Genomic DNA, 72,089 nt, shown 5'->3' with positions numbered 1-72,089 from the left:
AGACCACGTGACTGATTTGCAATCTGATGTCTAGGGAGGCCATGAAACTTACCCCAAGATCATAGAGCTAGTTGGTGGCGACTTGAGTACAAATTCCTACTCTCCCCCACCACCTCCCATCCCCCGCCCTTGAGTCCTTTTGCAGTGATGGGTTCTCTATGTATGTCAAATGACTCAAAGACAGAAGAAGGCATAGCCCAGGAGGTACTTGCTGGGCTAGGGGAAGTATAATTCAGGGTTTGCTGGAAGATAACACCGCTAGATACAGAAGGAATCAGCTGAAGGAGAACTGGTATGCAACTAAGAATTTTCATTTGATAATTGTTCCAATTTTACTTATTACTAAAAAATGTAATAAATCCAGATAGAATATATTCAAACACAGAAAGTTAAACATGAACATAAGAAAAATTAACACAGAAATTTCCTATATATATAGTCAGAATAATGGTCTTATAGATTAATCTAAATGATTGAAATGGTCTTAGAGACCTGGGGCAGTAGTTACATCTCCTTTTCTCTCCTGACCTTGGGGTCACCTACCCAAGCATTGAACTCTGAGATTAAAGCAAAGCTTATGCTGTTCCCCAGTTCTGTCTTTGAGGAGGCATGCAGCTGCAAAGATGAGAACAGGGGCTGTGGGAAGATGTGGACTCTCTGCCACAGGCAGTTATAGCAGTATCCTGCTAGCTTTCTCTTGTCGAGGCCCTGCTTGTCTGGGCCTTTCAGCTGCAGGTTCCTGATGGGCTTTGCAATATGGTCCATTTTCAAGTTTGACCCAGTGCTCACTCTTTATATTTATGGAGATAGCACCTTGGGAAGAGACTGAGGAAGGCGGTAAGACTTGCACAGAAACAGCTCAAGTAATTGAGCCCTGAGAGCGAAGGTCCAAGATAAAAGAGACATTTGGAAGACAAACTCCTGAGGACCAAAGAAATTAATTCATTGAAGTACTTATGGATAGGCTGAGTACAACAAACACAGAAAGATGACTTTTTACAAGTTTGGAATGAAAAGCAGAAAAGGAGGCATTAAAAATTTCTGATGATGCATGAATAAAATGGCTTATTCCAGCTCTGGGCAGAGAAAGCACAAGAAGAGCCTGGCACATTTTGTGCCAGAAAGCAAAAACTACTCAACAACTGTTGCAGATATGTTCAAAGGACACAGGAGCTGGGCTGAACAGTGCACACTAGCCAACTCTGGGACAATTTTATCAACAAAAACTAAAATAAGTATAATAGATTATGATGCACTGAATTTAAAAAAAAATTCCCCCAGTTAAGAGGAATGCTCAAAAAAGGGGAGGACAGCAAATACTTCTTTACAAAAAGAATGCCGGCTAATGCATATAGAAGGGAATCATAGAATTAGAAAAACCACCACTTTGTAACTTGCTGTGTAATTTCGCTATAAGAATCATCAGTGGATGATAAAATCACTAGGACAAGAGTCGTTGGGGGGAAAAGGGCATTTACATGGAGGCAGAGTATTGTTCCACAGGTTATTTATTAACTAAAAGTGAAAAACATCCCCTCACCGGATGAGGTCTGGTAGCAGCCATCTTAACTTAAGTGACTGAAGTCATCATCCCTATGAATGGAACAAAGTGTGTTCCTACTATGTGTTCTTGATATGATGCGGTGTGAAGTATATGATATTTTCTGTACAATGGTTTTGCCCAAAGTCATCAAGCTGAGTCTTGACAAGCCTTGGAGAAATAAATCCTGATTTATAGGAAATACCGAGGGCAGAGAAACAAGTTAAATAACACTTGCAGGAAACAATGAGACAACTCTACTTGACTATCCAATCTTAATACCCTGTCCAATGTGGGGGGAAATGAAAATCATCAGACAAATCTAGAGTGTGGCCATTGTAAAAAAGAAAACTGGTCTGGATTCTTCAAAATATAAATGTCATGAACAAACAGAGGTGGGGTAACTGATCTGGGTTAAAAGAATTAAAAGAGTCTACAGAGACATAACTTTGCAAAATGCAAGCCTTGTCAGATGCTAGATAGAAAAAAACCCAGTTTGGGGACAATTAAAGAAATGTAAGTATAGATTGGGCCTAAGATAATTAAGGGATTTTAAAAATACAAAAATAACAGTGCTGTACTTTTGTAAGAGAATATCTTTATTCTTAGGAAAATTACACTGAAATTTAGGGCTGAAGTATGATGTCTGCAGTTTTCTTTCAAATGTTTTATCAAAAAAATGTGCATCTGTCTGTGGAGAAAGAGACACACAGACAGCTACAAAAAGAGAAACCAAATATTGAATCTAAGTGGACAGTATAGAAATGATTTATTGTACTATTCTTCCAACTTTTCTACACATTTGACAGCTTTAAAAATAAACTGAGGACTAAATTTCTGAGAAAATATTTGGAAGCTAAAAAAAAGCTGACGTCTGGAAACGCAGAAACTCTTTCATTGCTAATCAATCCCATTATTGTAATGCAGGCACATCCATTTCTCTCTAAGCTGCTATGTAGAGGGCAGAGGCTGTGACTCGCTTCTCCGTGGACCCAGTGAAAGTGAGGCTGTGGCGGTAAGGCAAAGATGTTTTCACCAAGTGCCTCCCATTTTCTCATCCAGAGGGGAAATTGAATTTCATTTAGAACATTTTAAAATATTCTTCCCAAGCAGACAATGACTTACTCCAAGTTCCATGAGCAGAACCTAGAAATATTGGCTAGCTGGTTGGATGGGCAATGGAAAACAAAGAGAGGGAAAAGAGGACCCACGATGATGCCAACTTTCCAGTCTTGAGAATGAGAATGCTATTTTTTTTTTTACCTGTTAAACCAGCCAAGGAATAATAAAATCCAAACCAGTATGAAGAAAATGGAGGACTTCCGCCAAGATGGAAGCGTAGGTGGAAGCACTGTGCCTCCTCCCACAACCAAGTTTAAAAACAACAAAGTTTATCAACAAAAACACAGCCAAAACCACAGAAAATTGAACTTCACGGAAGTCTGACAACAACAAACCCTTCCGCCAAACCAGTAAGAGGGGCAGAGCCAGCAGCAGAGTGGGGTCGGGCAGGAAAAATCCACCAGACTGACCTGGGCACGTGACCCAGGCGCGCAGGCAGCCATAGGCGGATCCCAGGTGTGGAGTAGCGGGCGGACTCACTGAGGGCTGACCACGACACATTTGCTCGCAGATAAACCGGTGAAGGAGGGAGCGGTGAGACAGACCGTGCAGGCCCCAGTGGCTGGAAGGGGCAGAGGGGACCGCCATTGTCCCTCTCTGACCCTGCCCCCACCTACAGCATCACGAACCAGCAACCTGGGTGGCCCTGCCCTGGTGAACAACTAAGGCTCTGCTCCTCATACCTAACAGGCACGAACAGATCAAAACATGGCTCAAGAAGAGCCATGGGGCTTAGAGCCCCAGAGCCGATAAATCTAAGCGATGAAGAAATAGCCAACCTATCAGAGGCACAGTTCAAAACACTGGTGATCAGAATGCTCACAGAACTGGTTGATTTTAGTCACAAATTAGAGGAACATATGAAGGCTAAACTAATTGAAATGAATGGACATACACAGAAAACCAATAGCAATGGAAAGGAAACTGGAACTCAAATCAATGGAGTGGACCAGAAAGAGGAAAAAAATAACCAAACAGAAAAGAATGTAGAAACAAGAATTCAAAAAAACAAGGAGAGGCTTAGGAACCTCCAAGACATCTTTAAACGTTCCAACACCAGAATTATAGGGGTGCCAGAAGGTGAAGAGGAACAGCCACGAGTGGAAAACTTATTTGAACAAATAATAAAGGAGAATTTCCCCAATCTGGCAAAGGAAATAAACTTCCAGGAAATCCAGGAAGCTCAGAGAGTCCCAAAGAAGTTGGACCTAAGAAGGAACACACCAAGGCACATCATAATTACACTAGCCAAGATTAAAATGAAGGAGAGAATTCTAGAAGCAGCAAGAGCTAAGGGGACAGTCACCTACAAAGGAGTGCCCATCAGACTGTCAGCTGATTTCTCAAAAGAGACCTTACAGGCAAGAAGGGGCTGGAAAGAAGTATTCCAAGTCATGAAATCCAAAGACCTACATCCAAGATTGCTCTACCCAGCAAAGCTTTCATTTAGAATGGAAGGACAGATAAAGTGCTTCTCAGATTCAAGGAGTTCATCATCACCAAGCCCTTATTATATGAAATGTTAAAGGGACTTACCTAAGAAAAAGAAGATAAAAAAAAATGAACAGTGAAAGGGCAGCAAACTCACAGTTATTAACAACCACACCTAAAACAAAAGCAAACTAAGAGAATAGCTAGATCAGGAGCAGAACCATAGAAATGAAGATCACATGGTGGGTTAGCAACAGGGGAGTGGGAGAAGGAGAAGGGGGGAGAAGGTACAGAAAATAAGTAGCATAGATGATAGGTAGAAAATAGATGGGGGGAGGGCAAAAATAGTAGGGGAGATACAGAATCTAAAGAACTTGAAACATGTGGTCATAAACTAAAGGGGGGAATGGTGGGGGAGGGGTGTGCAGGGTGGAGGGGAATGAAGGGGGGAATAGAACAACTGTAATGGCATAATCAATAAAATATATTTAAAAAAAAGAAAACGAAGTTGAAATATGAGTTCCATTGCAGAGAGTTCCCACCTCCATGGAGGCCCCATGCCACCAACATGGTACTGACTACAGTATCGATGGCCTTTTCTGTGAAGATATTCAGAGTTGAAAGCACAATTATTTTAGCTTAATTATATGGTGCTAATTGCTTTCATTCTTAATTTCATCAAACTAATACCGTCAGAACCATAAATTTTCTAAATAAGATGGGAAGAACAATTTAAAATTGTAAAAACAATTATTGTACAATGACATCCCAAATAATCCCAAGGAAGATGAAAATTATATTTGATTAAGTACATATTTAGCATTTTCAAACTGACATAAATAATGTTACATAAGGAGATCAGAATTATCTTGTTGGCTACTTTCTTTCACAAAAAAATATTGCAGTATTTATAAGATAACTCATACTTTGTAAAAATCTCCTGCTTATTAAAAGCCATGTGGAAATGTCATGTACAAAATGATAATTATCGTTGTCCATTCATGCACCTATTCATTCAAGAAAATTTAGTGAGCATCAGCTATGTCCCAGCACCATGCAAGGTGGTAAGGGTAAAAACATATTAAAGTCCCTAAAGGAACTTGGCCTAGTTGGGACAACAACCTGTAAGGAAATAGTACATTAAAATGTTGTAAGAATATTTTGAGAGTGATTATTTCTCTTTGAGAATAGGGGAGAGTGTTGGTAGAGTTAGGAAGACATCATAGGGAATATGATGCTTGGGCCAGGTATGTGCTATGGACAGCAGGCAGTGGGTAAGGGAGGAAGGATATTCTAGGCAGAGGGAGCAGCTGAGCAAAGACATGGAAGTGGGAAACTGTGTGGTACATCCAGATACCTGTAAGTAGTTCAGCCAGGCTTGGGTGATCTGTATATAAAGGAAGGCACTTTTCAATGAGACCAGAATATAAGATAGCAGGTTTGGGTGGAAGGATGATGGGTTCAGTTTTGGATAGGATGTTTCAGGGCCTTAGGGCCTCCAGGAGTAGTTGCCAGTAGACATTTTTCAGGACTGCAAGAGAGGATGCCCCCTAGCTTCATTTTACAGATCCTTCCTGTGGCCCTCCTCCAGATGCACCCCTCCACTGAGGACCAGGGAGACCTCTCTACCTAGATTCCACACTCCTCCCACCTCCACTCAAGACTACCTAAGTCCCCAGCATCACAAAACTCCTTGCTTAAATAGCACTGACCCTCCTTCTAGAGCCTGTATAGATTTCTTCCTCAGGTCCATTCTCTAGAGAGCAGACCACATCTCTAAGGTGCACATCCTAAGATGCAGACCTTTAGGGATGGTTGAGAGGTGGTTATCTGTGGGGCTGTTGATGAAGCCAGGTTGTGAAGACTAGTGTCCACGCATGTGAATGTGAGGCTCCTCAGTGTGTGAATGGAGCTGGGGGTGAGAAGAGAAACAGGTGGGCTATGGGTGAGAGAATGGCTTCCCGACACTTCCATGATCTGGTGTGGAAATCCAAGATTCTAAAATTGACCAGGACCTTCCATGTTGTTATGAAAGTTTGTCAAGGTAGGAGGATAGAATATATTAGATTTGTTTGTTAGCTTGATTTATAACTTTAACACATTTAATATATGCTATGCATGCTACCATTTGTACTCTTAACTGAGCTCATAATGTTAGGGTTGGCCTGAGCAGCTGAAAATACTGATCAGGAGTTTAGGAGAGACTATACATCTGGCCATCCATATCTGGAGCCATTAGCACAGAACTAATGCTGTGGGAATGGGAAGAGTGCCCAGGGCAGGTGCTGAAAGTCACAAGAGAATAGAGCCACACTATTCTCATGCTGCAGGCACACTAGTTTTTAAGCAATAGGTGAAGGAGCCAGTGAAAGAACCTTGGAAAAAAACAAAAGACTTCCAGCGAGGGAGGAGAAATGCTGGCAGAGGGAAGCTTCAGAAGCAAGCAGAGTGTTTCAAGAGGAATGGAATAGTCAACAATGTGAACAATGTATGTAAAGTGATCAGTGTGGTTCCCGGCCCATGGTAAGCACCCAATAAACAATGGCTGTAAATTGTGGTGAAGATGTTGTTGATGGAAGTGGTAACGATAGATCTTCCTTCATGCATCTATTCCCTTTCCTCTTTCTCCACCTCTACTCAAATTCTTATGGATCACATTCTCTAGGAAGTCTTCCTCTTGCCTGTTACCTTGCCCTCCTACATGTTCCCAGGGTCTCCTGTGCTCATTCTTACCATAGAACATTTATAGCACATAACAGTGTGCTGGTATTTATTTAATGAACTGTCACTGCTTCTATGGTGACCCTAATTTGCCTGCAACTGCTTTTAGCACCAAAAGTCCTGTCTGCCAGGAAATCCTTCAGTCCTATGCAAATCTAGATAAATGGTCGCCCTAAACTGACATCTCAATTTTTTTTTGAATGAGCAAATGAATGAATGGCAGGTTGTCAATATCAAAGTTAATGACCTTCAACATTTCCTGTGTGTACATGAGCATGAGCCCAGGCAGGATGTCTGGAGGGTTCAGTTCCTTTCCTAGATATGCTTCACCTCTCGTTCAACTGAGGATGGTGCGGGCAAGACATTCTCACGACCTGGTTGGCTTCTTGTCCCAGCTCTGTTCTGCCCCATAATCCTGGAAGAGGACAGTGTAACTCTCTCAACCAGGGCTCCTTACCCAAACCAAAGAACAAGAAAATGATCTGAGTACTATTTTTTCAATTCTCTCAAAGCCTACACATAACAAGTATCATTCTAGAAGTATCATTTTAGGAAAGAAGCTGATGTAATTCTTTCACCTGTTGAGACTCACACAGACCTTACAATCAAGAACGCCACTGTGATTGTCCTCTGCTCTTGTTCATTAGCACAACTGGCTGGAAGAGAAGATCTATGGAAAGAAAGTATCAAAGGATAGGACTTGTTCTGCAAATTGAGGAACTGAGGCCTGGAAAGGAAGTCCATTTTCATTTTTCAAAGAAAGCTATATGACTAAGGTAGAAAGCGATAAGATCTTACTGGTTGGGAGGGGGAAGTAGAAGCCAACCAGCTCGCCCTGTGCTTTGATGCAGTGGTTGTCACCAACTTGGCTTCTCAGCTGGCAATTGCCAGTCAGGCTGCACTGGATGTCATCCTGTGGAAGACAAATGAGCTATAAATAAATTGACTTGAAACATTCTCAAATGCACATAAACCACAATGGCTTTAAATATAAGTCTTGACTCCCCCCCCCTCATTTTCTTTCTTTTCTTGGAGAAGTCAGCAAGGAAGATTCTGCAAGAGGGGCCTTACTGAAATTCAGTCTAAGAAAGCAGGAAGAAGTTTTCTGTAATCTCTTTTACAGACATATTTCATTACCAAATATTTGTTTAAAACTGCCTTGATTCAACACATTCCTCTCTAAGCATGCGCCTGTATATTAGACTTAAGCTCCTGCCTGTTGTTATGCCTCAATTCTTAAGAAAAATTCATTTTCTACAGGAGGTGATTATTCATTTCGTCATTCAATTTCCCATCATTAAAAATGTCGTATGTAAAATCACTGGATACTGATGGGGTAATGTGTAAAGAGGGAATATTTTTAGTGACGAAGCTGAAGGAAAGGTTGTTGATGGCTGTTCCAGCTGAGAAGGAATCAGAGACAAATTTCCAAGTAATACTTTGGAAATACTTGGGAGCTACCTTGGAATGTGGAGGATGTAACGATGGCCTTAGGGTTGTGTCTTCTGCTCAGATTCTAAAGCAGAGGTACCTACCTCTGCCTAATAACATTAAGCAGAATGTTAAATTCTGTATAAATAACATTCCTAATGGTATTTCATTTGTGGAATAATGTTAATTAATCTCCCCCTTTCCTCCTATGGCATCATGACATCGCCATATTAGCAAGGGCAATAGAAGCACAGGGTCTGAGTTTTCATTGAACAGTCATTCATTTGAAAGGAAGGTCACAGGGTTGCCAATACTAATTTAAAAGCACTCATTTTATGTCTGATTTGCATGACTGACAGAAAAAAAATCCATCTCTGGCCTAGTAAAAGAAATATTTTTGAAGGCACTTGAAAATGTCTAACTTGGCTGAAAGAGGTTGAATTCTACTGAAGCTTTACAAATGGGTGCAGGTAGCCACTAGAAAAGGTCTGGTTTTGCGGGCAGGACAATGCTCTGGAAGGAAACTTCTCAGAAGGGGTGATTTCACCTTGATGGGCTACAAATGCTGTTTGCTAGGTTTAAAAACCACATACCCGTGGTTTTTACTGGGAAATTCTAAGGACTTGATGTGGCCTAAGATGATTTTTTTCTGGATGGTGGTTCTACAAACAATCTTCTTGAAAAACTGCAGTTTGAACATAAAACCCAAAGTTCCTTCCTACCTTCCTGGTGCCCTCTCCCATGCCCCGCTAGCTCCAGTAATGCCTCACTACTCCTTTGGGCCACACAAACTGCATGCCTCTGGGCCTGTGCTGTTTTTTTTTTTTCTTTCATCTAGAATTCACTTTCCTCTTCCTTCACATTTTTCCACTTTTTCCTGCCCATTTACCATGTCAGACTTAATTTAGAAGCCATCTTTAGGAATTCTTTTTGAAACCCCTGTGGTAAGCTAGGATCCTCCCCTCTGTGCCTTGTAAGCCCCCTTTGAATGTAATGGTAAAAATTACATTATACTCAAATCGAGTTTCACACTGTATGTGTTCCCTATCTGCTTGTTAAATATTCCAGGTTATGGGCACCCTTGCTTATTTTGGGTGGGACCAAGGAGCTAATTAAAAAAGATTTGTGTGATAAAATACACATAAACTTTACCATCTTCACCATTTTTTAAAATATTTTATTGGTTTACTTCATAGAGAGAGGTGAAGGAAGCAAGAAAGAGGGAAGGAAAGATCAATGTGTGAGAGATACATCGATCAGTTGCCTCTCACACACCCCCAGCTGGGGACCTGGCCCACAGCACAGGCACTTGCCCTGACTGGGAATTGAACCGGCGACCTTTTGGTTTGCAGGCTGGTGCTCAGTCCACTGAGCCACACCAGCCAGGGCTTAACCATTCTTAACCATACAGTTCAGTGGCATTAAATGCATTCATAATGTGCAACTGTCACTACCATTCATTACCTAGCTTTTTTCATTTTTGTAAAATTGGAACTATACCCATTAAACAGTTACTCCCCATTCCTCCTGCCTCAGCCCCTGGCAACCATCCTTCTACCTTCTGTCTCTATGATTTTGATGACTCTAAGTACCCCATGTAAATGGAATCATACCCTATTTGCTCTTTTTGTGGATGGCTTATTTCCTATTACAGCATATTATAAAACTTCCTTCATTTTAAAGGCTGAATAATATTCCATTGTAACCTGTTTTCCCTATTCATTTATCCATTGATGGAAATTTGGGTTGCGACATTTTAGTTATCCTGAATAATACTGCTGTCAATATGAACATACCAGTATCTCTTCAAGATTCTGCTTTTAGTTCTTTTGGGTACACACCTAGAAGGAGAATTGTGGGATCAATGTGGTAATGCTGTATTTAATTTTTAAAGGAACTACCACACTGATTTCCACAGTGGCTGAACCATTTTACACTTCCAACAATAGGGCACAAGGGTTCAGTTCCAAGGACCTAACTTTCATGTGGCTTTTAAAATGTCCGTTGAGAGTTGAGAAGTGCCCTCCCTCCAGGAGCAGGCTGGTGCCTTTCCCTTCCCCCACAGGCATCTCTTAAACTCTAAGGGACCCCACAAGACTTGCAACCATGGGAGTTGCAACCAAAGGGCAGTGACAGCTCATCCTAGGCTAACCCTCCAGAGCGTGTCTCCTAAGCCCCCTGTGTCGCGTCTTTTGTCCTAAAGCCCTTCCTTGTTTCACTGTCCCAGCTTTAAAGAACATACTCTCAAAATCACCAGGACTGGCATGGTGAAATCTTTCTTGCACAAAGTCAAGAACCTACATACGGCAGGCTGGCGAGAGGCAGACCCGCTCTAGGCCTTGTTTGTAGAAAAAGTAAAAAATTAAAAAATGAAATGTTCATTTAAATCTGAGAGATTAGACACCCAAAAGGGCAAATTCATTTTTGAAAAAACATATTTTTTTCATTATGCTATCATAGTTGTCCCATTTTCCCCCTTCACTCCCCTCCACCCTGCACACCCTCTGCCACCCACATTCCCCACCTTTAGTTCATGTCCATGTGTCATACTTATAAGTTCTTTGGCTTCTACATTTCCCATACTATTCTTGCCCTCCCCCATCTATTTCCTACCTACCATCTATGCTTATTCTCTGTACCTCTTTCCCCCTCTCCTCCTCCCACTCCCCTGTTGCTAACCCTCCATGTGATCTCCATTTCTGTGCTTCTGTTCCTGTTCTAGTTGTTTGCTTACTTTGTTTTGCTTTTTGTTTTAGGTGTGGTTGTTCATTGTGAGTTTGCTGTCATTTTACTATACATGTTTTTTTATTTTCTTTTTCTTAGGTAAGTCTCTTTAACACTTCATATAATAAAGGCTTGGTGATGATGAACTCCTTTAACTTGACCTTATCTGAGAAGCACTTTACCTGCCCTTTCATTCTAAATGAAAGCTTTGCTGGATAGAGCAATCTTGGATGTAGGTCCTTGCCTTTCATGACTTGGAATACTTCTTTCCAGCCCCTTCTTGCCTGTAAGGTCTCTTTTGAGAAATCAGCTGACAGTCTGATGGGCACTCTTTTGTAGGTAACTGTCTCCTTATCTCTTGCTGCTTTCTAGGATTCTCTTCTTCATTTTAATCTTGGCTAATGTAACTAGGTTGTGCCTTGGTATGTTCTTCCTTGGGTCCAACTTCTTTGGGACTCTCTGAGCTTCCTAGACTTCCTGGAAGTCTATTTCTTTTGCCGGAATGGGGAAGTTCTTTATTATTTGTTCAAATAACTTTTCCACTCGTTGCTCTTCCTATCCTCCTTCTGGTATCCCCATAATTCAGATGTTGGAATGTTTAAAGATGTCCTGGAGGTTCCTAAGGCTCTCCTCATTTTTCTGAATTCTTCTTTCTTCATTCTTTTCTGTTTGGTTGTTTCTTTTTTCCTTCTGGTCCACTCCACCGATTTGGGTCCTAGTTTTCTTTACATCACTCTTGGTTTTCTGTGGATTTTCCTTTATCTCACTTAGCATAGCCTTCATTTTTTTCATCTAATTTGTGACCAAATTCAACCAATTCTGTGAGCATCCTGATCACTAGTGTTTTGAACTGAGCATCTGATAGGTTGGCTATCTCTTCATTGCGTGGTTGTATTTTTTCCGGAGCTTTGATCTGTTCTTTCATTTGGGCCATTTTTTTTTTGTCTTGACATGCCTATTACATAGTGAGGGGTGGAGCCTTAGATGTTCACCAGGGCAAGGCAACTTATGTCACTGGATTGTGATTTGTATGTGGGGAAGGGGTTCAAGTGGGAACAATGATGCTTGCTCCAATCTCTGCTGGATTTCAGTCCCTTCTGCCGCTTCCCCCAAGCAAATTGGGCCCTTCTGGTGCTGATTCCCAGGTGGGTGATTTTGTGTACATTCTAGGATCCTGTGGGTCTTTCCAATGAACTCAACGCTCCTGTGAAACTGGGTGTCTCTCTTGGCACCTCAACCTTCACAGTTGTTTTCAATTGATGGTTTGAGGCTTTATTTTGAGGCGCTGGAGCCCTGGGTTGCATGGTCTGTCTCGCTCTCCAGTTTTGCCTGGTTTATCTGTGCACGAATATGGGGCCTACTAGTCCACCAGCTGCCTTGTGTGCTATGCCCCTTCACAATCAGAAGCCTTGCTGGGTGCACCAGCCACCACTTATGTTTTGCAGCAACCCCTCTCCGCTTGGTTGCCCAACTCCACCCCTCCTACTGGTCTGGATGACTGTGTCTACTTTAACTCCTTGGTTGTTGGAATTCCATACAGTTCAACTTTCTGTCGCTACTGGTTGTTTTTTTGTTTGTTTCTAAATTGTTCTTATTTTGATTGTGCAAGGAAGCACAGTGTGTCTACTTATGCCTCCATCTTGGCTGGAAGTCTCACAAATTCATTTTGAGGGGAAGGTATCATATAGTGATCACTTGCTTGGTACCTACCTTGTGCCAGTGCTTCAACATTTTATTCTAATCTTTATCTAATTCTAATTTTTACAATAATCTTTTGAGAGGTATTTTACAAATTGGGCTTAAAAATTAAATGACTCATTCAAGGTCATACGTATCTAAGGAAGTAGCCGGAACCCAATTATTCTGCAATATCAAGGGGCTATAGGTACTAATCCCACAGAACCTGTGATACTGAGTTTCGACTTTTTTACCTGGTAATTATCCCTGGCAAGACAGGCGAGGGGTAAATATAAATGGAAGACATTTTCAGATTGGTCAACTGAGGAGCTGCATTTGCCCTTACTCAGATTTTCACGAGTTTTGCGAGGGACTGAAATGTGAAATGTGTGGCCTCCAGGAGGCTGACACACAAAGCTGACAATTGGGTAGGGGGTTTCCTGTGGTCTTCCAGCTTCATTACGCATGGGCTTAAGGTGGTTTCCTCCACCCGTATTCAAAGGGTAGCAGTCTGCGTGTGTGACTGCGAGAGGGAAGGATGGGTGGGGGAAGGTTCTCCAGACAAGCGCAAGGGAACGGATTCTGCCTCCTGGCGCAGTTGCCAAGACAGCGCAGCTGGAGAAGCAACAGCAGAAGTCGCACCGAGTCCCCGTGGCGGCGGCGGCTGAGAGACCAAGTGACGCATTGCAGGTACAAACCAGCCAATCAGAGGCCGGTTTAACGAATATCTATACACGTCACTACGTCAGTGCTCCTCCGCGCCGCAAAGTAGCACCACTAAGGCTAGACTTCACCGGTTTTTTAACGGCTCGCTAGGGAAGGAAACACACTTACGTCATCTGCCCACTTTCGTTTATCCCTTGCATCGTCGATCAAATAACTGTGGGTGATAAAGGGGTGTCAAGAGGAGTGGAGGGTTGGGGGTTGGGGTGGCCGGGACTCGTTCGTGATGTTCCGTTATCTGACGTGCGGCGGAGGGATCTGGCGGGGGGAGGTGTTTATGAAGCGCTGGGGGCGGAGGGGGAGAATTAGTCCGAGTGGAGCAAGCAAGCTGAGTGGTTGTGTGGTCGCGTCTCGGAGACCGGTAGCACTAGCAGCATGGTGAGTGCGTCGCTAAGCTGCCGGCTCTTGGCCTGTCGGGGAAAGAGGCCGAAGCAGGTCGACCAAAGAATGGGAACTTGGCTTCCTTAAACCTTCCAGAAATGGTCTTTGCCAGCGGGATGGCGCGAAATAGGGTGGGGGGGCCCGCGGCTGTTGTGTCGCAGGTGTCCCCACTACCCCCATTCTCCTCGGAGAGGTGTCTCCTAGGGTGTTGAAGGCCAGGTGTCTCCCCCCCGAGTCCGCAAGTATCCTAGGGACTTGGCTGGGTGAGGATGGATCCCGGGCGGAGGCAGCCCAGCACATTAGGGAGGCCGGTGGGTGTCAGGGTGGGGGGAGCGGGAGCGCCAAAGCCTTTGGTCGGGCATCTCTAAAGGTCAGCCCCGGGGCCGGATTCAAAAGCCCAACGGACGGGTAGTCCGGGCGCCAGGAAGCGCCTTTGTCCGCTTGTGGCCGCCATGCGCCGAGGGGGCGGGAGGGAGCGCGCGAGACCCGGGCGAGCGCCAGCGCCGCCGTTTGCCTGCAGCCCCCGTTGCTGGGGGGGGAAGGGGGGGCGCGCGAGCGGGTGCAACGCACTGTGTGGGCCGAGCCCGCGGGGAGCGGCCGTGGGGCGGGGCGGCGGGCGCGGGGCCGGAGCCGCCGCCCGCTCGGCTCGCGCCCCAGCTGCTGCGCTGGCACCTGCAGGGCTGCGGAGGTTCCCTCGGCCGCGGCTCTGCGGGGCCGGCCAGTTGGGGATGGGTGGGGGAGGGTGGCCTCGAGAGCTTCCCCTCCCCCTCCAATGACGAGAAGGAAGCTCGGTGAATGCCGATCTCTCCCTTCCATCTGGGTCCTGGGGCCTTTTTCCACTATCCAGGCAGGACATTAAAAAAAAATTTTAAGTCCTTTTGTCGTTTGAGGAAATGAGCTTTGTGTGTGAATTAAGGCGGGTCTCGCAGTAAGCATCTTGTTAGATAAAACCATCGGCTCCGGCTCCAGTTAGGATCTGAAAGGCGTTTCCTATCTACTACCTAGGGAAAGAAAGCAAGCTGCTGGGTGACTGTTGCGGAAGTCCCTCTAAATTCTCATGTAACACCTGGAAGGATGCTTTTTTAAAGGGTCCACTGAGTATATACTGTTTTTGAGCAATCACGTGCACTCCTAATGTCAAAGAACCATGGCCACACACAGCATTTACCCTCTCCAGTCCCCTTGTAAATTGCTCGTATTTCTGTACAGAAGTTGCCAGATCATAAGGTGCAGTCCAATTCATTGGTACTATAATAGGTTGTCAAGGACTGTAGTGTGGTAGAATATTTTGGGGGCAGGGAATTAAAAAAATCATTTTCCTGTCACTTGAGACCAGAACTTTTTAATGTAAAAAAGAAAATCTAACGAGGGTGGTAATTTGCAATACTTATTTTGTGGTTCCTTCTGCCAAGTAATTACAGCGATGGGTGTGTCCAGGAGGTAAGGTGACATCTTAAACAAGAGTTGGAAGTCCTTGCCAACTGAAACCTCCAGCCTGTATGGGTGTGGGGAGAGGACTTCACCTTAGTTAAATTAGGGTTCATTTTAAGTTTGATGCATTCGTTCTATGTTGATATTTTTGTTTTCTGAATTTGAATGTGCTGGTTGAATTTACTCTCAGGTGAAAGTGTATTAGAGACATGTAATGTGAGTTCTAAATTGAGATGTAAATTTTTAAATGTTTTTAAATGAAGATTTTTTTTCAGTCGATTGACTAAAAATCTGAGATGGGATTTTTTCCTTGGTGATAGGTAGTTTATCTATGCTTTCGTGGTTCCTGCCCCAGTGATTAACTTTTGTAGTTTTTGCATCGTTGATGGCTGGAGGTTTTTTTGCTTTGTTTGCTAAATTGATGACCTGACAGTCATCGTTAATTATTTAGTTTGGAAATTGTCTTCAGGTAACTTCATAATAATAAGACTTGGAAATTTAAAGTTAGAACTCTATCAAATTTAAGAATAAAAAAGTTTATATGAAAGTGGATTAAGATTGCCCACATAGCTCTTGGGTTTACATGTAGTTGGTACATGCTCTTTGAAAGGGGAGTTGCTCTAAGAAGACTTGAAGAGGGGGGTTTTTAAATAAAAGATATGAAGAGGTAGAAAATTTGTCACTTGTCTACATTATTATTCCATCAAACTGCAAGGACATCTGTTTATGTTAGACTGATTAGACTGAGGAAATTCACTATTAAAATACAGGAAGTTCTAGATTAAGGTAGAATGATCAAATCAGGCCTTTGGTAAAGTTCCTAATTCTTACGAAGTAATTTGTTGGTTTTTCTTTTAGTCCAAGATGCTATATATAGTAAGTACTGTTTGTAGTTCCTGATACAATTACTGAACTAAGTTAGAGACTGCTTTTGATGTAGGTAAAACAAATACCTTGATTTCTGAAATTGTAGGAAAATTTTATGTATGAAGCCTATGTTGTATCTGTATGTAGGGCTTGGAAGAAAGGAACGAATGAAGGATAGAAATTTATGTTCCGTTTCAAGGCTATGGACTCACCCATTCAGATAAGAATTTTGGATGATTTGTGTACTACCATTCATTAGATAAGCTCCAAGAGTATTCCCCTGCTTTTGAATGCCGTTTAGGAAATATTTAATAGGTACCTAATACATTCACTTCAAGTCATCCATGCTTTAGATTAGTGTTTCTCAGTGTTTACAACTCACCTGAGGTTTTGAACCTCAGAGCGTACTAATACCTGGAAGATTTCTCTGGCATGACAAAAGCAGTAGGAAGAATGAAGTGAATTGTAGGAAAAAAGGGAGTGAGAACTAGTCATTTCTCTGGTGAATTATTCTTCACTATACTGAGACAAACACATGTTAATGAGCTTGAGTTGTCCCAAAAGTATAATTCTTCTAGGTAAGAAAATGTCACTCTCCATAGTCAGAGTAGCCAAATATATTTGATGTAGTTGGAAAAGGTATACAAGTTAAAGTGCTAGGGAGTATTGTGTTTCTGCTTTTAGTAGGCAGGCTTTGATCTGATTATTGCTGGTATAGTTTATTATAAAACCTTGAACTCTGGATTAGTAGTAAATACGAGAAATTTTTCTAAGATTCTCAAAACACTCCAAGCAAAAATCATACAGTGCTTTTTAGGTTATGTGAGTGTCTTAGGCTCCCATGTGCTTAGTTTATTCCTTGAAGCTCACTTGTGACTTTTTCTAAGATTTGCATTTGCATGGAGGTGAGGAGCTGGGCAAGATGGTATGAGGCCATTAAAATTGGTCATTACTAAGCAAAATTGAAAATTTTTTGTTTTCTTTTATAGCCTTGTTTCTTCTTAAGGCCTTCTCAGCTTTCATATAAATGAGCTTTCCCCAAATTTTCCCCCTACCATGTTTGGAGAACAAGCCCAGTGTCTCCCTTTCTGCATATAGCCCATCAATCCTTCAGCTTTTACACATGCTGCAGTTGCCTTCCGCATCTGTCCCTGGGCTGTAACTGGTGATTTCATTTTGTGAAAATATATTTTCTTAGCTTAAAGTTAATGTGAAACACGGTAGGTTTGTTGTAAAGGGCTTGATAATGCCATGTGTGTTTACCTTCTCTGTGGAAGTTGAACTAGTCAGGTTAATAATTAACATTGTAGGTTCTTTGATTAGTACATTTATATAAAATAATTATCACTGAGTTCTTTGGGCTAGCCCTTTACATAGCTTCTCATTTACTCTCTTCTGATATCCCTGTAAGGTCGGTATTGTGTTACAGCTGAACTTGACTATGAGAGGTTGAGTAACATGGCCAAGGTCACACAGCTATTAAGTTGCAGAGCTAGTTTTAAGGTACTACATGCTGTTTCCTACAGTGTACCATGTTGCCTTTCCTTCAGAAATGATAGCAATCTTGTAAAATGAAATCATACTAGAAGTAAATCCTCTATATAGCAAAGTATAACTGAGTGGATTTACTGGGCTTATTGCTAGGGAAAACAATGTGTGGCTGATTTCATACCAAATACTTACTGGAGGTAATTTTTTATTTTATAAACTTCTGCATTTGAACTTAAATTACTGGCTCTTAAGTTTTAAGTTATCAGGCTTTTGGCTTTTTCTTTCCTTTTTAATTTTTTAAATAGAAACAAGTTCATTTTGAATTGAGGTCAAATCAGAACTGTTGAGCAGGGAAAGAAACTTCTGTTTTTTGTTTCTTACATTTTCTCATGCTGTCTCCTAGAGAATGTGATGCTGTTCCACATTAAGGTGTTATCCTTTCCAGGGGTGTGTTCATTTAAAAAGAATGAAACTAGGCAGTGTTTATTCATTTCATACCAAAAAATGAAGATTAATCATAGTGTGGTTGATTTCATGTGTATTAGAGAGGAGACTTATTTCTCATCATTGCCCTATGCAGAACCACATATGCAGTTGCTTAATGGGTAGTGTATACTCATAAGCTGTGAAATGTGCAAAGATGAAGGATACAGGAAGAACAAGAGTCTTGATACTTTGCATATATCTTCATATATTATGGTGCTCTGAATTATGAACTTAGAGGCATTGGATATGTCTAACACCTTAGTCTTTAATACTGACTGGGCTAGTTAACTAATTTTGTATTCCCACTTTCTGAAATTTAATCCGAGCCCCCTTTCTCCATTTGTTAGGTAGGAGATAATAATACCACTATAGGGATAGTGTGAAGACTGAATAAGAAGAACATATAAAGGGTTTTGGCAGGTACCTGAACATATTTTTTTTTTAAGCAAAACCCAGTAACTTTTCCTTGTCTAAAGACATCATAAACCTTAGGCTCATTTTGGGATTTCAAAAGTCAAGAGAAAAAGGGTGGATGGATTTACTTAACATTTGGTAAATAATGTAGTTTAAATGTTCAGAACCCTGAATTCTCTGCATTTGCCTAGCAGGTGAGAAGAAGTAAAAACTGGTAGCTTTCACGTTTGCCTTGTCCAAGAGAGCATGGATTTTAATCTTTTTAATGAAGTTTTGCTTATTTTGAGGTTTGGAACATTGCCTTTATGTCCAAATGATGTGTTGAACCACTTACGGGGCAATTTTGAATATAGTCCTTGGGCATTATTTTTTGTTCAATGGAGATTTCTGGTAATAATGATTTATGTCTACTAGGTGAAGTGAGCTTGCTTAAGTTTAGGTATGCCAATTTTGCAAAAAGGAAACAATACATCTATTGGATTCTGTCTTTGCTTTAGAATGAAAACTCCAATTAAACTTTTTAGTACACCAGGTTTGCTTTTATGTTTTTTGTAAAATTTAGACTTTCAAGCATATTCTGAAATATTTTATCTTAAACTTGGGGTCAAGACAGCTTAGCTTTGATGGTAAATTAGATGTATGCATTTTCTGCCCAACCTATATGCTTGTTACTGGTACTAAGGAATGTCGAACTAAATGAAGTTTATGGTATATGCTGGACCTTGAAAGTTTTGCTTATTTATATATTAAGATTTTGTTTCTTTTTAGAGGGAGGGTAAGGGATAGGGCGACACATCCATCGGTTGCCTCTCACACCCTTCCCCAACCAGTGTGACCTGGCCCTGCAACCCAGGCATGCGTCCTGACCAGGAATCAACCCAGAGGCCTTTCCTTTGGTTCTTTGGGACCTGTGCAACCCACTGAGCCACACCAGTCAGGGCTGAACCTTGCAAGTTTAAAGATTTGTTTTTGTAACTGCTAATCTACATGGTCTCCAGTCACTTACCTGCTTATCTCTTTGATCTCTTTGTAGGCTGACCAGCTGACTGAAGAGCAGATTGCAGGTGAGGAATGCATTGCCTGACTGTACCCATTGGCTTTTATTGTCAATTGAATAGCCAATCTCAAAATAAATACTTGTATGAAAGAATTGACTTTGTTCTGTGTAGGAGACTATAGCACATGGGTTTAATATACTATTGTATTTGAATGTGTTTTGGCAAGTGAGATGGTAAACTTGCCTGAAAAAGATGTGTAGGGCTAACTGTAACTGACGACATGTTTCTAGGCTGTGTGGATATATTTTGTAGCCTAGTGCTGGTCTTTGGTTTTTTTCTTTTGTCATTGTTGTTGAAGATTATCTTACTCTAAAACATGAATTCTGGGCAGTTTTAACACTGCAACTCCAAATCAGTCTCTAAAAAATGAGGACCAAGTAATGTTACTAGTAAGTAACTCGAAATGTAGAATCAGAATATGAATGTTGAATTTACCCCAGTTTAAATTGCATCTATAGTCAGGGAATAACCATTTCTCCAATGAAACACCTAGATCCAAAAAGTTAGCATTTTATTTTACACTTGTAATTGTGTCTCACAAAGCAGTGGCAACTATTTGAAACAAGCTTCTTGAATCTAGTCTCCTTTGGTTTGCTATGGAAATACATGAACTTGTTACTTAAAATCTGAAGTCATGTTGTCTATGCCATACCAGTAAACATACTTTTGATTTTATTATTATACTTCGAACCATCTGGTTAACATCAAAATGTTGAAGAAAGTTGCTTAAAGGTGTCTTTTTTTTTTAATGCACTATTGAAACTATTGAAGTGTCTTTTGAACTATTCCTCTCCTTACAGTAGGGGCTTGTTAACACAAGCATCAAAGCAAGCAGTTTTAACTGCCACAATTTTCATAGTAGGCAGGGATTAAAAGTACCCCAAATATAAAAGCTTTTCTTAAAAGATTTTTTATATATAAGACATTTTCTTTTTAGGCTTTATATATTTTTAGAGAGGGAGGGAGAATGAGAAGGAAAGAAATACCAGTGTGTGAGAGAAACATCAGTTGGTTGCCTCTTGCACACTCCCATTTGGCGACCTGGCCTGCAACCCAGGCACGTGTGGACCAGGAATCCAGTGGACAACTTTTTGGTGTGTGGGACAGTGCCCAACTCACAGAGCCATACCAGTCAGGGCTAATGCTTTTTTCTAATGTTAGAGAAAATTGTGAGTTATCCAGATAGGACTTAGCTATGTAGCCCATTTAAAGTCAGTCTTTCCCAGTCCCCCATAAACACAAATTTGGAGGAGCCAGAAATCACTAATTTCCTCAAATATTTATTACAAATATCATTTGGAACGACTATATAAAGTAGAAAGCTATTAGCATTAAGGACCAAGAGTAAGCAGATTTTATTTTTACTGTATGAATTTTATTTAACCTGGGATTTGCTTTATAGGTTTGGTAAATTGCATGCTTGAGTGTGTTAGTGATCAAGCAGAGCTTCAGAAATGATTTCTTTGTTGATTTATACCAGGGATGTCAAACTCATTTTCACAGGGGGCCACATCAGCCTCGTGGTTGCCTTCAATGGGCCAAATGTAACTTTAGGCCTGTATAAATGTGACCACTTAACAGTTAAGGGAGAGCTCTGGGCTGTCACCAAGTAGAAACAAGGTGGAGGGCCGGATTCAGCCTGCAGGCCTTGTGTTTGCCACCGGTGGTTTATACTACTGTTAAATGTATCAATTAAATGGAAAGTTATTTCAAAGTAGTTTTTTATATATCCTTCAGCAACTGACCTGGGCTATCTAATATTTTTAGTCTTAAACTTTTTTTTAAATTTTATTTTTAGAGGGGATGGGAGGGAGAAAGAGGTGGAGAAACACTGATCTGTTGCCTCCAGTGCACACCCCAACTGCGGACCGGGCCAGCAATCTTTCACTTTGCAGTGTGACACCCAACCAGCTGAGCCACACTGGTCAGGGCTCTAATCTTAAACTCTTACCTTAATACATCTGGCCTTCCTCTCAGCCTTTCATTTCTTGGTATTCCCAGTTGTTTACTGGCACATAGCACAAAATGTTCACTTTAAGGGAGAACATGTATCACTCAGGGTGCTTGTCACATAGTTGATGCTTATTGTTGCCTTTCCAAATACACATGCTTCTTTTTTAAAAAAAGTTTATGTCTGAAATATGAGGATCAGCCTTCAGTGACTGGTACAGCATTATTATCAAAAATAGTTGTAGTTATTTGAACATTGTCTTCAAGGTAAATTCTGTCATTTAATAAACTTCCATCATACAATTAAACTTCCATCATACAATTAAATTTCAAGTGGTGTAGTGGTAAGGGAAAAATCTATTGTCAATTCTCTCTCTAACCTTGCCTTTTCCTAGGCTTTTAAAGATGTTCCTTGGACCCCAGGTCTTTAGTGAACTTTTAGGTTAAAGGAACCAAAGCTTTAAATGCTACTTAAATTTAAAAAAAAACCTGTGAGATTAGGGGCTTTTTTTTTTTTCTTGTATTCCCAGTGCCTCCCACATAGTAAGGACTGAATAAATATTTCTTGAATAATAAATTTTATTTTCAAAGAGGAGGATGACACAAAAAATGTTCTAGAACACTACCTACCCTAAGAATTAATTGTTCCTGCTTCCAAATTCCTTCCTGAATTTGATGTTTCAGTGTCCACCTTTGAGGTAAACATAAATTTTGTCTTTATCTGGTGAATCGTAATCACTGGTGACCAGTAGCATACTAGTGCCTAAGACTTGCTAAATGGTAACAAGTTTCATATACATAATGCAACATTGAATATTAAATATTAAGGTATATTTTAAGCTATTTATCTGTATGGTAGTCATTATTACAGATTTGTTTAGAAATTTTAATAGCAAATAACTTGGTCTGGAAGAAAAGCATGCTGTTCTTTAGGTAGAGTTAATAGCATTGTTTTACATTACCTGGTCTTAAAGAACAACCCAGGACAGTCTAGTGTGATATCACTAACTTGTTGATTTTGACTCTGCCATGATTTCAGTAATTGTTGACATGTAGAGGACAATTTTTTAAAAATGTACAAGAATGTTTTTAAGGAAATTAACTGTACTCAGTTTATAGCAACAATTCATAGTGCCAAAAAATATCTATTACATGACCTGTAAAGGGATTCAGTTTGGCTTTCTAAATACATAGAAGTTAGTAAACGGGCATTTGATTTTTCTTTTGTTGTAACTGTTTCATGACGAGCTATTAATAAAATTATATATTTATGTAGTATAAATAATCAGAAAAGGGTCCTGGGGTTGCAGATAAACAAATTGAGTAATAGTGTGACTTTGCTGAAAGTTTCAATTTAGTCACAACTACAATGAATTTGGAGGAGGTCCTATCAATTTGTCAAAGATAGCTTGTCCTGTGTGACGTTCAGGGCCTATTGTTTTCTTACTTTGTATTTAGGTTTTGACTCCTGGGTTTACATTTGAAATCATCCTTGGGAATTGCTGGTTAGACATGTTCCTGCACATGAAGATTATACTAGTTTGAAAGTACAGGTGGTAAGCTCTAGTAAAGGCAGGTGAATTTAAATTGTATTTTTGAGTTTATTCTTTCAAAGAATTTTTACAGGTATTTCTGGCTCTGTAGTGTAAAAATACAAATATTGTATTTGTATTTTTGACCTTCAAAATACTTTTTTCCCCCCTTTCATATCCATGCAACTGCATTGTTACAGCATAGGTAAAATTTTATTTTCACTTTTTACAGCATTTTAAGCGTTTTTAGATGTTAAAACATTGAAACTTAGAACACATATAAGTTAACATCATGCATCTTCTAGAATTTGGCTTTAAAGTAAATCATATAGTAAAACGATAATAACTGGTTACATATTCAGAATTTTGAACATAATGGTGGTGTTAAATGATGCTTGTAGCTTAGCATTACAGCAGAGAATATAATGTAAACAAGTACAACTCTGACTACTGTTCATTTTCTTGTAGCCTAAGTTATTAGATGATACATGCTATGTGCTCAAACCCTAATGGTTTGTATATTTTTAGACAATATTTCTACATCACGTTTTTTTTTTTAATTTAAGATGGAAATCTTTTTGACAAATTCTGTTTTTGTGGGATTTATTTATTTTTGTCATTGGATTGATCTAGATTAGCTTTGATACTGTTTCTGGTATCAGATGAGTTCCTCTGAAAACAAGTATGTTTAAACAGAATGGAATTGTGTTACTATTGAATGTAGAGCAAACTACAACTATTCAGTAATATCTGATCTAGAAACTAAGCAATACAAAGATTTTAAGCAGAAGAAAGGAACACGGTAATCCAAAAAGGTAAATAAGGACCCACATAGTTGTGAGGGTAATTTTATATAAAGAACCCAGGTTGCAGGCTATCATAATTGTCCAGGCAAAAGGTGATGGGGCCATAAACCAAATTATTGGTTGTAATGATGAAAAAGAATCCAGTAGTATTTAAATACCAGAGTTCTACAGGACTTGTTGATGGATTTTTAGGAGGAAAGAGTTTAAATGGCTTTTGCTTGTGTTCCTAGGGGAGCGTAGAATTCACTTTTCTGTCTTGCTGGAGGTCAGCCAGGGAAGATGACTGTCCTGTAGGAAGTCAGGAATAAAGGGTAATATATTATAGAGAAAGATGAGTATACTAAGATAAGAAATCTTTGTTATAAGTGGTCATAGATGGAATGGCCAAGGAGAGGAGAAAGAATAACAAAGTTGATCATATCTACTTGTAAGAGAGACAAATAGGAACCAAGAGCCTTTGGCATTGTTAAGGTGAGATGTAAACTAAAGTAATACTATGGAGGCCAAGAGAAGTTTGAGGGGGGTTTTAGTGTAGTTTGGATACTGCAGTAAAATGAGATCATCTTTTTCTTAACATTCATTAAGTATTTACTTGCCATAGTTCTGAGTGCTTATTAACATGTAATGATTAAATTCTTAAAATTAGAAAGTTGGTACAGTTATTATCCCTGTTTAACAAAAATGAGCACCCTGAGGCAGAAAAGTTTTAGGAACTTAATTTGCCTGAGGTTACATTTCTGGTCAGTAGCAGAGTTGGGATTTTTAACTCCAGCAGTTTTGAGTACCAAAGGCTGGTTTGAGTGCTGTGCTTTATGGCCTCACATACTGAAACATACTGGATTGGGCAGCTAGATCGTTCTTGGTGAACATAGCATTTTCAGCTGATGAGCTGGAGCCAGAGGCAATTTTAATTGTCAAGTACAACTCTGACTACTGTTCATTTTCTTGTAGCCTAAGTTATTAGATGATAGATGCTATGTGCTCAAACCCTAATGGTTTGGATAGAGAAGAAATGGAGTACTTCATTCAATGGAGTATCGGTGCCTTCCAGAATTTGGCACTTAAAAGAAAATATAACTAGGTTTGAGTTTACTTTCAGGCTAAGAGGCATAAGGTAATTAAATAAGTTAATGGCAAAATTAGTAGAAGAATGATGGAGTCCAGGGAAGAGATTATGAGAAATGAAACTGGGAGGTATCTGAAATGGAGCAAGGATAGACAGGCAGGGCATAGGATAGACTTGGAGGGGGCCCACCATTTCTTAAACATGTATCAGGTACATAATTTCAAGTGTTCTAGATATGTTGGGAGAGCTTATGTATGGCCTCTTGAACTTTGGAACTGCTTTTGTATTTGCTTGCTTGTAGGGCCTAATACTTGGAAAGTACTAGGTTTTCTCACTTATTGACCTTGAACTCTGCCAGATTTAATCTCTGCTTTAGTTTCTCTGTCTATAAAATAAATGGTAAAGCTAGGTATTGTGAACTGTCTCTCCAACAGTGCTACATGTAATCTAGTGGTGAAATAAAAACAACATAATCTTGTAAAAAGATCTTAGGCATTAATATATTTAACTCTGTTGCAAGTTTGGGGGTTTTATAATCTAAAGAAAGATCTAAAATTATCACTGTTCTCAGTAATACAGCTAAAACTGGCCATTCATATGTTTGATCATCCACCCCATTGTTAACATTGGTATAGGTTATTTGGTGCTAGTCTCTTCTGTCTTCCAGAAAAGAAAACTAGCCTACTGGCATATTGTTCTGAAGTTTAAAATTTCTGGTTTTTAATTTAGTATTTGACAAAATTTTAATTTGTTGATGAATTTGCTAAACACAATATAAATAGTATACAATTTATACAATATAAATAGTATAGTTGCTCTCTAGAAATGTATTTGGGACCAATAGTCTTATTTTTTGGTTCTGAGTGAGGGTTAGATCTATAATTTTGAGTTATGTTCCCAGAACAGCTGTAACAGAAAATGGAGAGGCCAGTCATATGGGGTTTTGATTCCTTTCTTCTTTAAACTCAGAATAATAATGGTCTAGACATTTTAGTTTCTTGTAAGATTTTAGATGAAAAAACTCCCTGGTAGAGCATATATTGGTATGATCAGCTAAAGATGCTTGAAATGCCTCCAAGGCTTTCTCATTTGATCTTTCAGAAATCCAAATTCCTTTTTAGGAATTTCATATCTTAGAGCCCTTTATATCTATCTGCAAGAGTTGATTAATTTCACTTAGGAGATTAACCTGTATATTATTTGGATTGTGGTCTCTCAACAGAATTCAAAGAAGCTTTTTCACTATTTGACAAGGATGGTGATGGGACTATTACAACAAAGGAATTGGGAACTGTAATGAGGTCTCTTGGGCAGAATCCTACAGAAGCAGAGTTACAGGACATGATTAATGAAGTAGATGCTGATGGTGAGTCTTTTTAATTTGGGGGAAAGTTGAAGTGACTATTAAATTCTGTTGTAATGTTGCAACTAAACAAACCATTTCAGGTAACGGCACAATTGACTTCCCGGAATTTCTGACAATGATGGCAAGAAAAATGAAAGACACAGACAGTGAAGAAGAAATTAGAGAAGCATTCCGTGTGTTTGATAAGGTAGGGTTTCAAGGGCTGAGTTTCTTAAATTTTAATTTGAGGATGAAATGAAGGTACACATTCAGCATAAGCTTTTTTCTAGTAACTTGTATATTAATGTTGTGGCAAAGGGGTGGTACCGCTTGACTTTGGAGCTAAGAAATAGTGATTTTTGATATAAGATACCCTACTTGGCTATCCTGTGTTGATGTTTAGTTTATAGGTCAATTATTTGTAGGTGCTCTTTAATTTGTATGGATTTCTAAAGTTTGTTTTTCTCCCTAATGTGAAGTTCAGTAAACTTATTAAACTACCATTTCAACTAGACATTTTACTGACTTTTTTCCTAGGATGGCAATGGCTACATTAGTGCAGCAGAGCTTCGCCATGTGATGACAAACCTTGGAGAGAAGTTAACAGATGAAGAGGTTGATGAAATGATCAGGGAAGCAGATATTGATGGAGATGGTCAAGTAAACTATGAAGGTAAGTCTGTCACTCTCACCACCTCATTTTATGCTTTAGAAGTACTTGTTAGGTATCTGATAGGTCAAAATTAGTAGCTCCCTCACCCCATGAAGATGCCAGAACAGTATATTTTCTAACCTTTTGCTATTTAGAATGTTGTATATAGACTAGGAAACATCCCTGTCACCTGAGAACATTTTAGAACTATTATCAGGTCCTACCTGTATACCTAGGAACTGCATTTAACAGGATTTCTAATGGGTGATTTTATATGCATTAAAGTTTGAGAAGTACTATATTCTGAACTGCCTAAAACAATTTTTGTATAATATTTGTGAGACAGTTTGACAGCTTCAGACTTTAATTTCAAGATCCTCAAAATGAAATTAAGGTAATTTTCTTCATTGAATTCCCTTCCTTAGATTTAGTCTACAACTCTTTACATGTGCTTCAGATTCAAAAGTATCATTTGTAATACTAAACTAAGAGCAAGAATGCTTGTTATTTACAATAGCTATCTAAAGCATTAATTGGGTTTATTTGTTATTTTAGTTTATGAAGTTCCAGCCTTGGCAGTAAGCTAAGGTACTTTCTCTTCGTACTTTATAATTTTGAGGAAAGAAAGGGGAATAGAGATTGCTCAATGTTTGAGTAAATGTGATTGGTTTTGTCAAGTCTTTTGCCATTGACTGACTCCATTTTTTTGTGTATTTTTTCTTTTTCAGAGTTTGTACAAATGATGACAGCAAAGTGAAGACATTGTACAGAATGTGTTAAATTTCTTGTACAAAATTGTTTATTTGCCTTTTCTTTGTTTGTAACTTATCTGTAAAAGGTTTCCCCTACTGTCAAAAAATATGCATGTATAGTAATTAGGACTTCATTCCTCCATGTTTTCTTCCCTTATTGTCATTGTCCCGAAACCTTATTTTAGAAAATTGATCAAGTAACATGTTGCATGTGGCTTACTCTGGATATATCTAAGCCCTTCTGCACATCTAAACTTAAGAGGAGTTGGTCCAATGAGGGAACATCTGGGTTATGCCTTTTTTTAGTAGTTTTCTTTAGGAACTGTCAGCATGTTGTTGTTGCAGTGTGGAGTTGTAACTCTGCGTGGACTATGGACAGTCAACAATATGTACTTAAAGTTGCACTATTGCAAAACGGGTGTATTATCCAGGTACTCGTACACTATTTTTTTGTACTGCTGGTCCTGTACCAGAAACATTTTCTTTTATTGTTACTTGCTTTTTAAACTTTGTTTAGCCACTTAAAGAAAATCTGCTTACGGCACAATTTGCCTCAAATCCATTCCAAGTTGTATATTTGTTTTCCAATAAAAAAAATTTTACCCAACTGTTGCTTTGAATCTGAGTCACTTGAGGTCAAATAATTTTGAGTCAAATGTGCAGGTGGTTGGTTGGTGTAATTTAGATAAGTTTATTTTTTTGAGTAGTCAGGATTGTGTTTGGTTTTTAAATTATGATACCTCCTTCGAAGAGTTCAAATTAAAAATTTTATGTAAATGTGAAAGATTTTTATTTAATCTTTTTATGAAAGATTAAAAATCTTATGTAAATGTGCCTAGCATGGGAACTGGCATAAGGCAGATGTTTTAATGTTTCATACCTTTTAAATATATTTTTTAACTTTGTGTCCATATTGACTTCAGCCATACAATGATATTTTTCAATGTATGAAAAATACAGTAATCTAAATCTAGGGAGGGGAAGGGTTATTATGTTTAACCTCTTTTTCCTAATGTTTTACTTATTGTGCTTTTTTAATTCTTCCACAAGGCAAAGGAGACTTACTTCAGTTGTGCCTGCCTGTCTGCAATACATTTTACAAAAAAAAAGTTTCTTTAGGAGTGGACTGGCAGTAATTAAACTTACTTGTTTTTACTTCTAAACCAGTGCTTTCTCTGTAATTTAAGCTACTCAAAAGGTGATAAATTAGGGTTTTTGTTTTTTTGGGTTTTTTTTAGTACTTAATGAGAGATTTCACAGCAAACCAGGGGGTATAATTGTGAATTGATTATTGCCACAAGGTTTCCAATATGCAGAGGATAAATAATTTCATTTGGCAGGTTTCTGCCCATCTTTGACTATTTTACTACCACTGTTACTCTACCAGAGAATAGGAAACTGGATAGTTAGTGAGGGAAAACAGTGATAGGTATGTTTCAGGTAGGACAAGGGAAGTTAAAAGAATTGATGATCCTAATGGTACATTATGTTATTGCATATTAGGCAGGCAAATCAATTAAGTAGGAAGATCATTAGATGTAAAAGTTTAGTCAGAAGAAAGGCCAGTCAGGGTATTTGGTGGAAGAAGATTCATATATCTGGCTCTTTGAGGCACCTGGACTCTGATATTTTATTGTAATGCTTCATATTACAGCTGCGTGTAAACTTGAAGAGGTCACTATTAATCATCAGTTATCTTAACATGTTATAGGTATAATTTATCAGATGGGTCTCTTAGTTGGCTTTTACATTAAGGTAAAAAGCAATTAGCATAGTCCCTGGCATTTGGAGTAAATGTTCCATTGATGTGTTACTTTCCTGTTAAACCAGTAGTTATGACCCTATAGCATGAAGGGATTTGGTGAAATAATCTTGTTGTTTTTCCGGTTTCAACAACCAGTAGTTCGAAGTTTAAATTCTTAAGGTGGAAGGGGAAACACGTTTAGAGTATTTTCTTGTATCATGAATGGTTGGTGTTACTATATTCTTGTAATATTCACAAAAGTCACACAGTAAGCCTTTGATTTTACAGGAAATTGAAACCGTGCAGTTTTATATAATTTAACTGGTCACAGCACAAACTGGACTGGGTTCACAATCAGTTCTATGTCATACAGCATAATCAAACCCAGGACTGTAGTTATAAAACCTTTCAATCTTTATTATGTTTCCTGTTTTATATTAGCAGCAGGGTCATGGTAACTGATCATTCTTTACTCAGTTCTATCCATTGCATGTTCACTCTCTGGTAATTCTAACAAAACCATCACTATTGCAGTTAAAAATGATCCTAGAATGTAATTTTCATTAAAGGTGTGATGCATAGCAGAAGCACTGTTAAATTCTACTTAATGTGCTCTTGTATTATCAAAGAAAAATGCTTGTTACAATAATGTGAACTATTCTAACCTTTTCTCAGTGGTATTGTATAATACAGTGTTCTTAAAGCCATTTTGTTTATTCTACATGCTTAATCTGTTTCATCAGTGAAGTCCTTGAAATCATTGACCCATACTGTTTCTATTTTTGAGACACTCAAGCTATTATCTAGATATTCCCTTCTGTTTCACACTTTGTATGGGTTTCTGGATTTCTCTGTACCTTCATCATATTACTTTAGTCTCTAGGGTACCAGTCCCTGGTCTGCTGGGCCAGTTTTCTTAGGAAATAAAGTGAGACACAGTAATGGACTTGATTAATCTCTTACATTTATGAAAACTGGTTTTTACTAGCCTCTTGGCCTTATAATTCTTAATTTCAAACCTGGTGCCTGGTTATTTTTTCCTCTTCTATATTTTTTAAGGCTATGTTAAATTAATTTAGAATCCCAGTATTTTAATAGGAAGTCCTCTAGTCACTTGTGCAAAAAGTTGCCCACAGAATCACTTGAACCAATCTGTATTTTAACAAAATCCCCAATGTGTTTGCACATTTTTGAAAAGCACTTCTGTAGTCTATCCCTTGATTTTATTTATAGAGAGGAAAACTGGTCGTTTATTCAATAAATACTGAATTATTTATTGTCTCCATTAGAGACAAAAACCTGTGTTTTGGATATTCAAAATTGGGAACAAGTTATCAAAATGAGCCCTCCAATAAAGATAGGCACAGGGTCCCTTTGGGCTATAAGGGGTGTTAGGCCTAAGGACCTCAAAGGAGTTGATCTTTAAGGTGTATCAGGCTGTCAAGGGCTACCAGATGGGGAGACTAGGAATCTGAAGATGGCACGTTTTGGGTTTGCAGGTGCAGGTGCCCTGTAACCACATGGGCTTGAACTGTGTGGGTCCATTTTACACATGAATTTTTTTCAATAAATACATAATTGGCCCTTCATATCCCTGGGTTTCACATCCATGAATGCAGAGTCAATTGTATGCATTGTTCTAAGCCATCTTACATAAGGGCCCTAGGCATCTTGAGGATTTTGGTATCCATGGGGGGTCCTGGAACCAATCTGAATATTGAGGGACTGAAGTTAGTTTGGTTGAGTCAAAAGTCATGCATGAATTTTCAACTGCTTGATGTCAGTACCCCTAACCCAGGGTTCTAGGGTCAACGCCATACATCAAAGTGTGTTCTGATGGGAAAGGAGATTAGATTGTAAATTTTGCATTTGTCTTAAAGGCAATGATAGCCCATGTTTACTAAACATTGTGCCTGGGTCTGAACATTGTACTCAATCATAATCACTGATGGGAGGTGGACAAAGAAGCACACATTACAGCAAGTGGCAGCAAACCGAGTTCTGGGGGAGGACAGGGATTCAGGAGTGAGGGAGCAGGGTAATCTGCAGCAATGACAACTGGAGGTAAAGCTAAGAGCTGAAAAATGCCCGTTGGACTGAGCCATTGGATGGATCACTGGTCAGTTTAGCAAGTGCAATTTTAATGGACAGGTGTATGTACATGTCAGGTTAAGATGGGCTTTAGGAAAATATGGGAAGTGAAAGAATTGAGTCTACTCTTTAAAGTTTTTAAAAGCAGAAATTTCATGGTGGTTTGGCCTGGGGCACTGGAGTCAGACCTGGATTTGAACTGGGGAACTGCTGTATGCTGAGTAAATTGTCCAAGGAAGTCTCTTTCCTCACTAATACAATGGGATTGATACCTACTTCACAGGGTTGTGAGAAATTAATGTAAAGTATCTAAGGTTGAGGAGAGGGTTTGTTTTTAAAGATGCGAATGTTTGTACGTTGAGATGCTACATCAGGAGAAGTGGAAAGGGAAAAGGTCTGTACAGGTAGGAAAAGGCCTGTGATTTCACAGCGGAGCCTCTTGGGTCTAATGCTCACTCCACTTCAGGCAAGAGAAGCGACAGCTACAGAATTTTCACTTGAAGGAGCTTAGAAGCAATCTTAGAAAGTGGGTGCCAAGGCTCATTTCTGCCCTAAAGCTAAGTATGCCTACCCAGCATTCTGCTCCCTTTCCGCGGGGGAGGGTATGGGATGGCCGGTGATTTAGCAAAGGGCTGATGGAGATGATGGCACGCTCGAGCCTTCACAAACCGTCTTTAAAAGTCTTGGTGCAGACACTTACCTGAGGGCTTTCTGACAACTCCACAGGTGTGCGTTTCTGCATGAGGCTAAGTCTCTGCGTGACGCTGAGCGCGCGGGGCTTCAGAGTCTGTGCCCACCTCCCTTCCCCCACCACTGGAGAAAGACTGAATTGGTCCACTGCGCATGCTCGGGAGCGGGTGATCGGCGGTGCCTCCTGGCAACCAGACACCAGTCTTGGCTTAAGGACTGAGGAGGTCGCAATGGGCTACCCAGTCATCACCATCTCGGCCACCGCAGTAAGAGAAGACTCGGGGCTTGGCAGTTAGGTGGTCCTGGCTTGGGTACCGCCGCCCACCCCTGGTGCTCCCAACTACCCTTTCCTTTCGTCCGGCTCTTCCGTGTCAAATCCCTCGTCTCTAATCTGGGGCCTTTGCCGCCCTCCTGTTCTCTCTCATCTGTTCTCACCACCTCGTGGTCCCTTCTTCTGATCTTTATATTAGTACTCCACTTCGTTTTAATTCCTCCGCCCTACTTCCTTAGCCTGATTTGCCCTCTGTTTTCTGTGTTTATCCCCTCCCTACTGCTAGTTCCCCAGGACCACTGCTTTCATAGGGTGATTAGATTCCTTTCGTTTTCCCCTATGCAGAGAATTTTTTTTTCTTTTGTCTATGGGTAGGGTTTTTGAGTTTAGTGTTTATAAAGTATTTTAAACTACCTTTGTTTAGTTTTTCATGGTTAAGGGTTGTTCAGTTTATCTTGCGTAAATTGATTCACCCCTAACGCAAATTTGAAGTGGACGTTGGGTGGAGTTCAGATCACCTGCCTCGGGCAAAACAAAGCAGCAGCTGCCAGTTACCTTCCTTTGGACGGATGATGTCTACTTCTCCCCTGTCCTTCCCAACTCACTTTCCTGGCCCAGGCAGAGGTGGGAGACCTGTCTTCACATGCCTGGGAAAGTTCAATTTCTGTAACTAAAAATGTACAGCAGAGAACATTCAGTATAAATCTAATAAAGGGAATATATAGGAAGAAATTGAAATTAGTGTGTATGAAACCATGTTTTTTAGAGAAATGCTCATATTTCATAGTAAAACTAAAGCTCTGGGGTACAGACAAGAACAATGAATTACATCAGCTTTGCTGATTCAATTCTTTGTTATTTTTAATGCATTGTTCCTTGAGATAACCCATATTTCATACTAATAACAAAAGCATTATAAATGAAAGTAGAAGTCAAAATTTAATGATTTTACCTAGTAGGAGTAGCACAAAAGGAAAAAAAAAACCCTGAACAACTGTGTTAACAGTGAGGCTGAATCAGATGTGGAAAAATAATAAAAGGGTATAGAGTACTTATTATGGAAGACAAAAAGCATCCTTGGAGACTGAAGAATACCAAAATAATCTGCTCAGCTTGGCAGATGAGATGTTAAATATAAAAGTTCCCATTTATTATTGGGCACTGGTTGTGGGCGCAAGTGTTTACATGTACAATGCCTTATTCTCATGCCAACCCTAGTATGCCTTATTTTATGCTCTGAAGAGGAAGCAGGGGCTCCTAAAAGGGTAAGTAATTTGCCTAGTGCTCTTAGCCAGTAAGTGGCAGAGCTGGAGTTCAAGGCCAAGTCTGTCTGGTTCTGCTGTCATTCTGACTCTTTCGTGTCATAGCTAGCGGGATAAACTGCGAGAACTGGCTATACCACATTTATATGATATGTATTTGATAATATATAGATCTAGGAAATGGCAATTGGCCACGTTTGCCTCATCTCCAGGAGTTTTTAGCCCAATATCATGTTAATCTGATGACTACGCACTTTGACCTTGAGTTCCCAGCACAATCACCTGAGCCGTAAATCTTTTTTTTTTAGGGTAAACCATCCAAGCAGTTTTTACTCATTAATATTCATAAATGCACACAGTAGCTTCATTAGAGATTTCCATTTTCCTCTTGGGTTTGAATGTGGGGAACCTTTTGCTGTCCAGGTGCAGGACAGAGATCACCCCTGCACCGCTACCTACATTTACCTGCTAGAAGTAAAAATCAGTTAAGCAAAAATGATTGTCATGTATTTTCTCCCTTCCTTTTGAATGTGCACAAATAGCAAGAGTGGCAGACCCGAAATCACAATCACCAAAGCAGCCCAAAAGAGTTGCTCGCTGTCAGTGGTGAACACAGCACCGAGGGCCTTGTCTGCGAGTTAGGGTGTCATCAGAGAGGAGGAGGTGGAGGCTCCTTTCCTTCGTTATTCTCTCTCACACTGAGGTTTTCTAAAGCATCTAGAACAGCTAAAAGCGTAATATCTACACAGTCCCTGGCACCAGAACCTGCGGTGTCCCCCATTCATTCTCATCTGAGGATGAGCTCTCCTCGCCCACTAACGTGGACAGAAGGACTGAGCCGTAAATCTTAACAGCAATTATGATAATACAATTTTGGATTGACACAGCTTGTTTCTTCCCAAGAACACCCGATTTTGTCACATCTAATTGCCCTTATGGCATCTCTGTCAGATGGGAATGTTTATTGCCCTAATTCCCCCAAAGAGAATTTAGATATTTAAAAAGCACTTAAAATGATAAAAGTAGCCATTTAAAGAAATGTTACAGGCAAAATTGACATTATGTAGCTTTTATTTTAATTCAGGCTGACCAATTTGGTGCAGGTATTAATTAATTCAAGCAAGTTATTTATGAATTATACTTCTAGGGAATTGCCTCTCAAATGAATACGCATATTTTATGTTTGTTAATAGAAACCAACTCAGAAGACATCATCTTTTGAAAGAGAAAGATGGTGGAGATCCACATTAACAGTATGTACATTTTCATTCTTTTCTATTCATATGATGCCATTAATGTGTTAATCAGCCTTGCCTTCAAGTCACTAATACTTCATTTGTAATAAAACAGTGGGCCTTACTTTATACTTGTAATTTTAGTTTTAGCAAGTGAATGAGAAACTAAATGCTTAATTTAAAAGCTTGGAAAAGTAAAACAACTCTAGAAATCTAGTTCCATTACAGAATATCTGGATAATACCAACCCAGTTGATGAGCTTGGCAATATTACACAAGAAAGAAAAAGGCATCTGTTATGGAGAGTTTTCTGGGTTTGGGTTTTTATCTTAGATGGCAGAGAGCCTATGATAACTTTCATTCATTAACATGGTCAGTGTATGAAAGCAAGGGGATAATATATGAAAATAAAGTGACCAGAAGATCCCCTTCTCAAGAGGCCTTGTTTCTGTGTTGTAGAAATATTTCCTACCCACACCCTGCAATAACAGAGGGGCCCCATGGGCCAAAGCCTTCTTGGAGTTGAACTCTGTTTAACAGTGCAGCTGAGCTGAGTACTCAGTGGGAAGAGGGCCACAAGAGCAGCAGTGACTAAATCTTTAGGTTTGGCCATTTAGCTGCATCGTGGTTTTGGATTTGAAAGTACCAAACCCCTTACTGGACTAATTAGACAATATGCTCTGCCAGTTCATCCTCTGCTTCATGTTATTATCCTCTGGCTTCCCACGTGAGGGCAAGACAGGAACATGTAGCATTTACTAAGCAGAGGCAGGATAACTTTTATTTTGTCAAGAAACATCCTGAGTGGTTTCACTAAAGGCCTGGGACTTATAGTCGAATTTAATCTCAAGTTTAAGTATCCATGAAGCTACTTTTTGAGAAGTTAAAACTTCAATTATGGCCATAATCCATTTGCTATAATAACTCAGTAGTTGTCTCAGAATGGAAATAATCATGATTCTCTTGAAATATATAATTCTGTCCAGAGCAATTACTGTAGATCAGTAGAATTTATTAAACTTTAAAACGAAGAGAAATGCCACTTAGGAGTGACCGTTGCAAGAATGCTGCTTTTGGAGATGTTGCCGGTTTACACACTGCCCTGAAAAATGATGTCAATTTTCCACAGACTACTCCTATCCCTGGCACTTACCACTTGAAAACTTTTCTTGAAGAATCCCTATTAAACCCAGTGGCCACAACCTATAATTTTAAAAATGAAGGAAGAAAAAAACCACCTCTTGTGCACAGAAACAATCCAGTACTGAATGACCTTCCTCTGTACATGCCTCCTAACTTCTTGGACTTGTTGAAGAAGCAAGTGGCCACTTACTCATTTAAAGACAAACCGCGGTCAAGCCCCAGCACTCTGGGTTTGAGTGATCAGGTAAAGTGCTACTAACAACTGGGCTTGGGTGGGGAAGCTCTCAAGAGCCCTGGGGAAACTATTCTATGTAATTCAGAGTATATCTTCCCCAGGAGAAATTAACGACCTTCAGGATGCCTTGTTTGCCACAGAAAGTCAAACAAGGCCTGCCTAATTTGCAAATACAGGGTCTGGCACAGATAATGCTCCCCCGCCCCCGTTTTATCATAAATTCTTGTATTTACAAAATCATAAGCGTGTGATTCTGTAACATAACAATATCACACTCAAACACACCATATGACATTTGAGGTGAAATCTTCAGATTTAAACTCTAAATTAGTATACCCATATTATTACCCTATTAACCACACTCAAGCAGGCATTACTTCTGCCGGACTCTGTATGTCCAGCAAGATTTTTCCCCGTGAAGCCTCCTCTCATAAAGAAAAGGACTTGGGGGAAAATGTTCCCTCTGGAGGGAACTTCAGTAGGACTCCCCCAATGGGGGAGCCTCTAGGGTCTTATCCTTGTGATTGGGCCATGCTTCTTGTCTCTTTAAGCAGTTTACACAGGGTATTCCCTTCTTTTAAAGAGAAAATTCCACCTTTTGGTGGGTAAGTAGCCTTATTAGAGCATGAATGTACCTAAACACCATAGGAAAGCTTTTTCCAAAGTTTCTTGTAGAAGTGAGCACCACGGTAGCAGGAAAGTAAGATTCCACTCTCAGCTCCACCAGTTCATTCATGACGTTGACAATACGGAGCACTGCTATGCTTATGGCGCTGTGCTAGGCTCTGAGGAGGGAAGATGTTCCTGAACTGGAAATACTTGAGTAATAATAACAAGAGCACATGTAGTCAATGCTGAGACAAATAGTGTAGCAGGAAATGCCAGGAGAAGAGTTCAGTGTAGGCTGGATTGAAAGGTTGGAGGGTTCCCTGGAGGAAGTAGGACTCAAGGTGGACCTTGAATAATATGTGACATTTATGGGGCTCTTAATAGATTACTGTGAGCTTCTATACATAGTCTCTCAGCAGTTCTTCCCAAGCATTCTGAAATAGGCAGAACAGATGGTATCCCCATTTTACATGCAAGTAAACTGAGGTGAATAGAGACTAGGTAACTTGTTCAGAGGTACATAGTGAATTAATAGCAGAGGTAGTACTTTTAACTGAGGGCTTCTGAGCCCAAATTCATTGCTCTTTCCAACCTACCCTGTGGCTCTGGCCATACCTGAGGGGCGGGGTTTGGATGGGTGGCATCCAAGAGCTGTGTCTCGACAGAGCAGCCTAGCACTGTCAAGTGCCTGTTCAAGGGACAAAGTTGCAACTTGGACTTTGTTACTCAAGACTTTGGGCCTTAACATCCCCTGCTTATAAGGAAGCTAGTAATATCGGTCTTTACAACCTTTTGAAAATATCGTTGCGATAATCTGAGGAGAAATGCTTTGCAGTTGGAAGTCGGATTAAATACGAGCGGTTGTGGTTATTAGGGTGGACAGGAATTTTTCTGTGGGTTCAGTGCATGTTGTATCCCATGTGCCAACCCATCTTACTGCTTTGCAAATTATGGCTTTGCAACAGGACCGAGTGATAAAAGTTCCACGGGGAAAGCTTGTCCTCTTCTCTTCAGCGGATGAATACAAGCACTAGATTGGGCTTCAACTTTTCTGGCTCGGTATCGGGACACCATGCTTCGTGTGAAATCGCTTTGGCCACGTCCAATGCCAAATCATTCTTCCTCATTCCCCGCCATCGTTTACGTCCCCTCTGCTTCATTTCGTCTTGTTTTAGGGGTTCCTGAGGGTAGACCAAGGCTCATGGTTGAAAGAAGAAAACACAGAAGGTTGGTATTAGGCAAAATTTAAAGGTTTAAAAGACCAAAAGAATGTGGCTTACCCAGAGGGATGGATAAAACCTGAACGTATTTTTTGTTTCTTTTCTTTCTCCTCTCTCTCTCTTCACCTCCCACAAAGGATTGAGCTCCAGAAACTGGGAGAATTCAATGTTTCAGAAAATCCTAATTTTCTGTTTCAAAGAAAAATGTTCACAAGGGGAAAGACATCCAGATGTAACATTGTTTACTCACCAGGAAAATTCATAACTCTTATTTTTTTTTAATGGCAGAACTCAGTAAAACAATAATTTGACTTTGAGGAAGGTATAGTAGACATTATTATTATTTATTAAGACAGAAATAAGCCCTGCCCTAGTGGCTCAGTTGGTTGGAATGTTGTCCCATATACCGAAAGGTTGTGGGTTCAATTCCTGGTCAGGTTGCAGATTCCGTCCCTCATTGGGGCACCTGTGGGAGGCAACTGATTCTCTCTCACATCAACGTTTCTCTCTCTCCTCCCCCTTCTTCTCTCTGTAAGACCAACAAACATATGCTCGGGTGAAGATTGGGAAAAAAGATAGAATGACATTCTCTCAAGCTTCATAATTTTTAGGAGAATATTCACTTTATACCTCACTAGGGCTGTTTGCTATTTATTTGTAAGAAAGTCTTTACTATTTTAACACCTTCATTCTGAAGCATGTGACTCAGCTAGAGAATCTGTATCAGAGACTCATGTACATGGATATTTGAGTGTGTGTGTGTGGTGGGGGAAGTGAAGAGGGCCAGACATGTGTTGACGAGGATGATTTGACTTTGGGTGGTGGGCAGAGATGACATAGGATAGAATTGTACACTTGAAACCTGCATAATCTTATTAACCAATGTCACTCCAATACCTTTAATTAAGAAGAAAAAAAACAGTATTTGAGATGGCCCCACAATTTTTACAATAATTTTTTCTTCTCAGAGAAATAATATACTTTTATTGTAGGATACATACTTATGCACGAAAGGGGGCCCAGCTTTATCCACGTATACAACAGGGTCTGTCCAGGAAGATTCCAGCCTCGTACTATGAGAAAGGCATTTATTAAAGAAGATACAAGATATAAGAAACACTGTATATTGGACAATGACACCTCAGTCCTCTTTGAAGTAGGCACCTCGGGACTTCACACAGTGTCTCTTCTACTATTCAAAATACTCTGCAAAATTCTTTGTTAGAATTGCCATCTGCTGCCTTGTATTTTCCTGAATCACATTGGTGGTCTGAAATCTCTTCCCTTTCAAAGGTGATTTTAGTTCTGGGAAAACCCAGAAGTCACAGGGCGCCAAATCTGTGCTGTAGTGGGGCTGAGTCACCAGGGTAATTTGAGATTTTGCCAAAAAACTCTGCACAAGATGTGATGCATGAATGGGTATGTTGTCGTGATGGAGCTGTTGATCACCAGTTGCCCATAGGTGTGGCTGTTTTTGTTGGATTGCATCTCTCAACTGATAAAGAACATATATGTAGTAGTCCTTATTAATTGTTTGGCTTGTTGGGGCATACTTGTGATGGACAGCACCTTCCCAATCAAAAAACAGTTAACCTGGTCTTGATCTTGCCGTGAATTGCTGTTACATCTTCTTTGGGTGTGGAGAACCAGGCAACTTCCACTGGAACTACTGGGCCTTCATTTCTAGATTATAGCTGCAGACCCACGATTCATCTCCAGTTATGACCTTCTTGAGGAAATCTGGTTCATTGGTAGTGGTTTGAAACAAGTCATTAGCAGCTGCAGCAAGATTTTCCTTCTGCTCTGGTAGCAGAAGCCATAGATTGAATTTTACCATGGCATGCTTCACACCAAGATCCTGCGTCAAAATCTCAGACATAGTAGTGTTTGGAATCCCCAGATCACCTTCTAGTTCTCACACTGTTTTTTCAGGCGCTGATCTTTGTTGACTGCAGTCTGTACACGTTCAACATTCTCAGGTGTTCTGCTTGTTGCAGGTCTTCTAGAACGGGGATCACTTTCAACAGATTCTTTACTATCTTTGAAGCATTTGTGCTGCACTTTATTTATACTGTACTCATTGCATCACCCTGGAAAGCTTCCTGAATCATCCAAATAGTTTCCACAAAGAAATGTTCAAGCTTAATTCAAAATTTGATGCAGATTTGTTGCTCTACTCGCTCAGTCATTTTGAATGCGATGGCCACGCAGTACACGTGCTCACTCACTCAAAGGCGTCCACTGCCCTCACTGATTGGTACAGCAGGGTCATCGTTGTTCATGTTTGCGCATTCCAGTCCACTCTCCTCAGCCGCTGGGTTACATGGATGCCGTGCAAACTGTTCTCATTATAGTAACAACAGCTGGACTTTTTCCGGACAGATCTCATACATAGTTTTGTGACATGTTTTTCCCATTGTTGCAGTCATCCACCATCCCTAGGGCTCACCCTCCTTATTTATGGATGATTTTAGCTCCCTTTGCTACCTGTCAGTCTGTCCACTACTCCTGTCATAATTGCCGTACACGTGTGGGTTATCTTCTAACAATCTCGCTTCTCAGTGTCTTGAATTCTCCTCTACTTCAGCAACTCTCTTAGATTTTTTTTGAAGACTTATCATTTCAGCCCTGCATGGTCTCATCTGCATGCACCCACTCTGATCATTCCTGGTGTTCAGTCTCATTCACTCCAGTACCCCAGACATACAAATTTTCCTGTTCCCCCCAATCTACAATCCATTGATCCCACTACCTTTACACTGCCTCTCAACTTCCAGGTGGTTTTCTTCCTTGAAAAGCTTAAACCCCATAGTTAGTCATCAGAGTTACTCCCTGCACACCCCCTCAGTGTCCTTACCCCTGATGGTATGCATATATGACTTATTTGGCAGAGACACAAACCTGGTTCAATCTAACTCTCTGAGAACTTTGTACCTTCATCCAGGTCACCGAATGACTGACCTCATTATATAGTCTTCACCTCACATGGCCACTGAATGGACTTCTCTAGTCTGTTCATTCTCCCACTCTCTGGGTGGCTTTATCTCACATCTCTTCCAAATCCCTGACACCTCCTCCTCAGTCCTCACTGTTTCTTTTTCTTTTTAAGAAGGTTTTATTTATTCATTTTTTTAGACAGAGGGTAAAGGAGGGAGAAAGAGAAGGAGAGCAACATCAATGTGTGGTTGCCTCTCATGCTCCCCCACTGGGGAACCTGGCCCACAACCCAGGCATGTGCCCTGACTGGGAATTAAACCAGCGACCCTTTGGTTTGCAGGCCAGCGCTCAATCCACTGAGCCACTCCATCCAGGGCATATTTTTTCTTCTCAGCCTTTTTGCCTGTTCAGCCCCTTCTCCCTGACCTTTCATGAGAGTGCTCCCCACATCCAGACCTTTCCCCATTTATACTCACTCCCCTGGTGATCTCATTCAGTCCTGGCTTTGAAGACCATCTTTTTGTGATTTCCAAATTACCCCTCCTGCCCAGACTTCTCTCTTGAATTCCAGACTTGTATACCCAACTGCTTTTTGACTTCTCCACTTCATGTGTCTGATTCAGGATTTCTCAGTGTTGGCCCTACTGACATTTTGGACAGGATAATTCTTTGTTGTGGGGGAGTGTTCGGTGCTTTGCAGCATGTTTAGCAGGATTCCTGGATAATTAGATGCCATTAGCTATCCCCCCTCTCAGTTGTAACAATAACACTGTCTCCAGGCATTGCCAAGTGTTGCCTGGAGGGCAACCCCCAACCCACCTCCTGACTCAGAACCTGCTGGGTTTAAATCTTTGTGCTATCTCTAAGTGGCTGCTCTCAGGTCCTACTGTGAATGGGCTTGATCCCAGACCTCATTGTTTCCCTACTCCCTCTAACTCTCTTTCCTGCCCCACTGGCCTTTGCTGGAAGCTTCCTGAATTGCCACCCCTCCTCCCACCTCAAGGTCTGGATCTTGCCAGTTCATTGATCTTTGATAACGGTGTTTATAGCTGTGATGATGATGACATCTCTGAAGACACATTCATTTGGAAGTGCTCCATGGTGAAATAACAACTGAAGGGATTTTCAACAGGATGGTTTTTCATTCAGCAAGGTGACAACAGAGAGAAACCTGGTGCCCGAGACCAGGGTGGCAAGTAATATGTAGAGAACTCAAGACTTAAATGTTGGGATAATGAAGAGCAAAACATAGATATGATGGAGCATTTCATTGTACCAACAACAACACCATTTAAATGGGAAAAGGGCCCTAAAAATGGGCTCATTTAGCAGATACTTTTGAGGGCGAATTCCAAAGAGCAAGTGCAAGATAAAGCACTCATGCCACATGCAAATATGTCAAGCAAGTGGCAAATGGAAATGGATTTTGATGCCCTGGCTAATGTGGCTCAGTGGACTGAGTGCTGGCCTGCGGACCGGGAGGTCCCTGGTTCAATTCCCCATCAGCATACATGCCTGGCTTGCAGGCCAGGTTCCCAGTTGGGGACATGTGAGAGGCAACTGATCAATGTATCTCTCCCTGTCTTTCTCTCTCCCTCCCTGTTCTCAAAATAAATGAATAAAATCTTTAAGAAAAATAAACTAAATAGAAAGCAAACACCCATGTAACTATCATCAAAAGCAAGAAATAGTGTGTTGTAGCCCCCAAAGCCCTCTGCTTAAAATACACTTTTGTGCTTCCACGCGAGGATAAAAAACAACACCAGCATTTTCTGGTGTTTGTTATGTCAAGAGAACAAGTAACAAGGTACAGGTGCATCAGGACAATGTGTGGAGTTTGTCATAAAATTTATGTTTACTGTTATTATCACCATATCTACAAAAGTCTGCGTCTGGGATCAAAATTGTGTATCACTAGGCTCGTGAAAGCAGCAGGGTGAAATATGATAGCTGAACTGGCATGTGGCATAAAATGCCAGGACACGGATGCCTCCTTTTCAGCAAAGGGAGCATTGTATTTTTAAATCCGATTTTTAAAATAATGGAGAATGGGGAGTAGATTGTTCACTTCAGGAAGGGTTCTTCCTGGGACTTAGTAATATAATTGCCTTCCTACCAGCTCCTTCAGTAGAAGAATTTCTGGAGGTCCTGTCAGTCTTCCCTGCCTCTTCATTTGGCTCCTCCCCCTCCCTTCCTTTGCACATCACAGCCTCTGTGCCTACCAGACCCTGACCCTCCTTCTTTCCTGTACCTCTGAGCTAGTATCCATAAACCCAGGGACAATGGAGCCATGCGAGTAGTTTGCAGCAAGTCCGCCGACAGTGGGCAGAGAGGCAGTCTCTCCTGCAGCGTTTCTCCTTAGAATCCCCTTCCCTTGCTCCCCTCGAGGCAGTTCTGTCTTCCTTAAAACACCACTCAAGTCTCATTGTCTTCACCATCTTTAGATCACCTGGTTGGATTGATATAATTACTACCCCCAGCTCTGTGGAGGGATAATTGAGAAATAAAGCTGTATATATTTAAGGTATACAAGGTCATCATTTGGTCTATGTATATATTGTGAAATGATAACCACAATCAAGTTAACACTTTCATCACCTCATATAGTTACCATTGCCTGTGTGGATGAGAACACGTAAGATCTGTTCTCTTAGCAAATTTCAAGTACACAAATACAGTGTTATCAACTATTGCTCCCATGCTATACATTGTATTCTCAGAACTTATACTGTAACTGAAATTTTGTGCCCTTTGATCAAACCCTCCATCCCTGCCGCAGCCCTTGGCAACCACCATTCTCTCTCTTTTTATTTTTTCCTGGCAACCACTATTCTACTATTTCACAAGGACAAACTTTCTGGATTCCACATATAAGTCATACAAAATAGCATTTGTCTTTCACTGTCTGGCTTATTTCCTTTGGCACCATGCCCTCCAGGTTCAACCATGTTGTTGCAAAAGGCAGGATTTCCTTCTTTTTTATGGCCGGGTTTTATATATATTTACTTATTTCAGTCATTCACATATCCTATTCTCATTGTCCACTCATCCGTCAGTGGACATGCAGGTGGTCTCCATAGCGTGGCCGCTGTGTGTAATGCAGCAGTGAGCATGGGAGTGTGGAGATCTCTTCCAGACACTCATTTTGTCCCTTGTTTTTGATATTTTGAGGGACCTATTTTTCATATTGGCTGTATCATTTCACACTCCCACCAACAGTGTACGAGGGTTCCCTTTTCTCCACATCCTCACCAACACCTGTTATCTCTTGTCTTTTTTTTTAATAATATTAAATTTTATTTAGTTACTTTTCAAGTACATTTCTCTTTATCTATTTCTCCCATCCCACCCCCCCCTCCCGGTCTCCCCCCCCCCAGTCCTCATCTCTGTGTCTATCTCTTGTCTTTTTAATAACAGCCATCCTGGCAGTTGTGAGGTGGCATCACACTGTGGTTTTGATGCATTTCCTTGATGGTTAGTGGCGTTCAGCACCTTGTCATGTACCTATTGGCCATTATATGTCTTCCATGGAAAAGTGTCTATTCGGGTCTTTTGTTCAATTTCATTGGATTATCTTGGCTAATGTTGTATGAGTTCCTTATATATTTTAGATATTAACACTGTATCAGATATATGGTTTGTAAATACTTTCCCCCATCCCTTATGTTGCCTTTTTATTTTGTTGATTGTTTCCTTGGATATGTAGAAGATTTTTAGTTTGATGTCTTCCCACTTGTTCATTTTTGCTTTTGTTGCCTTATTTTGCTTTTTTTGGTGTTATATCAAAAAAAAATTGCCAAGACCAATGTTAAGGAGCTTTCCCTATTTTCTTCTAGAAGTTTTATGGTTTCAAGTCTTACATTTAAGTGTTCTGTCCATTTTGAGTTAATTTTTATGAGTGGTATAAAATAGGGGTCTAGTTTTATTCTTGTGCAGGTAGATATCCTGTTCCTCTACTACCATGTATTGAAGGGACTATCCTCTCCCCGTTATGTATTCTTGGTGTCCTGGCCAAGACAAGTTGACCATATGCATGGGTTTATTTTTGGACTGTCCATTCTGTTCCAGTGGCCTATGTGCCTGTTTTTATGCTGGTACCATACTGTGCATATAACTATAGTTTTGTAATGTAATTTGAAACCAGAAAGTGAAATGCCTTCAGCTTTGTTGTTCTTCTCAAGATAGCTTTTATTTTAGGTTCTTTTGTGATTCCATGTACATTTTAGGATTGTTTTTCTGTATTTGTGAAAAATGCTGTTGGAATTTTGATAGGGATTTCATTGAGTCTGTTGGCTGCTTTGGATAGTATGGATATTTTAACAATATTAATTCTTTTTTTAAAAAATTTTTTTATTGATTATGCTGTTACAGTTGTTCTATTCCCCCCTTCATTCCCCTCCACCCTACCCCCCCATCCCCACCATTACCCCCCCTTTAGTTTATGACCATGTGTCTCAATTCCTTTAGATTTTATATTTCCCATGCTATTCTTGCCTCCCCCATCTATTTTCTATCTACTGTCTATGCTACTTATTTTCTGTACCTTCTCCCCCCTTCTCCTCCTCCCACTCCCCTGTTGCTAACCCTCCTTGAGATCTTCATTTCTATGTTTCCACTCCTGATCTAGCTGTCCTTTTAGTTTGCTTTCGTTTTAGGTGTGGTTGTTAATAACTGTGAGTTTGTTGTCCTTTCACTGTTCATGTTTCTTTAACTTCTTTTTCTTAGGTAAGTCCCTTTAACATTTCATATAATAAGGGCTTGGTGATGATGAACTCCTTTGACTTATCTGAGAAGCACTTTATCTGTCCTTCCATTCTAAATGAAAGCTTTGCTGGGTAGAGCAATCTTGGATGTAGGTCTTTGGATTTCATGACTTGGAATACTTCTTTCCAGCCCCTTCTTGCCTGTAAGGTCTCTTTTGAGAAATCAGCTGACAGTCTGATGGGCACTCCTTTGTAGGTGACTGTCCCCTTAGCTCTTGCTGCTTCTAGGATTCTCTCCTTCATTTTAATCTTGGCTAATGTAATTATGATGTGCCTTGGTGTGTTCCTTCTTGGGTCCAACTTCTTTGGGACTCTCTGAGCTTCCTGGATTTCCTGGAAGTCTATTTCCTTTGCCAGATTGGGGAAATTCTCCTTTATTATTTGTTCAAATAAGTTTTCCACTGGTGGCTGTTCCTTTCCCCCTTCTGGTACCCCTATAATTCGGATGTTGGAGCGTTTAAAGATGTCCTGGAGGTTCCTAAGACTCTTCTCATTTCTTTGAATTCTTGCTTCTTGACTCTTTTCTGTTTGGCCATTATTTGCTTTCTTCTGGTCCACTCCATTGATTTGAGTCCCAGTTTCCTTTTTATTGCTATTGGTTTCCTGTGCAATTCCATTCATTTCAATTAGTTTCGCCTTCATATATTTGTCTAATTTGTCGGTATAATCAACCAGTTTTGTGAGGATCCTGATGACCAGTGTTTTAAACTGTGCGTCTGAGAGTTTTGCTATTTCTTCATCGCTTAGATCTATGGGCTCTGGGGCTTTGAGATCTTGCGACATTTTTGGTCTGTTCTGGCCCTTTAAGTGTGAGAAGCGGTGCCTTGGACTCCCAGGTCGCTGGGTTGTGACGCTGTATGTGGGGGCGTGGTCAGAGCGGGGAAATGGCAGCCCCCTCTGCTGTTTCTCACAGCTGGGTGAGGATTAGCGTCTTAGGTGGTTCACCTGGGCCGGGCCACTCAGAGTCGCTGGGTTATGACGCTGTATGTGGAGGTGGGGTCAGAGCGGGGAAATGGCGGCGCCCTCCACTGCCGCTTGCTGTGGGGACCCGCCGGGCCCCAGTCCAACCACCCACTCCCTCGCCTGTCCGCCCGCGCACAAATGCGTGACCACAGTCAACACGCAGCATCGCTCCCTCGCTGTCTCCCCCGCGGTCGCTCACTAGGTCCAACCCTGCGCCTGGATTCCGCGGGTCTGGATTCCGCGCCTGAGTCTGGCTGACCGAGACCTCCTGTGCAATCCCGCTTCCCCAGCCGCTGGTTTCGCCCCTTACCGGTCAGGCTGAAGAATTTGTTGTTAACGGACTTCCGAAAAGTTCAATTTTCCGTGTTCTGGCTGTGTTTTCTGTTGCTAATATTTAGTTGTCTCTAAACTTGGTTGTGTGAGAAGGCATGGCACATCCACCTATGCCTCCATCTTGGCGGAAGTCCTACAATATTAATTCTTTTAATCCATGAACATTAAAATTTTTCTAATCCAAAGAAATGGATATCTTTCCATTTATTTGTATTTTCTATTTGTTTCTTACAGTTTTCAGTATACAGATCTTTCACTGCCTTAGTTAAATTTATTCGTAAATATTTTATTGTGTTTGATTCTATTGCAAATGAGATTGTTTTCTTAATTTCTTGTTCAGATACTTTATTGTTAATGTATAGAAACTCAACTGATTTTTGTATGTTGTTTTTGTATCTTGCAATTTTACTGAATTTGTCGATTAGTTCTAATGTTTTTTTTGTATCAAGTCTTTACAGTTTTAAATATATATATATTTACATTTATATATGGACATATTTATATATAAATATTTTTATTTATTTGTTTATATTTATATATTTATATGTTGACACATTTATATATAGATATATAAATATGTATTCAATATATTTATGTTTACATCTATATATGATCATGTCATCTGCAAACAGGGGCAATTTTACTTCTTGCTTCCCAGTTTGGATGCCCTTTATTTATTTTTTTCCTGCCTAATCACTCTGGCTAGGACTTTGAGTACTATACTGAACAGGAATGGAGAGAGTGGGCACCCTTCTCCTGTTCTTGATCTTAGAGGAAAAGCTTTTAGTTTACCACTATATGTTTATGATGGTATGGGTCATCACATGTATGGGTCATCCAGTTAGATTTAATCTCTCCTTACCTGCTAAATCTTTGATCTGTTTTTCAGCATTGATTATATTGTTTTATATTAGAGTTGTTCATGTACATACCTTCTCACTCCTGCTGCTCAGGGACAATATCTCTCCTACCGTTGTATTCCCCATCACATCTGTGGGGTTCTTTACCCATAGGACAAGCTCAGTAAATGATGGCCGAATGGTTTGTTGAGCCCAGTACGTGTAGAATATGATCAATTGTATAGTGGTTTTTAACACATCATCCCAGGCATACAGTCATAAAATTCACCATGAAATGTGAATATCTGGAATGTTTTGAAGCTCCACCTTTGAAAATGTGCTGTTTCCACTATTAAAATAGATAATAAATTACATAATGTTGTATGGTAGTAAAATAGAGGATTATGAATGCTAGCTAATAAAAAAAGTGAGTAATAACCTATTATTTGTGTGCTTGTCCATTTGTGTAGTTAGCTCAGCTGTCACCAGGACAATATGATGTACTTCCTCCTCCAGTTCCCAGGTGTGCTTCCAGGTAATAATATACTTATTAAGTTGCTTTTAATCATTCCATTTATGCCTTACTACCTACATACTTAACAATCAATACTGATAGCTTTTAAACCTCATTTAGGCCCATTATATCCAGATTAGCATTTTTAAATATTTAATGAGAGGTAGGGAATAAATTAACAAAGGTCCTCACATTAAAAATAAATTTAGAAAATCGCCCTGGTTAATATGACTCAGTGGATTGAGTGCCAGTCTGTGAACCAAGGGGTTGCTGGTTCAATTCCCAGTCAGGGCGCATGCCCAGTTGTGGGGTGTGTGAGAGGCAACTACATATTGATGTTTTTCTCCCTCCCTTCCCCTCTCTAAAAATAAATAAATAAAAATTTTAATAATAAATAAATTTAGTAAATCATATCTTTTTTTTAATATAGGAGCTTTGTATTTCGTTCTACAGTTCAGAGATTTCCAACATCTTGCTTCACTCCTGTAAGTACCTATTACACTTAACTCATGGTGAATTTGATGTTTAAAATATGCAATGATGCCTTTTGCCATATCAAGATTAACACATTACTCATTGAAGTAGATAAGCAATGAGTGATTATGTAATTTATTTAAAACATATTTAAAGTATACCTGAAGCTATAATAGGGATATCAATGTAAATTAACCATTTGTATTAGTTTATAGAAAAAAATAAAGGTTTCTTTACTTTTTTAGGTCTTGACTCATAATAGCTCAGTGAGGTCATCCCCAGTCACCTGTTCCGAATTTCTTGTCCCTCCCTTCCTTTATTTTTTTCCTCCATAGAACTCATCACTGTATGACACACTCACTACATCTACAGTTTTGCCTATCCTGTTTTTGTCAGTCTCCCCTGTTAGAAAGTAAGTTTCATGAAGTTGGAGAGAATTGTCTGTTTTTGTTCTTTCTACCTTGCAGCTAGAAAAATGGGTGACACAGTATTTGTTGAACTAAGTAATTAATAAGATCATCAGAGACATTCAGTAGATCACTGTATTAACAACAACAAGGAAAAGCATCTCTGGCTCTTTTCTTTCAAAAATGTGAACATGTTTTCCTGTTTCTAAAAATGTCAGAAGACATGTACATGTATTATGATGAAAATGAACCCTTTTAGATAAGTGACCAGTAGAATGCTAAAAAATAAATAGTTATGTAAACATTTAGAAAGAATGAGAAAAATGTGGAGTTATTTTGGGATGGTTTGATGGACAATAGTTATTTATTTGTAACTAGAAACTTGGGAGTAGGGGGAGGAGAGATAACAGCAAACATCTGAAAGAGGAATTAAGGTACTAAACTGAGCTCAGAAACAGACACTAGAATACATAAAATTTATACATTTGAGAAAGATCATATAACAATCCACAGGGGAAGGAAGAGATAGTTTATGTTAGACAATTATTAGATAACTTCAAAAAATTAAGTTAGATTCTTTTTTTATACCACATATTAAAATAAATTCCATATTGATTAAATAATTAAATACTTTTCAAACCATAAAGCCAGGAGAACATATATTAGCCTATATCTAATTTTAGGATAAGGCAGATTTTCTGACCATAGCAATGGATGAATTACAAAGGAAAAGAAGTATTAGATTTGATTACGTACACTAAAAATTTTTGTATCTATTAGAAAACAAACTGTAAACAAGTTAATAGGAAAATGCAAATTACTCAAAGTATTTTCAATATACGTAGCAGATAAAGGGTTAATGGTTTTTTTCTAAAAATTCTCTTAATCTATAGGAAAAACATCAGTAGAAAGTAAAACGGATAAAGGCCATGAATGGGTAATTAATAAAACAAGAAATTCAGATATCCTACAAAGGTGAAACAGTTTTGATGTCTCTAACACTTAAGTGCGAGAAACCAAAAGGCTAACTGAAAATTTCCTGCATTTGGGTGGTGCGGTGGACTAAATAGTCCACCCAAAGATGTCCATGACCAAATGACCAGCACCTATGAATGTTACCTTATATGGCAGACACTTTGCAAGTGTGATTATGTTAAGGATCTTGAGATGGAGACATTATCTTGGATTATCTGGTGGGCCCTAAATGTACTCATGTGTCCTTAGGAAAGGTAGGCAGAGGGAGATTTGAGAGAGGAAGAGAAAGCAGTGTGACCAGGAGGCAGAGATTGGAGTGATGCGGCCACAAGCCAAGGAACGCAGCTGCCACCGGAAACTGGAAGAGGCAGGGAATGGATTCTCCCCTGGTGTCTCCAGAGGGAACACGGCCCTGCCAACACCTTGATTTCTGCTCAGTGAAATTGATTTTGGACTTCTGGGTTCCAGAGCTTTGAGAGAATAAATTCTGATGTTTTAAGCTACCAAACATACTGTAACTTGTTATAGCAGCCACAGGAAACCAGTAAAATGGGGATTATTTCCTGTTGGATTTCACAGGTGATGGATGGGATGAGGACCATAAATGTTTATATCTGAAGGCCTTCTCTCTTGGACCCATTATGTGCTTCAGAGCAACTGCTCAGCCTGCTGCCTGGGATATAAGCCAGTGGCCTGTGTTCTGTGAACCGAATGGGGGACAAGGCTGGGGAGCTCACTGTTTCTAAGGCAGAAGTTCACTTAATTACTATGTTCAGTAAAGGCCCTTGTCCTCATCATGCCTCGTGCTCCTGAGCCCAGATCTCTGGTGCAGTCTCCCCAGAAACTAAGCCCTCTGTTTCCTACAGGGATGTGGGATGGGGAAGCTACCTGGCTGCTGAGGGTGAGGTGATTAGGGAGGGACTAAGGGAGAAAATGTTCAATGTTGCCTAACGTTCCTGAGCTTCTCTTGGGTTCTGTGGAACAAATCAGCCTGCTTCCCCTTGGCAGGACGGCTCCAGGCACTTGTTCTTCAGCTTTCTCCACCCTGCCAGGCCAGGTCGCATTCCTCCAAACTGCTTCACGTCTTCCAAGAGCATGTTATCTCCGTTGGCTGTTGTCTCTTCCTTGGCTCTCTGTGTGTATGTGTGGGTGCACAGGTGTGTATGGGGGGAAATGAGATAGTTATAAATGCATTACACTGTTGGCATGGCAGCATGCAGTCAAGACACCAGTTTTTTTTCCTACTGGGTGATATTGTATTTCCTTTGAAATACATGCTTTAAATGAATGCCATGAGTGAATAAGGATCTGTTTACCCTTAGTAAAGACAGATTCAATAGAAAATAATTTGCTGTTAGTTTAGGCTATATATCTTGCAAGATAAGTAGCCTGGTGTGGGAAATAGCACAAGGCAGTTGATTCTGACAAATTTTACCTTCGTTTTCATGGCTTTTATGGAGAAGTCTTTGGAGACCCTTATTCTGCCATTTTCACTGATGTCACCTCATTCACTCCATTTTATGAATAAAAGTGATTCACTGATTTGGAACATCCTATCCTTCAACAAAATGAAAAGAATACTAAGATATTCCAAGACAAAGAAATAGCCCAGGGAGGCGATTCATGTCTGTCCTAAACATGCATTCCCAGCAGACTTACGGGTTTGGTTTGGATCCACCCATTTATAAACTGCAGAGGAAACTTCTTTGATCCCAGCAGTGGGAGATGGTGGCCTGCGGCGTGAGTGTGGCAAAGAAATGATGCTTGTGAGGACATTATCTCAAAGCATCTTGAGGTAAATGCATTAATCCTTAGGCCATTATAAGCCTTTATCTGAAAACCTCATTTGACTGATTTTATCATTCAGCTTAAATGATTCTAAAAATTAAAATAGCAGTCACAGAACTGTTAAGGACTCTTAGAACTGGAAGAAACTTTATAAATCTATTTCTACCATTAGGGACAGCTTTAAAGATACCGCATTGAGTGTTTTCTGGTGCTAGGCACAGTGCTTAATGGCAGACATATCCTGTCTCAATTAACCCTCAGAGCAACTTGCTGGGGTAGTACTGATTATCCCCATTTGACAGCTCAGAAAATGGACGTTAGTTGTCTGAGGTCACACAGTTATTAAGAGGTATAGCTGGGACTTTGACCCAGTCTACAGTAACCTCAAAACCTGGGCTCTAGGCTGTGCTCCCTGGTAAGTGAGCACGATCAAGTGGCTTGCTTAATGCCTTGGGACAAGTAGTGCTGATTTGGGGTCAAGTCCACGTGGCAGACATTATAAGTTGTCTCTGTAGTCACAACTCCCAGCCGATGCCTGAGGCTCGTTCATGGGGCCAGATTGGCCTGCTTGGCTCTCTTTGCAGTAGGAGGAGTTCACATGGAGGAGGCTTCTCTCTCCTGGAAGGTCTGCCTGCCAGCCTGCCTGTGCGGTCCCAATCATCTAAGATCCTTATAATGGGTGGACGATGAATAGATGGAACTTAGGCTCCTGCTGAGAACCTTGTATACTGACTTCTCTTCACTTGCCGTATCTTTTCCCCTGAGACATCTTTAAGATGATAGAATTTCCAGTCTTTTCTCAGCAAAGCCTTATTGTAAAAAGCTGGACTCAGCTGAGTCTAGCTGACCTCAACAGAAATTCTTTCATCCCCTCTACACATCTTTTTTGATGGTTCTGTGTGTGAGGCCTGCGGGTAGCCCTGTTAAACATTCAGAGGCAAATGAGACATTTTATCGGTGCTCTCTCTGCCTTCCTGCAGGGCAGGGACACTCAAAAGTCCACAACCCAGCCAAGTACACATTCCAGCACCCAGAAACTTAACACATATTAAACAAGAGTCTATGATTCATGATGAATGTATCTGGTGCAGGCCCAAATGGCTTAGCATGCGCCACTGGAAACAAAGCACCCAATATTAGACACTGGTGACTCAAGTTTAATATTATCTGTTGATAGAAGTGTCCGTACCTTCTTCCTTCCAATAGCCACCTCCCAAACTCTCTGACACAGTCACTTGTAAGCCTCCCTGCAAGTGCTGAGTCCAGTTGGAGGAAGAAGATAGGGCAGGGGTGAGGAAAAGCCTTGTTTGGGGAAAGGGACACCCATGCCTGTCCCTTCAGAGCCCATCCATATCCTAAGCAAGAGTCAATGAAGCCAAAGTGCTCACTAGCCTCTCAGTGTTTGGATCTGAGGGCTTTCCACAAGGTATTTGAGGGGCCCAGAAGGGAAATCTGTGTTTAAACTGTACTTCCTCACTCACTGCAGCAAAGCCTCCGTCCCCGCAGTAGGGATTTTGATGTGTGAGCCTAAGAGCAGACACAGGAGACATGTGTTCCTCTTGATTTCACTGTTGAAAAATCTTTTGGGAGGAGCTCTCCTTTTTCACATGTCTTTTTTTAAATGCTAAAGCTCCTTGATGGAGAAATACATTGATCCAATTTATTACTAAGGCATTAGTGACTTATTAGATTCTCTTTCATCCACCCTCATGCTCCCAGGAATATAGATGAGGTGATAAGAATCAGGATACCTGGGATAAAGGAAAGGAACTGAAAAGGGGAAAATGTGAGAAGGGGCCCCAACTTTTAGACATTTTATTATTAACTGTTCATTCTGTGCATGAACATGTATACTATACTTGTAGACATTAGCCTTAAGATAATTTCATAAAAGCATCTACAAAATAAGGAAAAATAAAATCTACAAAGAAGTATTATGCTGGGAATTTTCACAGACTTTTTCTTGTAAAATAGATGTCCTTTGATACTTACGAGAGGATCGCACTGTGACAGAAATGTGAAGTAGAGTAGTTTCAGAGAAAATCGATAAGTTAAATTGATGGAGTTCCTATTTATGTGCAATCAACTGATAATGTACAATTTAAATATTTCTGCTTTATGTGATTATGTGTTTTATGGTCATAATAGCTATTTGGATCGAAGTCTTTACTTTCTGTACTAAGAGTAGTATGTGATTCCCTGCTCAGTATGGCCAATTGGCCACATACATCAATCTCCTCTTGCTCTCAAATCTCAATAAAATGATAGTAAAAGGATAAGTAAATTCATGGGGATAAAGAGAAACATTGGCAAACAAGAGATTTCAAGTATTTGGGGTGATAGAGAGGAGAGACAGCCAGAAGCTACGAACCAGGCAGGGAGGATGCAGAAGGGGTAGAAGCCTGCTTGTCCCTTAGAATGACAGGGAGGCTTGGGGCTTTTTAATTAAACAGGAACATTTTGTTGATTTTAGTATATTTTTGACATGTTTAAAAATATTTTATTTCCTTTTAGAGAGAGGGGAAGAGAGGGAGAAAGAGAAGGTGAGAAACGTTGACGAGAAAAAGAAACACCAATCAGTTGAATCAGTTGCCGTGACCAGGAATTGAACTGGTGACCTTTGGCTTTGCAAGTTCATACCCAATCAGCTGAGCCATACCCATCAGGCCTATTTTTGACAGTATTTTACGATAGTGCAGTGCTATTCTTTACTTCAGGTTTGACGTTCTAATGATGTCACAGAAGACAAATGTTAGACAAACTATTTGCAGCTTCCTCAGTCTTTCCCAGGTCACCTCCTTTGGGACTTCAAGTCGTTCTCTGAGGTGCCAGTAGTGTCCCCGCCCTCATCCGTCTTCACTTCTCTGTCGTTAACTGATACAACTTTGTTGGATTCTCATTGGCCAAAGACTTGTCCCATCATTTGGGCACTTCTCCATCACTTTTATCAACTTCACGAAATACTGCATATTTTGGTAAAATGTGCATTTTCACTTCGAAGTGGATTGCATTTTATTTTCAGTTTATTATTATCATTTAAAGTGAAGGAGAGAAGTGGACTCACAAAGACACTGTTCTGTGTGTGATGGTGGGCCCCAGTGTTAAGCAGAGGTGTTTGATGGGATAGACTTTTATAAACGGTCAGCTCAGCGGAGAATTCTTTTGTGTTATGACATCTTTTGTCCACACTTACTACTTTGTTATGCAAGGACACATACTGAATACTCAGGTCAAAAGACTAGTACTATCACAAGACAATGCATAGTCTTTTCTAAACTTGGGACCCATTTTTTATGGGTTCTCACAAACGAGATGTATGGGGATAGAGCTTATGGTCCCAAAGCTCTTTAAAAAGCATTATATTAACTTATATCTCTACCAGTAGTCAAAACAGTGTCCATTTTATGAAATCTGTATAAATCTTGTTTATTGTTATTTAAAAAATATTTATTTGATAGTAAAAGAACGGCTTCCTATTATTTTAATTTAATCTGGGATCTGAGGGTACACATTCTAATTACTCATTACTGGTGCTCCTTCCTGGACACTTCCTGGTCAGTCTTTACTCAGGCATCTACGGGGTGGAGTTCTAACATTCTTTTTTGTTGATCTTTTTTGTATAAACTCTATTGTGAAGAAATATTAACACATATTTGCTGAAGTGTTTCAGGGATTTTGCTTTTTATTTTTGTGTTCTTATATATACAGAAGTTTAAAATGTAACGTGTTTCTGTCATCAAATTCGAGAGTTTGTCATCACTTTCTGAAGTGTAAGGTACATGAAGAAAGAAGCTGTCTTATTCATCAACACCCAGGCCCTCGTACAATGCTCAAAAAATGTGTTGAACAAAATCTGTATCTCTTTTCCTTTTTTTATTTCTCCCACCACTTAAAAGGTTCCCTCCCAAGATATGATGTTCACTTTATTTTTTTTGCATTTCTTTGATTTTTAAAAACACTTGTAACTCTTTAAATCTTCCAAGGTGTGTTTTGTGCACAGTTGCGTGGTGAGGATGTGGTGCCATTTGAGCCCTGTAGACCCAGGACCCGCGGTTTCGCTGTTGGTACATGAAACCTGCAGTCACCAGAAATCTGACCTGTGGATCTGGTGCAACATTGTACAGCCTACAGATATTCACTGAGTCACTTTAAACCCTTTCCAGAATGAGGCGGGTTATAAAAGATGGATACGTACAGGTGCACATCTCTTCCTTTCTTTCCATCATCCGTGAAAATTAACTCGTTGAAACTTGTTAATCATCTGTGTATCAAATCTCCAGGAGCAGCCTATTAAAAAAAGGAGTAGATGACATGTGAAGGCATAGCAGGTTACTATATGATTTTTTAGTTGTAAAAGTATATTAACTTTGTTTTTTAACAATTTAACCTTTATTGCATTTTTCCCATTACCATATATCCCCCTTATACTCCCCTTCCCCCCAGCAATCACCACACTGTTGTCCATGACCATGAGTCCTTTCTTCTTTTTGCTCAATCCCTCCACCCCTAACCAGCCCGTCAAGATAACTAGCTGTCATCTTGCTCTCTATCTATGAGTCTGCCACCATTTTCCTTGTTAGTTCAGTTTGTTCATTGGATTCCACGTATGAATGAAATCATATGGTATTTGTCTTTCTCTGACTGGTTATTTCACTTACCATATGTTCTCCAGGTCCATCCATGCTGTCGCAAAGGGTAAACTTATTCTTTTTATGGCTGAGTAGTATTCCATTGTGTAAATGTCCATAGTTGTTTCATCCACTCATCTACTGATGGACATTTGGGCTGTTTCCATATCTTAGTGATTGTAAATAACACTGCAATGAACATAGGGGTGCTTATGTCCTTTTGAATTAGTGTTTTGGGTTTCTTCAGATATATATTCCCAGATGTGGGATCGCTGGGTCAAAAGTACATTAACTATGAAGTTGAAAGTCCTCTAGGATCTTAGGTACCTCTCAGGAGCCTTTTTCACTTGTTAAAAAATCCAACCTTCTTGTTTGTGTCAGGGGTTCAGTTGGTGAATTATATTTCATCAGCAGGGTGTAGGTGGCTCTCAGCAGAAGCAGCTGGTGAGGGATTTATCTGGTTGGAAAACAGTTTTTAATCTTCAAATTACCGATATAAGGTTATATACTTATTTGCTGTTTCAGTTATTGTTGCAGTCATAATAATTGATTATGAATCAACATAATTGTTTGGCCCATAGAAAAGACTGTGAGGAGGAGACTGTTATTAGAGTATTTTGGGGATAGATGCCAGAGAGATGTTCCACCATAAGGAAAAGGGGTCTTTTCGCATCCACAGAAAAAAATTGCATTGGAAACTTCTACCAGCCACCACTCCCCCCGAGCACCTTGATAATGACCAAACCCCATGAATCCCAAGACCCAAAGGGCCAGTTTCCTCAGAGCAGAATTTTTTTTTAAGAGGAGGAAAGTGAACTGCAACAAATCCTAGTCATATCCGTGCTGAACAAAACAAAACTTGTCATTGGTGGGTTTTCTTCCTCTTGCCCTTTAATTGATTTAACTGCTTTTATAAATGACCCAAATATATTTCCTGACCTGCCAGCAAACTGCAAAAACTTTGTTCCCTCCTGAGTGTGAAGGACACCAGATGTTCTGCACCACTTCTCTGGACATGCAGGGGCCACTGGTGTTGCTATTTAATACTCCTGTTAAGTTACAGACAAGTAAGGAACATTTTATTTTTCCAAACCTTTTTTCCCTACTATCTACTTGGACTGTGGAGACTCAGTGCTTTTCTTATTTAATTGCTGGTGGGATTATGCACTAACACAACCCCCTGGAAAGCATTTTGACAGTATGTATTGAGCTATAAAAACTGTTTCTATCTTTTAGCCCACTAAACCCATTTGGAGAAAATCTCCCTAAAGTAATAATATTATATGTAGAAATAAATCTATACAAAGATATCATTAAAGCATTATTTATAATAGCAAGATAGTAACAGCTATAGTTTAATATTAAATAGAAGGGAAATAATTAAAAAAGAATATTGCATATCTCTCAAGGAAATATTTTACAGCCATTGAAACAATTGTTAAAATGATAAAATAGCAACAAAAGTTTGTGATCTAATATGTAGTGAAAACATGCAAGATATAGACTGATATGTATATTATGATTAAAATAATATAAGAAAAACTAAGAGTATAAACAACAGGAAATGCACCAAAATGCTTTTACTGGTTATGCTGAGGTGCTGTGATTAAGGGTAGTTGTTTACTTGGTTTCTCTCTTTTTCATTTTTTTCCCAAATATAATTTTTAAAAGTCAGAAAGTAGCTAATATTTGAGGCAAAGAGCCATCAAAACGGTCAACATAAAGTTGTTTTGTTACTTAACTAAAGACAGTGCCACTTCCTCCTAGTTAACTGGGAACCAGTCACGTCACCTGGGGCTCGCAGTGATTTGCTAAGGAGGCTCTTTATAGTTAGTTCTCACAGGTGTACGGAAAGTGCACAAGGATACGTGTGCATCCTCACTGACAGTAGGGGTACAATCTCACAATCTCAAGTGAAAATGGGGTTCTTTTATTTGATGTCAGAAATAGTCCAAGATGTTTCTGTTCTTAAAACCTGACAAACCTACAAAGAATAAGGAAGGGATTAGATAAACAGGAGAGAGTCCACAGACACAAATGAACGTTCTGTGATCCGTCTGTTCTAGTCACATGTAATAGTAAAAGTTTGCAAAGGGACATCACACCTGTGGCATACTCTCTGCATTAAAACTAGCATTAGAAAAGAATGCTGAATCACCCCAGCCGTTTTTGCATTTAAGGAATTAGTTTAATTAAAAACTAAGCTGATAAAGGGCAGCAAAAACAAAAACTAACAAATGGGACTTAAACTAAAAAGCTTCTGCACAGTGATAGAAACCATTGAACGAACAAAAAGACAACCTACTGCATGGGAGAGGTTATTCACAAATCATACATCTAATAAAAGGGTTGATACCCAAAATATATTAGGAACTCATACAATGCTAAAAAAAACCCCTGCATTATTTATAATAGTCAAGATATGGAATCAACATAAGTATCTATCGATTGATGAATGGATAAAGAAAATTTAGTATATACATACAATGAAATATTTTGCAGTAATTAAAAAGAGAATAAACTCTTGTAATCTGTGACAACACAGATGAACCTAGAAGGTATTTTGCTAAGTGAAATACAGGTCAGAGAAAGACAAATGCTGTATGATTTCACGTATATGTGGAATCTAAACAAAGAAATGAGCAAACTAGACAAAACAAAAACAGACTCATAAACAGACATAACAGGGATGGTTGCCAGAGGGGAAGGAGTGGAAGATGAAAAGGGTGAAAAGGGGGAAGGGGAATATAGTCAGTAATATTGTGTTAAGTTTGCACAGTGACAGATGACTACTAAAATTAGCGGGGTGACCACGTTGTAAAGTAGAAAAATATTGAATCATTATATTATATACCTGAAACCAATACTGCATACTAACTATACTTAAAAATTAACTACAAAAAGAAACTAAGACAGTAGTTTAAAGTTTCATGGGGAGCAGAAAAATAATCAATAAACTGAATAAATAAATAAAGCCAACACCACCTGAGCGGCACCTGAAAGTTCAGATGATGAAAGCAGTTCTCATATCCGTGTCCTCAAAAATGAGTTCACTTGCAAGTAACATTTTTGGGAAAATATAACCTTTCAAATATACTTACAGATGTATTAAGAAAAGGAATTCCTGGAAATTTTTCTTTTTAAAAAATTTGTGCCACTTTTCTAATGCTATTAACACCAACAGAGTCATAGATCTCCTACTGGTTGTGAGTGTGAGGAACTTCTTGAGCTTGGTTCTTAAAACATTATCTTCACTGGGAACAGGGAAAAGAATATATTAGGATTTTATTCGGTGGCAGGTGACAGAAACCCATCCCTATTAGCTTAAGCAAAAAATGAAAACATAAAGGTGGGGTGGAATTTATTGGTGCACATAGCCTCAGGCACGCAGGCCACTGATTTTTGCCTTTCTCTGTCCTTCGGACATGTTCTCTCCATGAGCGAGACCACCTCAGCAGCCCAGACGCACACCTGCTTGCTTAGTGCCGGGTCGTGAAAAGGCAGGCTCTTCTGATTGGCTGTGTGGTGGTCCTGTGCCTGATCCTGGACCAACCTCTGTGGCCAGGAGTAGGGGCTTGCCAGCTTGAGTGGAAAATTCCAGGCAGAAGTATCACCCCAGATTTCTTTTTAAATTATTCCATTTTATTTTATGTTATGTTATTCTTGATATTATTTCAGATGCCCCCTATTTTCCCCACTTTGCCCCCTCCCCACTAGATCTGTGAGTCTTCCACGTATCCATGCCTCTGCCTTTATTTTGGTCATCAGTTTATTTTTCATTAGGTTCCACATATTTCTAATGATGATGGGTTTCCTTCTGCTCCCGGGTCATGCGGTAAAGGGAGGATGGGCCAGTAAACACCTGCAGCAATTCTGAATTGCCTGGGGGAGGGGCCCCTGGCACCTGCATGTCTAAACTAGCTGCATATTTAGGGTAGGCAGGTTTGTGATCACTCAATGTCACCTGCCCCCCTGCCCACACACACACAGCCTGTCCGTACCTGGAAACCCAGATGGCCACAGTTCCTTTCTCAGCAGAAATAAACAGTGCCAAGTGAGGCTTCAATTCTTAATTTCACAGATGTGAATACCTTCCGGCCCCTGACGGATTTGCTTGTACCGCGCCCACCCACCTGCATGTCTCCCGTCTTCTCCTCTGAAGATATGGACGGGTGTTTGCAGAGTCCTCGAATTTCCTTGGTCGGCTACACCCTGCCATCTGGGAGGGGTCATTTTCATTATCTCGTGTAGTAATTTCCATTTTTGTTGCATATTACTTATGTTTTATGTGTATAGGTAGATATCATGGGCTGTAAATTTTATTTCTGACCCTTTCTTCAAGTATGTCTCTTGAAAAAATTTTTACTTACTGATTTTTAGGGGGAGAGAGAGAAAGAGAAATATTGATTTGTTGTTCCACTTATTTATGCATTCATTGGTTGGTTCTTGTGTGTGCCCTGACTGGGAATCAAACCCTCGACCCTGGCATATAGAGACAATACTCTAACCAACCAAGATACCCAGTTAGGGCCAAGTATGGTTTGTAAGTTGTTTGTGCCCAGGATCAATAGGGACGGACTATGTGCTTCTTCTAGGTTCTCTTTAGCTGTATGATTTTAAAAAATAGCTTAGAACCAATACTGACCCTGCCAGTGTGGAGAAGCAGGGTCAGCAACTGGCTATGGCTGTCGCAGCTGAGGACTTAAGTCTTCTGTTTCTAACCTGGCTGAGCCCCCCTTTCTCATCTGTTAAATGGAGGTGAGAGCGTTTCCCTGCACTGTTGTGAGGATCGAATGAGAGCGGGTATGTGAGCTGCAAGTGGCAGCAGGGACGGGGCAGCCGTCTGGCGGTGCCCAGGGCTGGGCCCTGGGTGGTGGGGAGCCTGCCTCAGAGCAGGCTGGAGGGGGGCCGCGTTAGATCAGCACACCTGCCTGCAAATGAGGAGGCTTCAGAATGCCCACGACTTGCAGACATTGGAAATACAGAGGTGGCATTTAACATTTTACACCTGCAATTAAATTGTAAAACTATTCTTAGTGTTAACACGCACATAAAAAAAACAACAAAGTGATTAACTGTAGAGAGAGAGCTGAATTTCACATTCCTAACTATATTTTTGGCAGGAGCCTATGCACTTTATTTCATTTCATTTTTTTGTGATGCAGCGAACTCATCTCTGTAGGGTTAAAATGAACTGCACCCTCCTCCTAGGCCTGCCTGAAGGCCCCTCCGCTTGGCCTTCCCTCACCTTTCCTTCTATGGCTCCCTACACAAACTCTTCTTCAGCCTTTCTCCCCGCAGACTCCTCCTCCTCCCTGTTCTTCAGGTCTCTGCTCAAATGGACTTTTTAAAGAGACTTCTCAGGCCCCTTCGATTAGATCAGTTTGCCATCTACCATGCCCTCCCATAGCACCGTATGTGTTCCTTTGTGTGATATTCCACATATTTTCAGTTTATTTTTTGGTGAAGTATATATTCCCTATTAGAATGTAAGCCCCATGAGAGTGGGAAACATGCATATCTTTTTCAATTAAGACTGAGTTCTGCTGCCAGGAACCAAGACCCCAAATAACTATTATAAACAAGGTAGGAATATATGTTTCTCTTGTACAAAGTGCCTCCAGTAGGTAGTTTAGGGCCTGGTGTGGCAATTCCACAGCATCGGATTTTGGTGTGCTGCTCTGCTAGGCAAGGCTTCCATTCCCATGGTCCCAGAGAGCCGAGAGTACCGGACGGGCTGGCAAGTGGGAGGGCGGGGAAGATGGACAAGCTGCCTCCTCCTTAAGGCTGCTCCTGGAATGCGTGCACACCTCTTCCTATTGGCCAGAAACTAGCCATGTGGCCACACCTACCTGCAAAGGAGGCTGGGAAATTTAGTTTTTATTCTGGATAGACATGTGCCCAGTTAAAAATTGTTCTAATACCAAGGAATAAGAGAAAGGATCTTGGGAAACCACTATGTACTGCTGCATTCCCAACTCCCAGCAACTGTGCGGCACATTATACGGTATTAGTTGAATGAAGAAATGAGCTGAACACTTGTGGATCCATTTGCTAGAGCTTCTGTAACAAAGTACTACAACCTGAGTGGCTTGAACAACAGAAATGTACAAGTATTGTCTCAAGTTCTGGAGTCCAGAAGTCCAAGATCAAGGTGCCAGTTGTCTTGGTTTCTTCTACTCCTTTCCTCTCTCATAGCTTCCAGTGGTTTGCTGGCAATCTTTGTCAAGGTCGCTGACTTCATCTTCATGTGGCGTTTTCCCTGTGTATGTGTCTCTGTGTCCAAAATTGCCCACTCATGTGTCCTCGGATGGGACAGAAGCCAGGACTCTGCTGGAGCTGTTTCCCACCCATAATGGGACCCTGGCCCGATCATTACTTTTCACTTAGAACAGCATTCCTGTGGCTTCTGGAATATGGACTTGGGCCTGTATCCACTTTCCTAACGTTCCACTTAAAGGGTTTCATCTGACACATGGGGGGCAAATAGCATTCAGTCATTTCTTTCTTCCCTAAGTCTTATGTTTTTTTTTAATCCTCACCTGAGGATATGTTTTTATTGATTTTTAGACAGCGAGGAAGGGAGGGAGGGAGAGAGAGAAACATCGACTGGCTGCCTCCCGCATGCATCCCAGCTGGGGATGGAACCGGCAGCCTTTTGGTGCATACCACGATGGGCTAACCAACGGTCACCCAGCCAGGGCCAAGTCTTAGTCCTTTTGCTTCAGGTGACCAAGACCATGCAAGGAGGCTGCTGGATGATACAGGCAGACATCCGTGCTTCGCTGGGCCCAGCACCTGCACTCCCTAGGAGCTCCTAAGTGGGAAGCTTAGGAATGAAAGCCATGTAGGGCTTGGGGAGAAAGGGTGCAAATGGTGGCATTTCTTGGCCATCCTGCAGACAGCTGGGCTGTCATAGGCATGGAGTCAATGGTAGCACACATGGCAGCATCTTTTGTCCCATCTACCACCCTGGCTGGAGAGTACTGTGCTTATTACGTCTGAACCAAGGGGACGTTGCCCAGACTGTCCCTGTCCGGAAACTCTCGGCTCTCTGCGCCTTTCTTTTTGTGGTGGCTCCGATTTCTCCAGTGGAAATGCAGAGGTCACTCCATATGAAAACAGTCTCCGTCTTGCGTGTGCACTGGTTTGAAAACATTACTGTTTTTATCTCTCTGCTGCGGGTTGTAAAATTATGAGGCACATCCGTCCCTTGATTATCAGACTTGGGGTTGGCTGTTAATAACAGACTCCACTCGTGGCGGAGTAATTGAGAACGGAGCCCTAATTACACGGCTGTGCCTCTTGCAAGAACGAAGAATGGGAAGCCCCGCCCCTGACTCTGGGGAGGGCCTGCAGCTGGGTGCCTCTTGCCAAATCTGCCAAATCCTTTGGCTAATTTGTGGCCCAAGATCTCCTGGGACACATTTTTCTTTTCTAACTTTCTGTTAATTTTATCTTGTTTTCCTGCCTTCTTTTCTCTTTTACTCCTTTTCCATATTCACTCATCTATACATTAGGTAAAATTGTTTTTATTATTTTAAAAGCAATCAAATCCAGTGTACAAAAATTAGAAAGTGCCGGTAAGCAAAAAAAGTTTCTTTTCTTTTTAGATGATGGACACATTTACTTTCTTTTAATCGTTGAAACTATTATGGTTGTTGCCCATCCACCCCCACCCCCTGGTTTGCCCTCCTCCACCCAGCTTCTGCCCTCCCCCTCCCCTGGACTTCCCACACTATTGTCTGTGTCTTGGATTATGCGTGCGTGTTCTTTGGCTAACCCCTTTACCTTCTGTTATCCAGTCCCCTCCACTTCCGATTCCCTCTGAGATCTGTCAGCCTGTTCCACGTATCCATACCTCTGGTTCTATTTGTTTGCCAGCTTATTTTGTTCACTAGATTCCACATATAAGTGAGATTATATGGTATTTGCCTTTCTCTGACTGGTTTATTTAGTTTAGCATGATAATCTCCAGGTCTGTCCATGCTGTTACAAGGGGTAAGAGTTCCTCCCTTTTTTACAGCTGCATAGTATTCCATTGTGTAAATGTACCACAGCTTTTTTATCCACTGTTGTGGTGATGGGCACTCGGGCTGTTTCCATATCATGGCAATGGTAAGTAACGCAGCTGTGAACATAGGGGTGCATATATGCTTGCTGGTTGGTGTTTTGGGATTCTTAGGGCATAGTCCCAGCAGTGGAATCACGGGGTCAAAAGACAGTTCCATTTTTAACTTTTTGAGGAAATTCCATACTGTTTTCTACAGTGGCTGCACCGTTCTGAATTCCCACCCACAGTGCACTAGGGTTTCCTTTGCTCCACATCCTCGCCAGCACTTGCTGTTGGTTTATTGATGGTGGTCCTTCTGGCTGGTAAAAATGTTTCTTTTTACTCAACATGCTACTACCTAAAGAAAACTGTTAGTAAACATTCTTTTCCCAGTGTTTTTAGGCACATTTTTTAAACTTCTACTTCTCACTTAAGAGTATTTGGGAGTAGTTTTTATGTCCATAAAAATTCATCAACACTGGATGAAATAATTGCAATTTATGTAACCAGGCACACAGGATTAGTTTGTGTCTCATTTTTAACTCTTGGTTATAGTTGAAATGATGTTATAGTGAATGTCTTTATAGCAAATACTTGCACACATTCTCAGTTGTTTTCTCAGGATGAATTCCTAAAAGTGGAGTTGCTAGGTCAAAATAATAAATATATGTTCTTTAACTTTGTATCATAAAAACTTAAAAAATATACACCACATGGAAAAAACGCTGTATCAAACCCCAAATGCCCATTCAACAACGACCAGCTTCTGGCACACCTCTGCCTCTGCCCGCTTCCCCTACTTCCTGCGTTATTTAGAAACAGATTCAAGATCGTGCCAGAAAGACTCCTTTTTGTCAACTAGCACAGGTATTTGAAAATGGAAAAGGGAAAAAAGTGACTTACTAGAAAATGAAACAAAAGGCTAATGCCGTGTCTGCATTGTCTCCTGTAGTGTTTTGGCTGTTTCCGTTCTTGCAGCCGCCCCTGGGCCCAGCTCGCATTTTCCTTCTGGATTTCTGCTGCAGTCTTGGAACAGTCTCTTTCACTTTCTCTGCATTCGGGGAGGTATATGTGTTCTTAAGCTATTTCATAGTCTGCTGCATTGTGCTCCAGAAAAGCTAATCAAATTTATACTCCCATTGAAATCAGTAAGAGTGTCCGTGCTGGTGGTTAAAAGTTTTGTTTTATCTTTCTTTAAAAAAATAGATTTTTACTCATTTATTTTTTAGAGGGGGGGAAGGGAAGGAGAAAGAGGGAAAAAGAAACATCCATGTGCGAGAGAAACATTGGATCAGTTGCCTCTTGCACACACCCCGGCAGGGGACCAAACCCACAACCCCGGCACATGCCCTTATGGGGAACTGAACTGATGCCCTTTCGCTTTGCAGGATGATGCCGGACCCACTGAGCCACACCAGTCAGGGTTCCTTCCTCCCTCTCTCTCTCATTCTTTCTCTCCCTCCTTTTTATTTTTAACCGTTGTTAATTTTCTAGATCTCCCTCCTCCCCTCAAAACAAGAATCTCATTGTTTTAATGAGATCTTATTTGGTTATTAATAAGATTAAAGCCACCCGATCATTTCTTCTTTGAACAATTGTATTTCCTCTTTGGGAATTGCCTTTTGCTAATTTTTCTAGTGGATGTTTGTCCTCTCAAAATTGTCTTCATCCATTTATCTCATAGCATTGTACTTATGGCAATGAATTGCTGTGAGTACTTGTTTGGACTTAGAATTATATGAAAGAGCAAGTGTGCATTATAAGCTAGCAGCCTGGAGCAGCAAGTTACTATCAACAGTCAGAGGGATGAGTATGGAGTGAGGCCTGCCAGTGTGGGGAGGGGCCCAGGCAGGGACAAGGGGAGATCGTCACAGTCACTTAACCTTTATCCTTCCCAGCCATCCACCAGGCAGGTAAAGTAGATAAAGCATGTATTTTTCCCTTTTCACCGTGACTTTGCAGGGCATACATTGATAAGATCCTCCAAGCCCAAATCCAGCTTTTTACAGTATCACACTGATTGGTGTTTATATGTAGAAGGCAAATAAGGCATTAAAATATATCAAATATTAGTAATTATGAAACACTCATTTTTTTTTAAATTTTAGCATGAAGGCCCAGGACCAGGGCATTACAACTTGAACACTCCTTCAGCAAGTTCTGTTACTTCTTGTTTTCAATCCAAAGTACCTCGATTCTTGCCCTCCTGTTCAGTAAGTATTCGAAAAGACAGATGATGGCTGTAGGTTTTATGGCTGCGTATTGGGGCACAGGGGGCAGTGGACATGGGATAGGGGTATTATATACAATTCTAGTATATATATATATATGTGTGTGTGTGTGTGTGTGTGTGTGTGTATATGCTTGTCAAGGCAGCAAAGGGTACAGAGCTCAAATACCTGGCAAACCCTTCGGCCAGGTTCAGACCCAGAGTGACTTCTGAAGGCTGCAGCTAAATTATGGGTCCAGTGGAGAGCAGCCAGCACAGCGATTAGCCATCCGTGCTATGACCTGGATGCTTTGTAGGGAAACACCTTTGATGAATTGAGGCAAGCCGTGGACAGTGGCTGTCCCCAGCCACCCAGAATTGCCTTTCTTTGTGTGTGTGGCTTCTGAGAGCGAAAAGTGAGGGCAGAATCATTATTATTGAACCAAAGGAGACCATTAAGGCATGAGCGATTGTCCTGCCTTTAAAGACTCAGGACAGATAGGGAGAAGTCCCAAGTCCTTGGAGATACGTATAGAAAGGAGAATCTGGCAGTGTGTAAGAGCCTCAAAGGCTTAGGGAAGATCTCAAAAGCATAACATGGAGTTAATAAACAGTGGGGTTTTTTTAATGTTAAAAGATAGTTTTAATTCCATAGCCTTGGTGTTTCTAGTCTGCACCCCAGTCTGAAAGTCCCTCGAACTCGCTGGTATGTAGCCTTGTTTGAGATGGTTGGGAAACAGAAATACAAATTCTGCCTGTAAGGAAATAGGCCCACCTGGGGGTGGAGGTGGGGGGGGTGGAGCTGGGTGGTGGGCAGGAGAGGGCTGGCACTGCTGCTGTCTGGGCCGCAGGACCCCTCCCCAGCCCCACCTGTGGAGGCCCAGGCCCTCACCTTCAGGAGGGTTGGGGTGTGGGGTAATGTGGTCTTTATCCGGAGGTGTGAATACTGGGGAGTGCCTGCCAGTAAAGTTAAAAACAGACGAACAACAGGAGGCTGGTGGACCCCTTGATCTGGTCCTCACACCCTAGTGGCATCACCGTGATCCAGACACGGGATTTTGATGGAGCTCCAGGGCTGGGCGTCCTCAGGAGGTTGGAGTCATGCTAACCAAATGCCCAGGAAACTGGTGAGAAGCCAGAAGGGGCAGCATTCATCTTTAGTATCCACCAAGGGGGTCGCTGGTATTCAGAGCTGCTGCACTGTGGAGCGTCTCCTCTGATAGGAAACTCTTTGTGGAAGCCAAGGTCAACCAAAAGTTGGCTTGGTGACAGTGAAACCAGGGCTGGGGGATGGAGCCAGATGTTCTCAAGGGCTGAGAACCGTAACTGGCAGCCTCCTGAGGGTTGGTTCTTGCAGGGATTGCCGGGGCAGGCCCACAAACCTATGTGTGGGCTGGCCTTCCAGGACTCCTCACACAGGCTGCTTCCTCATTAATAGCATAAAAAAGGCTTCAGCTTTTTTGACATCTGTCCAGGACTTGATGAGATTCCAGGCTGCTGCTCTGCTTTTGGCAAGGGAGACATCCTGTCATTTAAAGCAGCTTCTGCAGGCAGCTGACCTCATCCACGCTGGGCCGACAGTCCACCCCACTTTCAGGGTAATCCAGTTTCCACTCTCACTGTCTCCTGGAGAGATAACAAGCTGCAAGGAAGGAAGGAAATGACAAGGTGGCAACAGGGATAATACTAGCAGTGGTAGCCAGGGGGTGGAGCACCTGGCCTGCGCCCACTCTCTCTCCTGGAGGGCTTCCCGTGAGCCTCAGAGCCTCCTTTGTTGGCGGAGGCATAGGAAGCCCATGGCCCAAGGTCATACCGAGCCACTGGGGCTGAGACTAGGACTTGACCCCAGGCCTCTCCAACAATAGAATCCTTCTCTCAACCACACACAGAGACCCTGGGGTCTCTCCAGCAACCCAAGAAAAACTCCCTTTGGATTTCCAGAATATGTGTGTGCACCCCCACGTGGAAAACCGTGACCTTAGACAACCAAGTCTTAGTCTATGAAAATGACAGTCACTTGCATTTTATCACTGTAGAAGAGAAGCTTTGTTTAAACAATTGGTGCAATCATTTTTTAAAGAATTTCATCAAAATGAAAGCATGACTTTCAAAAAGTGGAACGCATGGATTCCTTGCAAATACTCCTGACCCCGTGGTCCACAGACAGGGGCAGGGAAATACCCTGCTACTCATACTAGATCAGCGCTAAAAACTCATGAGTTTGGGCTGTCGAGGTCAGCCTCTCAGATTGGGAACCCATTCCCTCCAATCCCTTACTACTACTAGACTGAGGGGTGACGATGGCATTCCCAGGGACAAATTGCCTGTGGGAGATAGTGTGCCTTGTGGGGAAGGGGGCAGGTGAGGTGCCTCGCCCTCGGGTCCTGGCCATTACTGGTTGTCCACTGTCTCTCGGCAACTCTGCAGCCTTGAGGAGAGCAGCTGACAGGAGCCGCTCTGGGCTGCAACGACAGGTACCTCTGCCCACACTGGTGCGGCCCTCGTCTCCCTCTGTGGGGATTTGCCAGTCAGGCCAAGGAGGTCCAGGTGTTACACTCTCATTAGCTCCCGTGTTTTTGTTCTGTTTTCAGAAAACCCCAGGCCCAGGAGCATACGAGGCTTCAGCACAATTCCCCAGGCAGCCCAGGACCATTGCCAAAATGGGGCGAGAGCATAGCCTCTTCTTTGACAACACTATTGGCTTTTAAAATAAAGCTGCCTTGGCCCTAAGTTATTTGTTTGAGGAAGTTATTATGTTTAGAAAACACTGTTTTGTCTACTCTTTGTCTAGGAGAATTTGAGCACAGGACCTAATAGGTTGCCCAGAGTGAGCATCCAGCCTGTCTGGACCAGGTCTAGCATAATTTCCAGTTTACTCTCAAGAGTGTCCTGATTTGAACCATAAATTTTATTCCCAATCTGTTTGTTTTTTTTTAATTGTATGATATTGGTTATGCTATTATAGTTGTTCCCACTTTTTCCTCCTTTGCCCACCTCCACCCAACCCCCTCCATCTGCTTTTTGACAAAGGTGTATTCCTGGAGACTTCCCTGGGCTGCCCTTGCAGCAGCTTAGAAATGCCTGATGTACCTGGGCTGTGCTCTGTGCGGCCCTGGACTCTCCAGCCAGGTCCCAGCTGCACGAGGGTTGGGATAACTCTAATACCTCACAGCCTCATCAAAACTTCCTTGGGGGTTGCCGGGGCGGTGCCTTCAATCAAGGCCTCGTGGAGCTTGACAGGGTCCCAACAGGTGGGTCCTTTTCTCTCTCAATTCCCTGAAATGAACAATATTTATTTAACCTGATGAGTATTTGTGGTTTCGAGTCAACAAAAATATTTTGATGCTCTGTGCCAGGTGCTGTGTGGGGAGTAAGGGCTTAAAAGAACAAGGAATGAGGCACGTGACTGAGTTTGGGGCGGGTGATAGGGAGATGAGGCCAGGGAGGTAAGTAGTTTGGGGTAATCTTTGGCTCAAGGAAGGCTTTGAAAGCTGCGCCAAGCAGCTCCTTCTGGTGTCGGAAGCTCAGGGGCTGTCCTCACTGGTAAGTCAGGCCCTCGTCTTGAAGCCATGAAAGCACTGCAGCCAATGCCCAGAGGAGCAGTGTTGGCAGTGAAGGCTGCGGTGGACAGCGCAGGGACAAGGCAGCATGCAGAAGGGAAGCTTGGCTGGCACCCAAGGGACCAAGAGGCTGAGACAGAGGAGAGGGGAAAAGGTCAGGGGCAAGGAGCCCTGTTTGGACAAAAGGCAAGAATAAATATTTGCTGGAGGGGAACAGAGGGAGCCTAGCCTGGCCAAGCCAGCTAGAGTGGAGGGTGTGAGGGAGGGCGAGAGGGGGATGGGACCACATGCAGCCACGCATGGCAAGCAGTCCTGCTCAAGGAGCATCAGCCAGACAGACACGATGCGTGATGGCCAGTGTCTCACAGAGGTTGGGGAGATTCCACAGTCGTGGACACATAATTGGGAGAAACCTTATAAAATGCTCACACAGTATTTTGTTATATTTTAAAAGAAGGAAAAAAACCAGTCTTAGAAACCTTTATAAAATATTGGGGGCAGGGAACGGATGGCCACTCTCCCACTGAATTCATTCAGATTTCACGTTTGTGAGAGAAACTCCCTGCATGGTATTTTTTCGGAGCTGAAAACGGCTGCTTGGATGGGGATGTCTGGGGTGGGGTTGGTGGACACGGTGGCTCTCATCCTGCTTTGATCAGAGGATGGCTCTGGCAGAGGATGGCAGGGCAGATAGTTCCAAATTTTATTTTCCGAGTGGGTCGGGGTCCCCTGCAGGATCGGAAAGGCGCAGCTGGCAGGGCTGATGGGAGTGTTTTCTCTAGGTTGCACCTGGTGCTCAGGGCCACGGTTGGAGAGAGGCAGCTGCGTCTGTGCTGGAGCTCCTGGGTGGGAGTTAGAGGAGCCCTCACCCCACCGAGGGGAGGAGGGAGGTGGTGGTGTCGGTATGTAGGGTGGTGTGAACCAGGCAGGGGCTGGCAGGGACCTCCTCTCCTCCCCCACCCTGCCCCCTCTCCCCTCTGCTGCTTTCTCAGGCTTCCTTTCCCTGCTGCAGCAGGCTGACTTCACTGCCTCTTTCGCGTTTAGAATCTAATGTAGCTACCTCAGCCTCTCCTCATGTTACCTCCTGAGCCAGCTCCCTAAAAGGATGCAGCCAGCCTCTCTTGGTACCAGGATCAGATTCCTAGGAGAGAGAATCCAGTTGGCCAGCTTGGGTCAGGAGTCCACCCCTGGGCCCTTCAAGCTGCGGCTGGAAGGGCTTAGAACCTTGGTGTAGACAGGGCTGCAGGGGCCCAGCTGTGCAGGGGATAAGTTACTGGGGGTGGAGGGCAGCTCTCCAGCATCCCAGGAGAGAATGAAGACCCAAGCAGAAGAAAAAGGAGAGGGTGGTGCCTTGACTGGCCTGCAGACTTCACCGGGAGGTGAAGCTGCTGAGGAAAATCCTGCAGGGCTGTCTGGACATCCTGGTGTTTGGGGTCCATTCCCTAAGCTTTGCCTTTGGCTCCATGACAGCTGTCTGTCCTTCTGTTGCTGGGGCGTGTCTCACCCCTGTCTTCCTTACTAGTCTTGCCATCTGGTTATAATGCAG

The 72,089-nt window shown here is 41.2% G+C and overlaps 2 protein-coding genes across 2 annotated transcripts; both read left to right on the top strand.

The window, feature by feature from the left end:
• The first annotated feature begins 13,652 nt into the window (after positions 1 to 13,652).
• CALM2 (calmodulin 2) lies at positions 13,653 to 28,207 on the top strand. Its single transcript, XM_037161241.2, has 6 exons — positions 13,653 to 13,747; positions 19,473 to 19,503; positions 26,074 to 26,217; positions 26,298 to 26,404; positions 26,734 to 26,869; positions 27,577 to 28,207. Exons 1-6 carry the CDS (start codon positions 13,745 to 13,747, stop codon positions 27,603 to 27,605), a joined length of 450 nt encoding a protein of 149 aa, XP_037017136.1. The 5' UTR covers positions 13,653 to 13,744; the 3' UTR covers positions 27,606 to 28,207.
• A 4,096-nt stretch (positions 28,208 to 32,303) lies between these two features.
• Positions 32,304 to 69,696, top strand: STPG4 (sperm-tail PG-rich repeat containing 4). The gene is given in 8 exon segments (XM_053667005.1): positions 32,304 to 32,391; positions 34,852 to 34,911; positions 36,023 to 36,280; positions 48,406 to 48,470; positions 48,880 to 48,934; positions 66,883 to 66,987; positions 69,575 to 69,677; positions 69,680 to 69,696. Coding segments are annotated over 8 exon segments (699 nt in total). The 5' UTR covers positions 32,304 to 32,355.
• The last annotated feature ends 2,393 nt before the right edge of the window (positions 69,697 to 72,089 follow it).

Source organism: Artibeus jamaicensis, unplaced genomic scaffold (assembly GCF_021234435.1).
Source record: "Artibeus jamaicensis isolate MK-2021 breed Jamaican fruit bat unplaced genomic scaffold, CSHL_Jam_final contig_465, whole genome shotgun sequence".
NCBI lineage: Eukaryota > Metazoa > Chordata > Mammalia > Chiroptera > Phyllostomidae > Artibeus > Artibeus jamaicensis.
The sequence above is the reverse complement of the archived record's forward strand: the minus strand, read 5'-3'. Positions and strand labels throughout refer to the sequence as shown.

Bases quoted from the DNA above. Each gene is read 5' to 3' on its own strand.
- CALM2 (XM_037161241.2), top strand. The intron at 19,504-26,073 runs GTGAGGAATGCA...GTCTCTCAACAG, and splicing joins GACTGAAGAGCAGATTGCAG to AATTCAAAGAAGCTTTTTCA. The intron at 26,218-26,297 runs GTGAGTCTTTTT...AAACCATTTCAG, and splicing joins TAATGAAGTAGATGCTGATG to GTAACGGCACAATTGACTTC.